The sequence below is a fragment of the Chamaea fasciata genome, unplaced genomic scaffold, assembly GCF_029207755.1.
Source record: "Chamaea fasciata isolate MVZ Bird 193981 ecotype frontalis unplaced genomic scaffold, bChaFas1.0.hap1 SCAF_3, whole genome shotgun sequence".
In the NCBI taxonomy this organism is placed as follows: Eukaryota; Metazoa; Chordata; class Aves; order Passeriformes; family Sylviidae; genus Chamaea; species Chamaea fasciata.
Genome location: NW_027094088.1, coordinates 57,211,800 through 57,269,876, shown reverse-complemented (window position 1 = coordinate 57,269,876; position 58,077 = coordinate 57,211,800). Strand labels below are relative to the sequence as shown.

The 58,077-nt window shown below is 43.4% G+C and overlaps 4 protein-coding genes and 1 non-coding gene across 6 annotated transcripts; 2 read left to right on the top strand and 3 right to left on the bottom strand.

Moving 5' to 3' along the window:
• Window positions 1-16,331: 16,331 nt before the first annotated feature.
• Window positions 16,332-28,050, bottom strand: PNLDC1 (PARN like ribonuclease domain containing exonuclease 1). Of its 2 annotated transcripts, none has more exons than XM_066180472.1 (19): window positions 27,964-28,050; window positions 27,396-27,453; window positions 27,201-27,274; window positions 26,231-26,264; window positions 25,983-26,106; window positions 25,281-25,369; window positions 24,914-25,020; window positions 23,456-23,535; window positions 22,358-22,495; window positions 21,696-21,765; window positions 21,358-21,443; window positions 21,074-21,129; window positions 19,958-20,025; window positions 19,058-19,111; window positions 18,801-18,843; window positions 18,178-18,277; window positions 17,552-17,727; window positions 17,288-17,386; window positions 16,332-16,726 (listed from the first exon to the last, which is right to left on the bottom strand). In XM_066180472.1, the coding sequence occupies exons 1-19, from the start codon at window positions 28,037-28,039 to the stop codon at window positions 16,660-16,662; spliced, it is 1,599 nt and encodes a 532-aa protein (XP_066036569.1). In that variant the 5' UTR covers window positions 28,040-28,050; the 3' UTR covers window positions 16,332-16,659. The 2 variants fall into 2 exon arrangements, with proteins under 2 accessions (XP_066036569.1, XP_066036570.1); XM_066180473.1 differs by having other exon boundaries at window positions 19,958-20,022.
• Window positions 28,051-29,083: 1,033 nt separating this feature from the next.
• On the bottom strand, window positions 29,084-32,028 carry MRPL18 (mitochondrial ribosomal protein L18). Its single transcript, XM_066180471.1, has 4 exons — window positions 31,864-32,028; window positions 31,227-31,407; window positions 29,556-29,790; window positions 29,084-29,286 (listed from the first exon to the last, which is right to left on the bottom strand). The coding sequence occupies exons 1-4, from the start codon at window positions 31,913-31,915 to the stop codon at window positions 29,215-29,217; spliced, it is 540 nt and encodes a 179-aa protein (XP_066036568.1). The 5' UTR covers window positions 31,916-32,028; the 3' UTR covers window positions 29,084-29,214.
• A 1,758-nt stretch (window positions 32,029-33,786) lies between these two features.
• TCP1 (t-complex 1) lies at window positions 33,787-42,520 on the top strand. Its single transcript, XM_066179114.1, has 12 exons — window positions 33,787-33,944; window positions 35,496-35,581; window positions 36,336-36,464; window positions 36,846-36,943; window positions 37,300-37,410; window positions 38,086-38,267; window positions 38,881-39,007; window positions 39,339-39,514; window positions 40,246-40,369; window positions 41,304-41,496; window positions 41,811-41,974; window positions 42,216-42,520. The coding sequence occupies exons 1-12, from the start codon at window positions 33,872-33,874 to the stop codon at window positions 42,430-42,432; spliced, it is 1,680 nt and encodes a 559-aa protein (XP_066035211.1). The 5' UTR covers window positions 33,787-33,871; the 3' UTR covers window positions 42,433-42,520.
• LOC136287953 (small nucleolar RNA SNORA29) lies at window positions 34,768-34,903 on the top strand. The gene has a single exon (XR_010720436.1). It is a non-coding gene; the product is annotated as a small nucleolar RNA SNORA29 (small nucleolar RNA).
• Window positions 42,521-42,707: 187 nt separating the features above from the next.
• On the bottom strand, window positions 42,708-51,322 carry ACAT2 (acetyl-CoA acetyltransferase 2). The gene is made up of 9 exons (XM_066179115.1): window positions 51,176-51,322; window positions 50,943-51,077; window positions 49,607-49,788; window positions 48,644-48,761; window positions 47,709-47,852; window positions 46,550-46,672; window positions 45,715-45,869; window positions 43,540-43,650; window positions 42,708-42,948 (listed from the first exon to the last, which is right to left on the bottom strand). Exons 1-9 carry the CDS (start codon window positions 51,222-51,224, stop codon window positions 42,781-42,783), a joined length of 1,185 nt encoding a protein of 394 aa, XP_066035212.1. The 5' UTR covers window positions 51,225-51,322; the 3' UTR covers window positions 42,708-42,780.
• Between the last annotated feature and the right edge of the window lie 6,755 nt (window positions 51,323-58,077).

Here is a 58,077-nt window from a genome sequence, read left to right as displayed (position 1 = left end):
ATGTCACAGCTGGTGAGGAAGCAGCCAGAGTAAATTTGGGAGTTTCCCAAATCAGAGGGAGTATCAGCAAGTGAGGAGCTCTAAGTGTTGCTGTGAGTTGGGGAAAACTAATATAAAATAACAAGGTTTCCTAATGCCCATCTTTATCCCCTATATCCTTGGGTTTCAGAGGCTCCCCAGCTGTCTGCAGACCTCCTTCAGTCACAGCATGCATAGCAGGTGGTTGTTCTTACCTTGAAGACAGCGAAGTCTGTCCCCAGTGGAAACCTACCCTTGCTAAAATCATTCTCAGTCTTATTTCCCTCTTGGTCTGGTCACCGATGGCAAAAATGCTTGCACCAAACCCAGCAGCATCACGCATCAAAGGACAAAGTACATTGCACCTGTCTGCTGGCAGCCCCAACAGGGCCACCACTGCTATGTAGTGTAAGACAATACAGGAAACTGCTTTCTCTCTACATTTTCATTTTGTATGTGTAAAACAATACAGGAAACCACTGGGGAGACAATAGGGTAAGAATGGCAGTAATAACTGGGAGTTTATGATTAGTACAGGCAGTTTAAACCTCCTTAGCTTTAGTTGTGCAAAGCAGAAGTTACACATTAGAAAATGTGACTGAGGCATGATACAGATGAGTCAGAGCTTCCCATGATAAACTTTTGGAAGGAAAGATCTGAATGGCATTTAGCCAGTAGTGCATATAGAGTAAGACATTTTGTATTACTGATAAAGTGAATGAAAGAAGGGTCTGATACCATGGTGCTCTCTCTTTCAACCCCTGTTGTTTCTGGATGTTCCCATCAACATATATCCAAGTCCTTCTTGAAACAGTGTTGTTTGTCAGACTAAGTTATGTCTGTCAAGTGCCTGCCCCAGTAAGAAAGATTGCCCTGAAATAATCTTTACTCTTGATTGTACTGATCTGTCTTTTGTCTTTTACCTCTGTTTACTTTTAGTCTGTATCACATATTTGTCATTTGCATGCATTTCCAACCTATCACAGAAATTAGCCCTTATTCTTCATTTACCCTCTGTACTGCAGGAATAGGTGGTTAAGTAAGATGCTTGATGCATGTTACTGTGAAACCTGAATCTCTTTTGTTCAGTTCACTGAACAGTCAGGATTTTTCACCTGAAGTCTCGTGGCTCACCTGTCTCCCAGTCCTCTGCACAAGAGAAATTGCTATACTGCTGAGGATTCCTTGTACTTTAAAAAGGAAATTCTTTAAAAGGATAATAACTGGTATATGGAGGCACCAAGACTTTAAAAAGAAGTTTATGTAGATGACACAGGAATTGTTAACAGCCCTTTCTGGACACTCTTTGGAATCAGCCAGGATAGTGACTGACTCTGTCAGTCTGTGACTCCTTAGAGCAACATCTTTACAAGTTGTTGACATGATGAAAATGGAACTACTGTGTCTGACTGTAGTTAGATAATAAGCAGTAAACAAGAGCTTTATAGTGACATGCCTGAATGAGGTGTGAATTAGTATGTGTCGCTGAGGTTTAAAGAAGGAATTTCCATCAGAACTGTAAAAGTGGTCTAAAGGTCCATGAATTAATTCAATATTTTAAAAATCTAAATTTCCGTGTTGTGATGGGTGTGTGTAGGTTCTGCAGGGACACTGTACCCCAGTTTTCTCATGTCTCGTTTCTCCTTTTTGAACAGAACCTCCCACAGCGCACCATGGAATATGACTTTGTATTTTAATCCTCTTTTCTCTTGGTGTCCAGCTGGGAGCATGACTGATAGAGAAGAACCAGAGCACAGTGCATCAAAATATCATTGCAGAAGGGAAATATTTCCTCTTGCTTTAGGATTTTCCCCAAATGCTGAATTTTTAAATGAAGACTCTCAAGTAGCTAAACATTTTCCTTTGAGTAAAGTTCTTCTATTATTTCTGAATTGCTTCTAATACTCCTCTCTATCCAAAGACAAAACATAAACTCAGATAATTTTCATTTTTCAAGGAGATGCATCTTGAACACATGTGCAAAACAAGCTCATGCAGTGGGTTTACTGCATGAAGTCAGAAGGTCAGTGAGTGAAAACACTGAACTTTCTCTTCTATCAAGTATACATATATATGTCTGTAGTGGACCTAGAGTCCTAAAATATTTAAAAGGCCATTATATTTTCTGAAAAATGTTAAAGTGTAGCAAGAGTACAGGACAATGACTCTGAGGGTAGAAATCATGAGGCCTGGGTTTACTCTGTTTCAGACTGTCTCAACATCATCAAAATTCCTCCTCTGCAAAATGGGAGTAGCATGGGAGCACTCAGAGGCCAACTTCAAATCTGTGAGACACTTACCTAATACAGTAATATAAATACTAAAAATACAAGGAATTTAGCTACTGCTTCAACCTCACAAAAACAGTAAGAAATTAGTTTGATTCTATTACAGGAAAAACAGGGTCTTGGCTTTTTATTTATATATTTCCACCTTTTTCAACTTTTTCCTTTATACCTTTGACAGAAATGGGACGAGATGCTGAGCTGTGGTAGTCATCACATGTAAATCCATGTCATTAAACCAGGTAATAATTCAGGCCCTGCACATAAACAAAAGCTACTCTTGAGAACTTCAAGTTTAGGATTTCTGTCTCCTGCAGTGATGCAGTGGTACATCTTGCCAAAGTTCCAGCATAAACATCCATACTGGCTGTGTGTCATCAGTTTGCTTTCAGAAAGAGTATTGACTTGTCCTTTTCTATTCATGGTTTGATTTGGTGACAAAGTATTTGCCCTGCAGAGTTGAGATAACACTAAATAAGCTGTGTAATGGACAACAACCAAGTGAGTTGCAGCTGGAGATAAAGAACCTGAAATTCTGTGCTTTTTAGACATTCCACTTCTTCTTCCTGGATCAAAACATAAGTTTCCATAAGACACCACTGCTTTCTCCCCCTCCTTAACAGGGACTTCCAACAACTAAAATATGTTCAGAGCCAATTGAAGTTTCAGTCTTTATTTAATAGAAAATATTTCCCTTGAATTTAGATGTTCCAGGGACCACTGCTGCCTCTGTTTCCTGATGAACACATTTCCCAGGAATACATTTTTTATTCCTGGTCATACTTTGCCCTAAACTTTTGATGACAAGGACACATGATTTTCCTCGCCCTAGGAGCAACACACCAGCATCTCTGTGTGGCTCTTGGCCATGCAGTAAGTGTTGCTGATCACAGTGGAGGCAGGTGCAGAGAGGGCTCCAGGGCATGTCCCAGGTGAGCAGTTGTGTCTGCTTGTGCACCCACGGTGGGATGGAATGGGCCTGAGATGGCTGTGCAGAGCAGAAATGTTCAGGTTCTCACCAGCCCCCAGGCCAACACAGTCCCACAGGATGTAGCCCTGGCTACAAAGCACATTCCCTGCACTGTCACTGCTCACAAGTGACCTATGTGCCAAAGACTGAAGGTTGGTGGCTCTGTATCATCTATCCTCTTTCTCTTTCTCATTACCTTTTTTATTTTTTTCTCTCTGATCTTGACTTAATTTTGTAATACCTTGTTGTGGTTTGCATGCACCCACATTCCCACTGACAAATACACATTTTTAGTGAGGTGGAGGAGCAGAGTTTACAAGCATGACTCAGGGCACACTTAAAAACACTTAATAAGTTTTCTGCAACTGTGTTGTAATGTGGATTGTTCTGCTGTAGTACAAAAAGATCAGACTCTAATCTGAGACATATTCTCAGCAAAGCTATTTTCTAGTCCTCCTCCAACTCTGGATTGATGGAAGGAGATAGAGAGGTGTCAGTCACAGAGCTCTACAGCTCCTCCTCATCAGGCTGAGTGTACCAATCACAGATAATTTTATAGCATATAATATGCATAATGTAATACACACATATCTTGCCAAAATTAAACTTAGTACTCTTCCAGTGAAGCAAGGCTTGGTTTCTGGTGTTGGGGTATTTTTTTGAGGGACAGATATGGGGGAAGGATGAATCAGCAAGAGACTAGAATACAATTAGTTGTGTAGAAGCCATATGAGTCAGAAGAAAAAAAATAGATTAAGAGATTGTAAAATAACCTGATGATCTGTATCTCTTTTTTTCACTGGAAAGTTTTGGAGACATTGTGATGGCTGAAGACCAAAATCAGAGCTGTCTTTTGACACTGCACAGAGATGGAGTGCCAGCATTGTGAGCTAGAAGGTAACTCCAGTGACAGAGTCCTGCAGCAGAGCCTCACGCAGCACCACATCAGGATGTCACAGCAGTGGGGCTCGTCCCTCACATGGCAGATGAGTCACTGGAGCCTGTGTCTCTTGCACCATGGCTGTTCCTTTGATGACTCTGTTGGGACAGAGGAGGCAAAATGAGTAGATGCTGGCCAGAATCTGTAAGCATGGGACATTTTTTGTTCCTATTACCTTTGATAGTCTCAGTGGGCGTCGACTAATTCTGTTTTGGCAGAGCTAAACTACAGCACACAATATGTGAGCCCAAAACAAGGGAACGAGCCCCAGGTGCTTCCTGATCCAAGTTAACTAGTTTTACAGGGATTTCTTGCATCCTCTCAGCTACTTAAGCAAGCTTCTGTCTGCATCTCAGGATGGGATCAGGGTGCAGGCTCTGAATACAAAGGCTTTGTATGGTATATAAACCACAAACTCTTCTGAAGGGCAAGCTCAAGTCAGGATGGCATGAGAACATGTCTTAAATGCCACCTAAATTCTAGCTTGTGTTCAGGCACTTTTTTCAATCAAGGCTTAAATTCTTCAGTCTTCACATTTTCATCAGCTGGGAAGAAACAGCTGAGGGGTGATAATGCCTGTTCCATAATTGCAAATGTAAACCTTTCTTGGGATGATCATTTAACTGTAGGTGTGTGATTCCTGAAGGAACATTGTGCCAGGCAAAACAAGGCCAGGCCTTTCAAGCATTCATCTCCTTGTGTCAGTGGTGAAACAGACTTCCCTGGTGGGAAACATGTGATTGATTAAGCCTAATTATCCCTTCTGGCTTCCAAGAACAGGCTTTATGTTAATGCAAGAGGAGATACAGCCTCTGCCGTAATTCACAGCCAAGAGCACTTCCCCACTGCAGTAACTGGCGCGATCTGTGACTGGCAATACTCATATTCTCACCTGTTCCTCACACGTCTGAAATACACATTATATCACAGGCACATCACTCCCTTGTATCACTCTTGGACGTGGCTGTTGTAGCACCACGAGGCAAATTACATGTTTGTGCACTTCAAAGCCTTTCTTTCCATAGAAAGTATTGCATAAGAGTCAAAATTCTTCTGGAGTAGGCACAGGTGCCCCTTCTCTTCTAGGGTCATTTCTTTTTTATATACAAAAGCCATGCTCAGAGGAGGATTTGGAAACAATTCTGGGGAAAGGAGGGGAAGCATTTCCTTTTTGGGCATCTGCCCTGGTCTTTTCTGCTCTTGGATAGCTGCACAATCTGATGGCTGTAGGAGCCAGAGATGTCCTCCTGGGGCTAGGCAAAGGCCTGGGCTGCTGAATCGACTGTTTGACAGCTGATTCGAAAACAAACAGACCTTAAAATAGTATTTCTGCCATTGCATTGGCTGGAGACTTTCAGCCCTGTGTTAAATTGGACCAAGCAGAAGGAACAAAATGAGCAGTACTGAAATGACTCTTCTGTCTCCTTTGTCCACCATATTACTCCAATGTCCACAGCTTTGGGTGTTTCTATTTCCCTCTTCCTTCTTTATGGCTTTTTTTTCTGCTCTGTCCTTTCTCTCTTAACTTCTGCAGCTCTCCCTTGACATGTTCACTTTCTTTTGAATACCTGAAGTGCCAGACAAGACCTGAGAGATTAGGAAAATGGAAAGAAGAATGACGCAAAGGAAAAAAACTCTAAGGCAAAGAGACATGGGACTTTTTCCTTAACTTCAGTGCAGACAGAGCTGTCAAAGCATGAGTAAAACCAACAGGGGGAGTGTGGAGAGTGCAGGCGTCTTCAGGATCTCCCTGCCACGTCCTCTCTGCATTTCTACTCAACAACCCACTAGTCTGATCATAACCTGCTTCAGACCTTTCTCCTGTCACACCAGCAGCAATTAAAGTTCTTCTCTGCCTACGTGCTCATTTCAAACCCACCCTCTGGCTCCAGGGGGCTGCTTTCACCCCCTCTTACAATGTGCTCCTTCTACCTCAGGGAGAAAATTTATTTTTGTCCGATTGTTTATGTAAAGTCTTTATTTGGTAGAGGTCTTCCAGGACACAGACATACACACAAAACATGGAATCTCAGAAGTTTCTTCTCTTTCCTAATTTAGGCAGAAAAGAAAACCTTCTCTGCCACCTTAACCCTTTAGATACACTGAGCATTGAAGAAATGTTACCTTTTTGGAGGCATTATGCTGTCCCTCCAGTTACAACATAAGCCCTAGAGCTTGTAAGAGTGCATGTGGTGACCTGCCTCACCTTTATCTTTCAGCTTCCTCCCTCATGGCTCATCTACAGACTTGGACCACCACTAACACACCTGGCAAAGAAGTCGTGAGCTGGATTAGCTAGGCATCCCCTCATCATAAGCACGGTGGCTGCTACTGAATGTCTCCAATTCTTCATATACACAATTACCCATTATCTGCAAAAAGTAGCATGCTGGCATTTTTCCAGATTAAAAAAAATTATGTCTAACACACATCTTAAACATTTGAATTACCACAGCAGCTCCCACCAAAACCTCCAGCAAAGCTCATCCCTTGGTTTCACTGGGAACGGGACCCTGCCTGACACTTGTTTGAATATTGACTTATGTCACACTTTGGGACACGAAAGAATGAGCAGGCAGCAAGAAGGTCAGAAGAAAGTTCTATCTTTAATTTTCTGACTCCATCTTATATACAAAATCATCAGAAGGCACAAGATTGGCTACATAGGTTGCCACCTCTTTGACCTCGTTGGTGAAGACCACTATCAGTCACTTTTCTCAGAAGAGAAATATGTAAACAAAAAGATAAATTCTAAAAATATACATTGTTTTCTTGAAGCTGTGTAAGAACAAAATGCAAACTCTGAAAAGCACGCAAAGTTAGAGCAACAGACTTACACTTCTTGTTTGGAAAAACTGAGGAAAACTGCCCGTGAAGCACACTCTCTTCCTCCAGCTGGGAAATGATATGATTACTTTTGTTGGGCATTATCTAGAAGCGTCAGAGTGACTTGGCCTGGATGACAAGATGCTAGATCACCTCTAGCATGACAGTGAAACTGGGCTGGAAACTGATCTGGTACCAGAGGACTATGGCTTCTGGACAGCCTGGAATAAGAACAGGCAGAAAATCTTGAATACTTTCAGGAAAGAATATAATCAGCTTAAGGATGTTATTTTTTTTTTTTAATTGCGATGACAAAAAATTCAGCTTTGCAAAGTAAGAGCTCCCTTCTAGTCCTGCATTCCTTCTTGAGCACATTAATGATCTTACTTCCGTGTAGTACAAAAAAAAAGTCAGCATATCCTGCTTTGCATCTCTTCTGCCCTTGGCAGTTTTGGATTCAAGCACTTTTTGTGCAGGAGTGGTACTAATAAAGTCTGCTTATTTGGCTTGAATCTAGTTCATGAATATGTCTGTGACTTTGCATTCCTGTACAACCAGTGGAGCCTTCAGCATTCCATTTGCTTCACTTTTCAGGTCTTGCAAGCAAGAGCTGTGTGAGAAAGAAGGTGGCTGTCTCCTGTGAGTCCCTGTAGACCAGAGCAGCCTCATACAACTGTAATAGCAAGAATACACCCTTGTGCCCACAGTTCCTCCTTCACAGAAAACAAATAACACGTGAGGCTGCCACAAGGCTCACATTCAGCCCCAGCAAGAAAGACATGGGGATGGGAGGTGAACGCACCACAAGCATAAAGCAAGAGTCTTAGCAAATGCCTCTGAGCCATTTTGCTTGAGAGAGAAGAGAAATAATTTGAATTATAGTACTTGGTTGGCTTAGTTTTAAATCAATGCCACCTAGAAGTAATTTTTTCTGTGTCTTTTTAAATAAATAGAGTACACAAATAGGTATTTACCCTAAATGGTTTCTGCCATTTCTTTCAAAACTCAGCAATCAAATGCACCAAAATAAAGATTTCATCCCAAACGTATTTTTTTTTAATAGTCTCATTTTAAAGAGTGATGGTAGGGTTTTATTCTTACTTATATACACTAAAAAAGTCCTTGCACACTCGCTGTTAGGTCTCTAAAAGCAGACCGATAAGGTGGTGCTTTGCCTTTGTTGACAGGAGAAAACCCGGGACACACTGGGGAAGGTCACAGCAACAGAGTCAAGTACTCAGCCCTTCCTCACAACAGAGGCAGGCGTTGAGGCTGAGCCTCCTTGCCTTGAGACACAGCCTCAGGGAGAACAAGGCTGGGACACAACCAAGCTCTCCCCTTTTCTGATGGATATAGAGAACCAATTGAAATCAGCCCAGCAGAGCTGGAGAGATCAGTGCTGCACCCCCAGCTGGGTGCAAATTACCCAGGAGGGTAAATTAATTTGGAGGCAAATTAAAACAAAGCTCATGACTCGTGGAAAATGTAGGACCTGTTCTCACCCAACTTGGAACATTATCAGCTGTTATTACCATAAATGAGGTAAAATATGCTTGGTACTTTGTACTTTTCTAAGTCTATGTAAATATGAGCAAACTACACTAGGAACCAAAAGGCGAAAGACTGAATGATACCATGAGTTATCTTCACATACTTGTGTATCTTTATCTATTAACACAGTGCATTAATTACCATTTTGACACACAGAGATACAGATTACTGAGCAATGACTTTGTGTTCTCTAAAAAATTTACAAATTCTTCAGTTACATAAACAAGACTTTATCCAGATGTTGATTTTTTCTTTGATGGCAGTTACGACTTTATCAGATTGGTTTCCATGTTGAGTACATAGTAGATGATGAATCACATTGTAATTCAGGTGATTTGCCAACATGGTTATATTTCCTGGGTCTTTATCAAAAGAGGAGAAGCATCTTTCATTACTTTGGTTTCAGTGGGATGGAGGGTTTTAGGAAATGAAGGACTCTCAAACTGTTTGCTAAGAGCTCTGGGAGCAACAATGCAATAATTATTTCAGTCATTAATTACCTAATTTTTAACCTATTCATAATTCTGTCCAGTTTGATCTTGTTCATCACTGTCTAAAAGAGGCCTCCAAATTAGGCTTGACCTCGCCATGATGGTCAGTGCCATGCCATTCCTCATCCTTTCTGTGCTGCCAGACTCACAATCAATGTGAAACAAAGGCTTCCTGCATTGCTGCCACTCAGGCTCGTGTACACTGCGGCTTCATTCAGCATCACCACCAGCAGTACAAAAATTCTGTCTCCTTCTGTGTCAGGGAAAAGATGAGAACTGGAGAAACCATTCAGAGAGCCTTGCAGAAAGCCTTAATGGAGGGGACATGGGGAGCAAGGTGAGAGCAGAAACAGAGCCAGGATGGGTTGGAAACCCAGAAGTTTAGTTATACCCTCTGGAAGGGATGCACTCTGCAGGTGGATGAGTTTTTCAGATTTTTGAAGATTATAAAGACAGTAAATTGCTACATTATATTACCCAAGAAGAGTCACAGTCTTCACCACAAGTGGATTTCAGGGAGAGGTGAAACCACTGGCAGGTGCTGGTGTCAGATTTGCAGTGTGACAAAACCAAATATTTTGCCATTGATAAGGGAAAGAAGTTTTTGAGGGGAAAAAAAGTAAACTTTACCTTTTATTATTTTCAAAAACAGTCCCAGTTTTTGTGATGAAAACTCCATTTGTCAGTGAATTTGGGATTTCTTGGAAAAACACCAAAAACCACTAAATCTTCTAAACTTTAATAACATATAGCATTTCACATCTCAAAAATTGGAGCACAAGTGGCTACAGAACAGGCAGCTGATGCTTGGGTATTGCAGGAATAAGGAGTGAAGGAAGGAATGCTCAATCCACCCCACTAGGTAGGCACCCTGTCCCTGGCTAGAAAATGAAAATCACACTGGATCCTTGCCAGAGTGATTCAAGGGAAATTTCCACCCAGTCTCTGCCCCAGCTGAACAAGTCAGCTGAGCAGACTAAAAGGGGCAGAGAAGCCAGCCCCAGCACAGAGGGGTCTGGGCTGGTTCCTGCCCCTGTGGCAAGCTGGGTACAGAGTAGGGCAACCACAGTTGTATTCAGCTTCCCAGGACACCTGCCTGACAATAAGACCTATGAACACAGAGTCAGCACCATCCCCACAGTAGAAAAATGCTGGTGTCAGGGGAAATCCATACTTACAGGAAAAAGCTGAGTTCATTTCTAAACTTCAGAGCTGCAGGAGGAGAGTAGCAGGAAAGAAACACTGACCCTTACTGAAGGTTACCAGGTCCACACATCAGCTGCTCCAGCCCCCTTGCCCAACTCTGATGGAATTTGTGGTGAATGTGACAGATTAGAGGGTGAATGTGCAAAACCCTGAGAGAAGTGGTAACCTTCAGCAAGGCGAAACTCCTGTGCGGCTGAAGTGCCAAAATCTTCCGTCTAGAGGCTGTTTTCCCCCTGCAGATGATCATCAGCAAACCCTTTCACGTCACCTCCAGCTCCCCATCACCTATTCCTGCCCATTCTTTCCAAATCCAACTTTTTCTCCGAGTCCTTCTTGCCTGCTGAGGAGCCAAGTCCATCTCTCTCTCCTGTACTTGCTGCTCCAGGGATGTGATGGGGGCCAAAAACTGGAAGAACAGGGGGACCAGGGTTCACAGATTCACAGAATATTCTGAGTGGGAAGGGAGCCACAAGGATCATTGAGTCCCACCCTCAAGCAAATATCCCTTACAGGGACTGAAGCCACAGCCTGGGTGTTATCAGTACCATGCTCTGACCACCTGAGCCAATCTCGGGGTCAGGATCCTCTTGCCCTACCAGCAATGAGGCTGCTAATCCTGGCTTGTGTGCCAGGAGCTCATGCCACTGCTCTAGCAAAAATACTCACTGAAACAGCTGACAGGCCAGCACATCTTCCTCCGGGAGCAAGGGGATGGGGTGGTGCTTTGTGAAGCGACAGCTCTGCCTCCTGCTCGATTGGAGCCCACCAGGAACCAGCAGCCACTGACAAGCACTGTTTGTTTGTTCAGGTGCTGTGGCAGTGACACCACTGGAAGCACGCAGGTAAAGGAGGGTAAGTTCAGTGGGGAGCAGATGGAGAATCAGAGGTGCCAGCCAGACTGTACAAGTACTTGGGAGTCTAAAGATGGTGACAGGTGCCTGTGGAATTGGGAAGAGGTCTGGTTACAGTTCTGTTCCCTCATCACCGTGCACTAATCTTGTGTTGAGTTATGGTACATTTAGGACATTCATCAATGCAAGCCCTGGAGCAAAAGCATCTCTCCTCACAGGGGTGCCTCTGGCTCCAGGGAGCTCCCAGACACCTCTCACTGAGCAGCCAGATCCAGTCCAACCCCTGGAGACTGCCCAGCTTCTGGAGGCTGTAGGACCCCAAGGGAGGCCCAGGAGCCCAGCATGTCTCCTGTGGCACTGCTTCCCATGACCCAGTGGCCCTGTGGAACAATTACATCAAGCTGCTTCTGTCCTGAATCCCAGGGGAGGGGGCAAATTTTGAGCATTGCAGGCAGCTGTGGGAGCCTGTGGGTTTGTAAATCCTCACATTTATGTAGGAATGGCAAAGTCAGTTGTATGTTTCATGCATAGAACAGATGAGTTCCAGAGTGAGTAAATGACTGCCTGTTTTGGTTAGGCTGGCTGCACTTGTAAGCAAGCATCTTGTTAAATGGTAAGAAATTAAGACAGCTGTACCTTTGTTAAGCAAAAGCTGGAGGCAAAGCAGGAACTTCTAGGAGAACCTTTTCAAGCAAGGTCAGAACGTGAGACAGATCTGTCCAAACACTAGTGCCAAGTTTTATGGGGCAAGTAAAATAGTTTGTATTACTTCAAAATTCAAAATAAGGATTGCAGAATACTCTTCCACTGCTTATAAACCCAGTTAAACTCCAGGAGTGTTTGTGGGTGGAAGCAGGTCCAAACTTAGAAATACTTTAGAATTTCCTTAATTTGTGTCTGCCTGGGTGATGTTTAATAAGCTATCTTTAAGTTTTAAATAGCACTCTTTTTTAATTTCCTTTTTAACTGGATGTGTTTCTGCCAGGGCACCATGTGTTTCCCGTGCATAGTAGCTATTACCTTTCACATATTTCCATCCCACAGGTATTTTAAAAGCTAGCCTAACTTACAACACTGGCATGAAGCTCTTGGCCAACACACTTCCTGTTGCCATTTTCTTTTAAAGCTTGGCTGTGGAAGGTCAATGGATTAACACAGCCACTTCCAGAAAGGGGAGATTGAGTGCCAATCACTCCTGTGTCTGGAGGGGGTCCTTAGCTGCCCTGCACAGGGAGGAAGTGGTGCAGGAGTCCCATCTTCATCTTACCTTTGGTGGAACATCTGCCTGTTTATGTGCTCATTTGGCTGGGGAGAAAGTCCAAGAGGATTCAACTACTCACCTGCTTGTTAGGAAGCTGATTGTATTTGAATCCACTTTCTCTGAGGATATTAGTCTCATTCCCCTGCCCAAGCTGCAGGGCAGGGGTCTGAATGTCAGGTGGGAGTGTTTCTGCACACTGTGTCTGTGCTTAAAAGGGAGCAACCGCAGCCCAGGTACCACTCAGAGATGGGACTGTGCCAAGATCCTTCCCAGAAGGGAGGCCCAAAGGCATTCCCATAATTCTTAAGCACTGGTTTTGTTAAAACTTGTTAAAACCACAAGCTTGAACAAGGTAGCTTCTGCAGCAAGAGAAAGCATGAGGCAAGACATTGGGCATAAACTCTCCCTCATCCTCCATGCATCCCGACTACTACAACTCTTCTCCACTTCTCACGGCCTCCTGCCTTGCAACAAGCTCACAGCTCCTCAGGGGTGTCTGGAAAAGAAATCTTTCCATGGCTTCTGCGTGCATGTGTTCTCCTTCCAGTCCCTGCACCACAGCAATCCTTGGCCATCTTCTGTGCCATAAGCTCCACCTGTCTCTGGGGGCACAGGTCCTGCTTCCCTCCCCACTGCTCAGCCACAGCTTTTGTAACACAGCACTGACACACACTCATGTGGGTCGCATCCCTGGGGATGTGTGGTGACAGCTCTGCAGGACAGCCAGAGGGGGTGTCAGCCATGCCACACCTCCAGCAAACCAAGGGATCGGAGATCTGGGCTCTCCCCAGCATCACTGGTCTGTGGCCTTTACAGAGAGGCCCTTCAGATGGCACTGGGCTGATGCAGCATACCCCTTCCAAGGGCCCCTTGTACCTCGACTGGGTACAATCAGCCCCTCCTCCTTAAGCATAACGGTCGTTGAAAGAAATACACCCATGGCATTTCATACACTGCCCCTTCACTCAGACTTCCTGGGGGGGTTCTCCAGTGCTGGAGTCTATAGCAGCCAGTGGAAAGGGGCTGTTGGGAAAAGCCATGGGAAAAAGGGAGATAAAAAACAGAAAATAAAAGTCAGATTTGCTGCTGCATATAAAAGAACACCACAAAAATGTGTTAACAGAGCATTGCACAGTAGGCTTTTCCCATGTCTAAGGCATATGGAAACTTTGTCAGTCGCTTCATCAGCACACAACGTTCTGACCCAGCTGTGGTGCTGCAACACAGCCAAAGCTGTTCTGGCTTGTGAGGGAACCTCCCACCAAGGGGCTGAGCACTGCTGGCACTTGGCACAGGCTGTTGCACTTCATTCATCCAGCAAGACATCTGCAACCTCGCCGTTCCAAGGTCCTCTGCTATGATGTCTTTTGAATGGAAGCATATTGTAAAGAAGAACTGTTGATTCACACAGTTTGAAAGCATAGAACTATACAAAATTTTCTTCTATATGAAAAAAGTATCTTTTAAGAAAGGTAAATTCTGCTCTCCTGTCCTCTAGGGCCAGCAGGAATCTGGCCTATTACCACTGAAGCCATGAGCAGCAGCAAGAAGAATATTTAGACAGTTCTGCCTTTTCTATGCTTTCTCATTGGAGTTGTGATGTTATATCAAAACCCACTTATTTAATCTTGGACACGTTAAAAAAAGTCAATGTATCAAAAATCAAATTGTTCTTGTAAATAAATATATTCTGATCTGCAGTGTTCCATTTGCAGGGTTGTATTTTTAGCATACACCTTCACAACTTGAATTTTTTTCATTGCAGGTTGGAAATATCCTTTCAAGCCTTGCAGCTAAAGCACAAATTTCTAGCAGTACTAAGAGGCAGGTGTGCTGTAACTGCTGCTAGGCGCTCTGCTGTGGTTTTATCACTGTCTGAGGGAAACAGGTTTGATTTTCTGAACTGCCAGCCCTCAGAACAACTCGGAAGCTCTGACATGTATCTCTTCAGGGCCAGAGTTACAAGTCAGGTTTTACCACCATGAATTGGCCTCACAAGAATCTAAATTATCTTCTACTCCTTGCAGGAGACAGGCAGGAACAGGCATAGCGTGAAATACTTTGGATACTTCCAAGTTAAATTAGTAAGAATTCCCTAGTCTGGAGCAAAAAGCAATAGCTGAGGTTGGACTATCCATATTGATGTATTCAGGAAGATTGGGTCTTCATCAACAGCTGCTCAGAAAAACTTACAGCTCTGTTCCCAGGGCCAAATGTCTCTACTCTGATTTGTCTGACTAGCCCCCAGCTAACAAATTGCATTGGAATTGACTGCAAGCACATCTCAATGAGCTCTTTAAGAGGCTCTGAGCCTCAAGTGACCCTTGATTATCAGAGAAGGCAACTTGTTTCTGTGAAGTCTTTCCTTGGAAGATCAGAACATACTGAACTCACTCTGATCTCTTCATGTTTTCACTCTGCATGCAAACTTAACTGATTGATACTAGGAATATCTGGTAGTTCTACAGCAATTGCCTCTTACTTCTCCCAGTTCTAAAGCAGGAAAATCAAGTCTCTTGATTCACTACACCACGTTGCTACAATGAGGTGTGTCTGTCTCTTGGAGATGGAAAACGCATGGTCAGACCCATAGGCTATTTCTCCAAAAAGGGTGAGAGGATCTCTACTTTTGTTCACGGGGAAGTGTGCTTCTCTAGAGGGTGAACCAAGAGAGCGAACGGCACTGTAGAGAACTGAGCCATTATTCGTCTGTGTGCCACGCTGAGAAGAAAATGGGAGGAACAAAATTTAAAGACAGAACAATTTTCTTTGTTCCTTCAAAGTGCATGTTCCCTTGAAAACTGCTGGGCTTCTCATAGGTAACAGCACCTGTATCTTTGTGATCCCCAGACTGTAAAGATTAGATGCAAATGAGGCTTTGTCTCCCCACATTTAAATAGCTAGCTGAATTTAGACCGCCGAGAACAAAGGTATTATGTTTCCCAGATCATAAGTCAAGAAGAGTTGTTTTTATGTGAAAACAACAAGCTACTGTAACACCCAGAGAAAATCTTCCTAAACCTACACAACACAAAGAGCCTGTGCTCTCCTTGGCACAAGGGGGGTGTCTAATGATGCTGGAAGACAAACTAGTATCACAGAGTGAGCAGGGAGACACACTGGTACTTGACGGAGCATTGTGACTGAGAACCCCATCACTGAGGGGTTATAGAAAAGGTCATCAAGACGTCAGTTACTTGTCTTGTAGGAAACAAGAGGTGTAAACCACAAGCTGTGCAGAACTCAAGAACCACATTGAAGATGTGCTGCCCTTCTCCCCTCAAGAGCAGCAGAGAGGACATGATCCTCAGGCACACCGCAGTGCTGCTGCCTTAAGGTCCCCTGCAGCAACTCCCACCTTACAGTCAATTAAAGGCAGATTCTGCCTTTTAGGTGAACATGGGCCCCATCCAATTAAATCTGACTAATGACACCTAGCAACCATTATATGGAAACCCTGGATCAACAGGTTATTTTTAAGAAGAGGAGGAGATTAATAAGAAAAATCTCTGAAGACCAAATTCCCTGGATTGACAAGTACTCCAGCGATATCAAGAGAAACCGATCCACAAAGCATGTCTCATTCTACTTTGGATAAAGGACTGCTCACATGCTGTGCACTAGAAGCAAACAGAAATGTGTGCTGACTCCCCTGACCTCTATATACTCCACAAACTGGAACCTGATAAATTCCACTTATCTGTGTCAAACCTCAGCTACACTGCCACTGAAAATACCAGTGCATGAGACTGCACTGACAGCACTGCAAATTATTTACTATTCCCCAGAATCTGTGATGAGCCCCAAGAGTGGTTTCTCCATCAACTCTGCCCATTTTCATTTGGTAAACCGTGACATTTCCCCTGCTTTACAACTGAAGCTAAAAAAAGCATCTTTCATTTCATAACTTCCCAAACTTTATCAGAAATGCATTTTATGCACCAAGCACCGGCACTGGGAACAAACCGAGGGTCTGAATAGCTGCAAAGAACCTACACAGGACCAAAGTAAATTAGGCATTGAAACAATCATCTCCCCCTTCAGGAGAAGATAATGCTTTCAGCAGATTACAAAATACCACAAATTGAAAACCCTTTAAAAACACATTTCCAAGGAAACAATTCAAACAGTAATCATAGTTTTGGGGGGGGGGGGGTGTTGTGTTCCTTTTTTTCTCATATTTTTATTGAATGAAACAAAACAGACAAACACAAGAAATAAGATCACCATTCTTCTCATCTCTACAGTAGTCCTTTAGAGTCAACAGCTACGAGCTCCTCCAAGCACAAAGGCCAAGAGAGACCACAGTGCCACAATACCAGAGATTCTAAGAGACAAGAATAACAAAATGCTGTTAGTTATATTTTCAGCTTAATTTTGTAATTATTAAGCCCTCAGATTCTTTTCCAAACCATGTCAAGGCAGAAATTCACTCTTTGTGAGTGAATTCACTGTCAACACCTCACAAGAGAGGTGCACCTTGAATCAGGATTTCTCCCCCACTACCAAGCTTTCAACTCAGTTGTAGAAAAAAACCCACATCCATCCCACACCTGAGATTCTGCCTCCTTCTCATCAAGCTTATTAGAGCTGGTGCTACACTCATTAAGATTGCCACCTCACTGCTGTGACAGCACATACGTAGTTTTGTGCTATCCACGGGGTAGCATTCCTGGGTTAACCACGAGTGAGATTAAAGTCCAGTCGCCCAGGGCTGAAATCAGCTCATGAGCAGCCACTCAGCGAGCAGACCTGCTTCTGAGTCCCCTGTTCTCCGAGGGGCTGGCAGGAGGACACTGCCAACACGTGGCAGGCTGCTGCTGTGCCAGGGCCTGGGACCTGAAAGGAATGCTTGCCCCTGCCCCATTCTCATGCTCCCGCAACTCACTGCAGCAGGCAGTTCACACTCGGCGAGTGCCTCCAGTGGCGATAGACGGAGACCTGCAGGTGAGGGTGGTGCCTGTACTCCCGCAGGACGAGCCTGACGCTGCAATGAAAGCACGGGTTGAGCTCAGGCCGCAGGCTGCTTACAGCACCCCACAGCTCAGGGCAGGAATTTCTGTCCAAGAGTTGTCACAGTAGAGAGAGAGTGGGACAAAGGCCTGGATGAGAGGATGAAAGGACTGAAAATTATGATTTTCTGATCACTTACTGCTTGTATTTATTGGAGAGCAGAATGAACTGGTTCTTTGAAAGCCGTCTGACATCAAAGCGACAACGAGCTTTAAACTCGTGGTAAATCTGTCTCTCAGTCAGCCCTGGCCAGCCTCGGACATGAACAACCAAGGCAGGAGGATGACAGCAAGGAGCATCTTCCCCAGAAAAATTCTGGAAAATGTACAATATTGAGACATATCTGAATTTGGAAATACTATAGAAGCACTATTAATATAATCAGAAAATATGCAGAACATGACAAATAAATGACAGGTTGTATAATACTGCTGTTGGTGTAAAATTAAAATTTTTTGCCCCAAGATTCATCTAAATATCGCCATAAAAGCAAACTGTCACAACCACCATGGAGAAACTACCTGAGAAACAGCAATGTAAACTGGCTAATGCCATCTTACAGAATAACAGCATGCATACATTTTGCAAAGCAGAAATTCAACTCATTGGCCACTTTAAAAGGTCCACTGCATCACTTGTATGACAACGATTTCTGCCAAGGTGGGCCCCAGCACCAGTGGATTCCTCTCCTCTGAGGAAGCTATCAAGTAGGCTACTGACCTATGCACCCCACAAACAGGTCACAGACCTGCAATTCATACGCACAATGCTTGCAGCACCCCCTCGGATGAAATTCACTTTGTTCACATGCTCAGCTAACACGGTGAGATACTGCGAGAAAGAAGGATCAGCCTCCATGGCATCACTAAATCAGAAAACAAAAGAGAACAAGGTTTTGTTTCTCCAGTGCTGCACTGCTATATGGTGTCAAGCTCTTCAACTAGTGATAGAACAGATATTTCAGATCTTAGTATCTTCCTACAGAAGTCAAAAAGCTGCAAGAAAAGAGAACTTAACTGAAGGCACTGATTCACAGAGACTTCAAAAATGGAAACTAATGGAAAATTATTTGACCCTTACCCAAGTGAACTGAACTTGAGAGAGCTTGTTCAAGAATAAAGAAGTCACAATGTCATTTCCCAACCTCTGAGCCATCACATGGCCCCGATTTCATTTTTAAAATGTCAGCTTTGACATAAAACTACTACTTTCAGATTTATAAAATAAAAATCTAATTAGAACATGACATTTCCAATAACACTTCCTTTTGTCCGAAAGGAAGGCCAGCCTGCGAAACAAAAAGTCAGCCAGAGCAAATGGAAGGCTGTTTTCCACAGGAAAACATCCCATGCAATGCAATTTTCAGCCAACATTTAAACATTACTCACTCTGTGGATCTGCACAGTAGCAAATGAGCTGACATCAGAAGAACTAGAGAAAGGAATAATGAGGTGGCATTAGAAGAAAGCTAGAGAAACACAGCTAAATATATAGAAAGCAAAAATGCATTGAAGCGCAGCTAAGTTACTAAGAGCAACAAACTGTATATAAACAAATGTTTCTTAGCATCAAATAGATCTAGAGAGAAGAAAAAGATTGCCAAATCCCAACACAATATCTGAAGGAGTTTTAAGAAGCATTTTACCTGAACCACAGAGAAATGCATCATAGCCTGCCTCATGAGGAAATTTCTTCTCAGCTGTAAGTGTCCAACAAAACGAAGAAGAAGTAAACACATCCAGCATGCTGTGAGAACTACCACACTGCAGAGTCCAAATTCATAAGATCCACTATTCTGGAGGTTCTTTCCCCCCTCCCCTCAGCTCTATTTCCTTCCTCACCCTGAAAACTTTACACTCAGTGAAAAATCTGTGCTTCTAGCATGCATTTTAAAACAACACCAAAAAAGAAGCAGCGGTTACATGAATGTCTGAAAAGCTTAGCAAGATGCATATTAAAAAATTTTAACTTTTATGAAAGTCTAAACCAAACTGTGTTGTCTATGTTACTGATGATGTGGGGACCATTTCAAAACACAGGAGGCCCTGTGCTGCAGGATGCGATGCTGCCAGGAGAAGCCAGAAAACATCTGCTTCAGAGCCTGTATCACACCATGTCCTGGACACAACCTCCAGCACAGGAATCACTAACCCTGCACACCAGCCACCGAGCTCCTGCTACTTTGCCATTAGCTCCTTCTACTTTCCCTTCTAAGACAGCCGTTTCCCACCTCCCCTTGCCCCTTCCAAGGGCTCCTGACTCTTCACAGCCCAGGTCAGGTTCAGTTCAGTCCAACATAGTGTAAATGCTGTCTGTACTGGCAGCATAAGGCAAACCTGCCCTGCATTACCCTCAGCAGCTAGCAGGGACATGCAGAACACACATCTTGGGAGCCCAGGCTTTGGGTCTGGACAAAAATGTGTATCAGCAGCTCTGAGCAAATTCAGTAGACCCACTGGCATTCCCTCATGCTTTACATGTGCTCACCCACCGAGTACAACAAACCTCTTTTGACCTGACTGTGAAGATTTGCTTAACAACATACCATATCTTGAGCAGCCACTTGCAAGAGCTATTACAGGGCACCGTGGACCTTCGGGATTCAGGCTGCTGCTAAAGACAAGTGGATGTGTGGGATTTTTTGTCTTTCCTCAGCATGTTAGAGAAAAGTTACTGTTCTCTAGTGATCTGTAGTTTCATTTCAGAAAAAGCTACTGGAGACTTTAAAATGAACTTTGGTAGGCCTATAAGATAAGGCCAAAATTCTTACTTGAGTAATGTCTATCAGTTTTCTTCCTGAAAACTAACTCCTAAATATTTCCTTAGTCTCTTCCCTCATTCAAAACTTGTAAGCAGAAAATGTGTTCTAATTGCATACCAAAAAAAAAAAAAAAAAAAAAAAAAGTAAGCAGAACTAAAACTGCAGGGAGGGAAGGAAGTTGACTAGATTGTTCTATTTGAATGGGGAGCCCTGGAGGATAAACAGATACCCCTGGAATGACTGAAATAAAAGAAAGAAAAATCAAGCAGAATATGCAGTCTGAAATTGCTAATAAACAAACCCTCAAAATCCCAGTACTGTTTTAAAAAATGTATTAATTTTGCATCTCCTTCTTGGGACTAGGGGGTAATGGAAAACAGGCAAAATTTTCCTTTCCTTCACAAAATTGACATGGAAAGAAGTTAATTCACAAAAGAAGTGTGAAATAAGTCTCCTACCACATCATGACTAAGCTCATGAGATACATCTACTCATGTGCTCCATTTGAACATTGTCTTTAGTTACTGCTTTGAGCTCAGTGCAGCCCTCTCTTGGGACAGGCATTTGAAATTAGGATGTATTTTCACCAAGAACTGAATCTTACTCATTTCCGAATGACATAAACTAAATAATTCTCAAGCTGCGTGTACAGCTGTATACAAACCAAATTTGTGACCAATAGTGGAGATTCAATGTAAGAAGTGACTCCGAACAAATAATTTACTACACAATTCCTTTATAAGAAAAATGTGCAAATCCTTTGCTCTTAAATTTAGAAAGACGAGGATCCAATTGAAAAACATTTGAAAGGAGGGAAAGTATGAACATGGGAAATGGCTGACTGTGAAATATCCTTCCAAAGAAGACGGGTTGCTGAAAGCTCTACTGGCTGGCACCTACCTGCACAAAACTGTATACGCCTCCAAGAGACTAGATATTCGAGGAAACAGACATCTCTATAAAAGAAAAATGTATTAGAAAACCAACCACAGCAGACCTTACAGTGAGTTCAATTACTTGCACTGCCAATTTGTTAAATGAGATCTAAAATTAGAACTTCCCAATGCAACACTGAGAACTGGTTGCAGTTCTGTTATTATCACAGGCCACTGAGGAAAGATATCCTCTCTCTTGGGCGAAGCACAAGTTTGAACTTCAAACAAAAAAAAAGCTGTGCATCTCACCTTCTGCACATATTTTGTTACAGTCTTGGTATCTATGATGACAGGAAACAGGTCGTGAATGTTCCTCTTAAACTCCTCATAGCTTTCTGAAAGCAAAGCACGTGTGGAGAAAGGCATCAGCAAACTGGAAAAATCCAATGGAATCACAGAGTAATTAGGAAAGAGAAGTGACAGTAGGCAACAATGCCCTCTCCAGCATTTAGAACTCAGAAGAGGCAACCAGCCCTGCTGCTTGCTAAGCCCTGCAGGTGTCTCTGGTGGCAAATGGCCATTGCACCTCCTGTTCCACCCCCAGTGCAAGGGCAGCAGCCCGGGACAGCAGCCACGCACGGCAGTACCTGGGAGGGGCCTGTAGAACTTGTCATGAAGATGCATAAGGTCCATAAGCATGTTGTGTCCCACCAGAGGCTACGGGAGGAATACAGACATAACAGCCCATTGGAGCACATTTCTGAAGAGAGCTCAGAGATAAACAATATAGGCACACGCAAGGGCTGTGACCCTTTCCTCTAACAGACAACATCCACACACATACAGGAGTCATTCAGGCGGCAAAGCTCACAGGAGGACTTCTGCTTGCAGGACATCACACTTGTGGACTCTCTGAGAGGGTATTGTCTCAGCAGCATTCTATTTTCAGTGGACCTAAGTGGATTCTCAGTTCAGCTGAACAGGGTTCCAGCCATCAGGTTTATATGCTCACTAGCAAGGGCAGGGACAGTCTTTGCTGCACATCACCCATAGTCCTCTAAAGCTGAAATCCATTTGATAAGCTGCATACAGAACATAAGAATTTCCACACAAAGTCAGACCAATGGTTCACATGGTCCAATAAACTGGTCTGTTGCATGCTGAAAAGCACAGCTTGCCCAAAAGGCAAGAACCAGCTCAGCCTTCTTAGATGGTGACTCAAACTGTAACACCAAGATTTTTAATATTGCATTTAACACAGCAAAATTAAAAAGAGATGAAAAGTGAGAGTAGGGTTAAGGCATTTTACCTTCTTGGCTTTAACAAGTATCTGGAAGAGGTTGGTGAAGCCCCGGGCAGAGAGGAGAATGAGCTTTTTCTGACAGTGGTCATAAGAAGAGTTCTCCAGAAGCTGCCGGTCCTCTGGACTCACTTTTTTCACTATTACCTGAAAAGAACAGGCCCTGAATATCAGCCTCCCATGTTAGTTGTACGTACATTGCTTACTGGGGTGCACTAATGCTGAAGTCAAGTTCAGCTTCAAGACACTGAAGCACAGAAAAACTGCATGCCTTGGGACTGTCTCACTTCTTTATGGAGATCAGGGCTCCAGTATCTAAACAGGCCTGCTCAAAGTGAGTCTTAATTGTGCTCCTCTACTTAAGAGGATTATCCCTACCAAAGGGGTTTTTTCGAGCACAAATTAACCAAATTCAATTTAACTTGATACGGATATGGTAAGTTCATGGTAGCAAAAATGCAGAAACAAACAGCAATCATACAAGCTGAGTGCCCAAAGGCAATGCCTCATCTGAGAAAGCTGGGTAAATCTGACATTCTGGGGATACTGGCTATCAGAACAAAGGAGGACTGATGCAAAAAAAAGATTTCTGTAAGCTGATTCTAAGCAATTGACTGATATCATACCCATAGTTTGAGAAGTCCACAACCATAGTTTTAATACAGAAAATATTGCACTGAATGTAAAATACCAGTAGCAAACAGTGAAACAGCAAATCACAGAGTAAAAGTCTTCAAAGCAACTTCATGGCAGAAGTCAGCAAAAAAAATCACAGAAGATGCAAAAACTGTACATTCTTGTGAAGGTATTGAAGAAGGGACAATAAAGTCTGAAGACACAGAAAGGGTGCCTCCAGAAGTGTTCCAAGAAAAAACATTTCCATTTACAAGGATTTTGAGGCTACAGGACTAACAGAAACCAAAGTTGCTCCGTTTTCTGTATCCCTTTTGTAAGGATCCCACAATCAGTATTTCCTTTGTCATTGTCTTCTCCTCCTTGATTGTATCATTAAAAGTATAAGCAGCATTTCAGAGTCCCTACAAGAATGACACTCCTATCTGTGCAGATAGAAATTCTCTTTTCAAAAGGTTCGTATTTCCATCTCACCTTCTTGTCTTCAAGAGGTTCTGTCCAAACATTTTCAAGAGCCTGCCTCAGAACCAGCTGAACGTCAAGCATCTGATAGCCTATGAGACACACACACACACCTCAAAAATATATATATATATATATAAATAAATAAATAAATAGCAAAGCTTCAGACCTGCAGACAAGTCTACTAAGGAAAACACATCATTCTAGACAGATGGACTGACCACATATTTCTCCCCCAATGTTTAGAAAATATTCCTCAACAAATGATCCTGGAACATTACTGTAGACAAGGACAGAAAGAAAACAAAACAAACAAATAGACACACACAAAAAACAAACAAACAAAAACAAAACAAAAACAACCACAAACCCACAGAAATAAACAAAGCATTAAAAAACCCCAAAAATCACAGTGAAAATTTCAGGCAAATGACCTTTCGTAAGGACATAGAGGAAAGGAAAAGACTGACTGAAGAGGGAGGAAGGCTGCTACTCTGAAAAAGACACTCTCTGGTTTTGGACAGTTTCAGTTTCAGAGCAGCAGACCCAGAAGCCAAGCACACAAAGGGTACCAATGAATTTTCCCCCACAGCTGATAAGGAACTAACCCAGTCCTCTTCTGAACAGCATTAAGAGACACCTGAATCAGTCTTCTTGCTTACTTAAATAAATTTCTTTCTTATCACAGGTGCTCACCAGTGCCAGGCTCTATTAAAGTATCAGTATCATATCTAGCTGAAAAGCAGATAAAAAGTGCAGCACAGTCTCCATCCCTCCTATTGCACACTCTGCAAAAAAAGTCAACAGACAAAGCCTTGAATACTCTGTTTTTCCTAACCTTTTCTATATTTTATTCCCTGACCTAGATGATTAAGTTTTGGGTTCTGTGAGTAAACCTACAAATTATTCCCTGCAAAAATCCCTTGTTCTTCAAATCAGCACAGAAGTTCCTCAGCTCTGCTATAGTGCTCCCAAAACCCAACATGGGGTAAGTGGCCTGTTTCTTCCCACTGGCATATATATGTCTCCATGGGGCTCCCTGTTGCTCCACATGAGAGGGACTAAACTCTGAAAGGAAGGGAAGAAAATAAACAAAAAAACAGATCCAGGATTTAAAACATGTAAAACATTATCCTGATTCAGAGTAACTACAAATTCTCCAGCAGCTGCTCAGAAGAGGCACAAAATGGAAGTCAATTAGCACAAAGTACACTCCAAGCATCCAGACATCCACTTCTGCTCCAGAAAGACCCACCACCCCAACAGAGCAGAAAAGCAGAGCCCAGAGATGAATTCCTGACAGGATCTAAAGTATAAACTGGGGTAAAGAGTTGTAAAGGCAGGATGGGCACTGATGCTTTCTCAGAAAAGCAATTTAACAGAAAAAAAATTAGTTATAGCCCCAGAGGTTCACAAGAAATTATGAAGCCACTCATAGCCCACAGATGTCTAAGAGGCACTGTTTCATACCATTCAGATCCTCCAGAATCATAGTATCCTCTTCTTTTGCTGCAGCTATCCACGAGGTCACTTCATGAATAGCTTTCTTCAGGACATCCCTGTCTGCATTACTAGTGCTGGATGAGTGGAAAGGGCAGTGTGAGGAATGCTCTTTACAGATGAAGCCTTGTGCCTTGCTGTAGCAATGCAAAAGCTTCATTTCCCAACATGCACCCAATTCTCCACATAATATCCTGTGATCTCAATCTTCCTTCAGACACCACAGCAGGCTGGAACAGCTGGCAGTGAGGTGTTCAGACCAACAGGTTTCAGTATTTCTACAAAACATGATCCGAGTGAAGCTGAGCCATGAACACAGTACTGAGTAAGTGCTCACCTGCAGACTTTCCAGGTGCCTGCTAAGAGGTGCTGCCTAAGGATCTTCTCCTGTACCTCATTCATATATGGAATCCCATCTTTGAGGAACTGAGGGGGGAGAAAATGCCAGGTTGGTTACATTCCAGCACATTAGAGAATTAGCAGGTTAGTTAGGACAAACAAACGGTAGGCAATCCAACAGATATAGAGGAAACAAAAGGATATTTGTCAACTATAATCAACTTTTTTTGCTCTTCCTTTTACCTTCCCTTTCAAAAGATGCTTCCAAGAGTCAAGAAGTCAGATGCTTCCTCCCCAGAATTGCAAAACAGTATTCTCATAGGATGACAGTGTCTGAATTTTATGGGAAATGTGGCAATATATAGGATGCTGGTAGACTGATAGTTCTGCACCTTCATGGATGGTAAACACACACACCAGGGTCTGTTTAGTAAATCCCTGCCTCACCAGAGATAGGTTTGGGGGGTTTTTTTGAGGCAGAAGAACCTGCCTGAGGCTGCTGAGGATGTGATTATTGCCTTTACATTAGTTCAGAAAAAACAGCACTCTCTACCCCTATTGATAACAAACTGCATGATGCATCCATACTTTAGGAAGCTGCTATTTACCCCAGAAATGTAACATTTAGGGATACTAATCTGATTTCTTCTGCAGTTGCACAGATTTTCTCTGTTCCGCATTTCCGGCAGAGATTGCATACCTTGTTGTAGTCAAAGCCATAATGAGACAGGAACTGAATACTAGATGCAGAGAGGGTGAATTCGACATCCCTTACTCCCAGTGTTGACGGAAAGAGAAAAAAGTTGTATGAATGTACCACATACCTAAAATGAAAAGAAAAATATCTCTAGAAGATCATTACAAGAAATAACTCTGCCTAAAGGGAATTATGCATAAAATCTCTACTGCACTATCCTCACTGTAACAGAAAACTGCTTTTTTACTTACTTGTTTGGATTTTCTTTTGAGAATATTGCCAGCCCTGCAAGAAAGAAACCTCTGTTGAGATGGCAGCGTTTAGCCGGATGTCTATAGATAGTGTGCAGATTAGATGAGGGATGTGAGGAACCCCTCAAGAAATACATGTTTTCCATTCACAAATGTCACCGTGCCAATCCTAACAGCAACTGCCAGGCCACTCCCTGGATTCGTGAGAGCTGAATGGGACAAGCTTTCGCTGCTATGTGGGAAAAGGAGTCAAATTTGAATTAAATAACAAATGGAGTGAGCAATGGGCAAGAGGTGAGATGGTGATGAGTCTCTGACTGTGCACACACAGGTGAGTTTATGGGTCCAACTACACCACAATAATGTTTGCAACAAGCTGGGCACCACAGAGGACTGAAACATGGGTTTTACTTCTCAGGTTCTTTTTTCTTCTATTAATCCCTAAAAGGCACATTAAGATCTTACATATCCCAAGACTTTGAATATTTCAAACTGTTTTCAAGCTGGCTCCCTGACTCCTTACTGGTTCTTAACTGTCAACAGCCCTCCTCCACAGGCCCTTTCTCATGTTGATTTGTTATTTTAGGAATAACAGAAATAGCAGCCTTCATTTTCCTCATAGTTCCCTTACTCACAATGCACTGCATCAAATGACACAGCTTTGAACAGGAGCTGCTGTCATAGGCTTCTTGCTTGCATCCTCTGATTTAAAAGCCTTGTATTTTTAACTGTGACCTTTACATATGGTCAACTTTAGACCAGTAAAAACTATACAGCCCACCTGACTTCACATTATTTATTAAAAAGCTGATAGTGTCAAACATCAGAGGGGAAAAAAAAACCCAACAAGCAAACGTCTCTGGAATGCGTGAATTAAGGCCAGAGCCACCTGCAGGACCCAGCTGTCAGCAAAAGGCCAGTTACCTGTACGACCTCGGAAAACCACTTTCCATGTCAGAGCAGCACTTACCAAGCTGAACAAGAGTGAAGTGCTGAACACTCTGCCTGGCCTTCTCATACCTCTCCGCAGGGGAGTCGAACAGGCTAGGAACAAAACCAGAATTGGGGAAAGGAGAGCAGACATATGAGGGGTTGCTATGAACAGGTTGTTCTCACAGGGCTAGAGGACCAAATCTCCCTCATATTTCAAGTCCAACAGCTTTACCTGGGCTCGTTGTTTTGTAGGGAAGTTGAATGCAAACCAGTAAACTCCATATCAAGGGCTGTTGAGGTGGAAAGAACACAAGAGAATCTGAAATTTGAAGCATGCGCTTCACCAGCACCAGGACGCGGACCTCTCAAACACTTCTCTTCACCACCTTTGTCAAACGACAGGAAGCAGGCTGAAGAGAAAAAGCTGTGGGGCTTACACCTCCAGCTGCCTCATTCCTGTAGCAAGATGAGGCAGGGACACCTCCCCCACGCCCCTCACGAGGGGCCTGCCTCACCCTCTGCTGTGTTCGTGCCCCCATCCCGAACCCCTAACACCCCCGGGCTCCAGCCCGCCGAGCCGAGGCCAGCACCGCAGTCGGGGTTCCCTTTCCAGCCTCTGCTGCCTGTTCGAATTCCCGCCCCTCAGCGCTCGCTGTTCTGGGCGCAGCAGCGCCATAATCGTCTGCGGTACCCCTCAGTGCCCGGGTCCCTACGTCGGGCAGAGGCCAGCCGCCCCCCTGCGCAACCGGGCGGGGGCCGAGGGCAGCACTGGGGCCGGACGAGACGCCCCGAACGCTCACCCACAAAGGCGGCGCGGAGGATGCGGCGCCTGAGGCGCGGCAGGCGCCAGGCAAAGCCCTCGGCGCCCACCTCCATCGCGACCCGGCCCGGCCCGGCCCGGCGCGCCTGCGTGCCCGGCGCTGCCCCGCGGGGCGGGCCCATCCGCAGTAAGGGATGGGAAAGGCGGCACCACCGGAGCTTAGCGCGTGACAGAGGACAGGGAGGTTTGGGCTGGAAACGGGAGAGGCTGCGAAGCCGCCCGGCACAGCCCGCGCTCACAGGAGCGCAGGGGCGGCTGCTGCTGCGCGTCTGCCGGAAATACAGACCGCACAGAGGCAATCACTATCTGAGAGTTGTTATTATTATGAACCAACAACTAGGTAAAAATCCAGTAGAACAAGTGGTTGTTTTCTTATGTCATCTGAACACTGAGGATTTAATACAGATGCCAGAACCGGGCCGGGCTCACCCCCGCACGCTGCCGAACGCCGGCACACACCCTTGGCCTTCCCTTCTGCCCCAGAGCCCGCAAACACGAGGCAGCAGATACAGCACCTGGACACAGGTACAGGAGCTGCACTGACCAGGCTGGTCTCCTTGAACTTGCCTGTCACAGGGGCTCCAACACACCTACTGAGGGGATTTCAGAGCCTGGTCGTACTCGGGAGCTCTGCTGAGGCATCAGGCAGAGACGCTGACAGCACCAGCCTGTGCCAAGCAGCAGGCTGACACGCAAGGGGAGGATGCGGCTTCTTATTCCCTACAGGACGCATTTGTGCAGCTTCCCTCCTAGACCTATCCATGTGGTTAAACAGTTAGAATCTCCGGATTGCAAGAAAGGTGCAAAGATGAGTTGGGGGAGTTTAATCTTTTCACCAAGATTTGTGTGTTACTTTATCACAGTTCTAAACATTCATGTAAATGACTACACTTTGCTAGGTTAGATTGGCAGTGTACAGGGATCAAGTATCAAAGCATCTCCAGAGTTCAGGTTGGAACAAACAAAATCAACTATTAAAAATAAAATGCATTTTTAAAACGTTGAATTATTAATAATTTCTGTCAAGCTGAACTATGGTAAGTTTATTCTAGCCTTAAAGGTGTTGATCATTTTAGAATAAAGAATATGACACACTTCCATCCATTTGAAAATACTTTATTACAAGATGACACATTCCAACTTTTTCCAACTCTGGACCTTCCCTCTGTCAGTACAAAAACCTAAAGAAGTGATCCTTGTTCTTTGGAAAATCTTCCCAACGGTCTCTATTTTACCGGTAGATTCTTCGTGGCTCACGCAGAATGACACCACCCTCCTCCACAGCTTTCTCAAATTCCTGAATCTTGTTTAAAAGATAGACACAAATAAATACAAAAAAAAAAAAAAAAAAGGCTAGCAGCACTTAAATATTAGTGGGGACATGTTATATGGAGGGGCAGAGGTTAATAGCCTCACAGAAGCATAATACCAGGAACTGCAGCTTGTCAAAGCTGCCCTGAGTGTTGAAAGGAGGGGTTGTCAAGCCACATAAGAAAATTAATGGTGAAGAGAAGTAAAATTAATGCCTAAAGAGGAGAAAAGGGCCAAAGGAATAAGGAGATGAGTACTTGCCGAGTCACAATGGTGTTCCCAGGGGATAATGGCTTTGAAGTTCACAAAGTTGATTCCTGCTTCCAAACAGCGCTGTGCCATTACTCGGCCAAGGTTTTTGCATGCAGCTACTCCCTTGGGACTGTACAGGTGTCTCTTTATGGCCCACTCTCGGGTAGAGGCAGATACCACAACATCCCCATTGGAGCGCTCAACAAAGGCTTCTACATAATGCTGTGTCCGCTCAAGCCGTAATCTGGGTGCAGGAAAGAAGTAACGGGATCATTATGTCTTTGTCTTTTCCAGAGAACACAGTCAAATGCTTAAATTACTCCCTTTATGAAATAAAATTGAATGTTACAGTATTATTTTGCTTATGAAGACACAAAATAGGACTTATGTTAGGAGAAAAGAGTTAAAAGTGGAAGAATGGTGAGGAGGATTTGCTTAAGTGACCTTGCAGCTGGGAATGCCAGGGCCTGGAGAATAACATTGTGGGAAACCCCATGTATTATGCCTACTGCTGTTTATCCTGTGTCTGTTTTGAGAAGTAGAATATCTGTGTAGAGATAACATAGGTTTTTGAACAGCCTTGGAGGCTCTCTCGTGGACGTGCTTGAGCTCCCTGTTTTGACCAACAGAAGATCAAAGCTCAGATATCATAACAAGCACAGGGGAGACCACAGCATGATGGTAAACCTAAATGCCTTTAATAAATGGATGCCAACAGCAGGCACACCTGCACAGACTAGGCCTGTGTGTCTCTGCCTGGGTGTTGCTTTGAGATCCTCCAGTTAGCAAGGTAATGAAATAACTGTACTCTGCATTTCAGCCATAGTTTTGTGGTTGTTCCAGCTGCCTGCCTGTGTCGACTCACACAACTCCTATTGCTAGCTCAGAGGAGTGAAATTCCAAGAGCAACTTTTCATCAGTTACTCAGGACCACAGTCCTGTGTTGACTCAGACCACCACCCCCTCCAAACCAAGCACTGTACACCTGCACAGTGTGGAACAGATATATATGAAGGGAACTGCTCCAACAGAAATGAAACTTCAGGGTCCCTGTACAGTCCCTTAAAGACTTGTGTTGACACAGCAGGTAACAACTTATTGAGATCTGTAAGTGTTTAGAAAGTACCTCATAAGCCTCCACAAAACAGAAGAATTGAATTAGGAGGATATTTATTAGGAGCAACTATTTCTTACTGCACTGAGACAGTATCAGCTTTCCTGGTAAGAACAAACTGGATGGGGTTCTCCTCACAAGAACAAAATAAAGACTTTGAAATGCCATCTTAAAATAAACTTATTTTCCAGAGGACAACTGAATTAAAATAAAACAAAATCCACAAACATAAAACAACCCCAAACAGACTACAATAGTGCCTGAAATAAAACCATGAAGCATGGTAAGCTCAGGAGTGAGAGAATCCCGAGTTAAAAAGCTGCTGCTTAAGCAACATTACTGTTGCCTTAACAACAGATGGAAAAATCTCGATCACATATGCTTTCACATGGTACTAGTCCACTGTTCCCCAAACACAGAAGATGCCTGCTGATTAAGAAATACTAAAGTGATAACTGATTCAGCAACCCAAAATACACATTTTGTATGAGGGTTTATGGGGTTTGTTTTGTGGTTTGTTTTTTTCTTTTGAAGTTTTCATTTCTAGCAGTAACTTCCTGACTCACCTGTGCCAGAACTCACGCTTTGGCCACGTTGTCTTCCAGCCACGCTCCTTCCTAGCCAGGGCCATCTGCTCCAAGTTCCGAGGATTTCTGTTAGTGAAGTTTGGGGCAACAACCTCATTTTCACTTGTGTCCACTTCAGTCTCAGTTTTGAGTCTGGCTGTAGTTGATGCTAAACGAAGACCTTGCAAGGGAGAGCAGATTAAAAAACCACCAATGATTAAAAAAACACGCAGGGCTGACAGCAGAATGAATACAGAACAGAATGACAGAGCTTACAGAAGCCTGCAGGGCAGAATTATCTCGCTTTCTTTTTTTTAAGCACTTAACAGATGAATGACAAGACCTCAGCATGTTTCCCCGATTTATGAGGTGAACTGCAAGTATACCAACGCCGTTTCTAAACTCGTATATAAAATACAAACGCGTGACAAGGAGATCCCTACGACCAGTGCTTTACAAAACCCTGAAAGCGAAGGACACAGGGAACCAGAGACAGCGCTACCAAATAACAAAGTATAAACCCTTCATCCTTGGCACAGCAGCCCCGCCAAGACACGCGGCCGCCGGACGGTCCCGGGAGCACGGGGGCCGCGGAGCCGCCGCCGCCAAAGGCCGGGACGGCCGGCCCTGGGCTTACCCGCGGCACGGAGCCCGCCGGCCGCCAGCAGCAGGCGGCTGCTCAGCGCCATGGGGAGCCGGGCCCGCCACAGCCGCAGGCGGCCGCCGCTGCCCTCCCTCCGCTCAGGGACACCGGTGCACCGCCATGCACGAGGGGCGGCGCTTCCCGCGGAAGCGGCGGCGGGAATTCCGCCCGGCCGGCGGGGTCAGGTGGAAGCGCCGAGCCCCGCTCGCTGAGCCGTCCCAGCGCCGCCTCCCCGGGGAAGGGCGTTTGTATGGTACTCGCTTCTCACACAACAAAAAACGCTGCCCCGACGCGGGGGATCATCTTTTAACTTTTCCCCGTGGAAAAGGGGGTTTGGGAAATGCCGGCCTCCAGCCACTGGGTCGGCTTTTCCTGGAACGGGTGTAAGGAAAAGGGACCAAGGCGCGGAAAGAGGAGGGGGTAAGAGCAGCAATAGGTGTTTCGAGAACTGCCATCATCCTGTTTTAGGCTTTTTTTCCAAGGGCTCCTGCAGCACACAAGTACAGCGGAGCTTCTTTGCCTTCTCAAAGCATCCTCCTGCAAGCATGACCGTGCAGGAACCCTACTTTGGGGCCGAATTTAACTGCTGTAGTTCTGAAAACGCATTTAATGAGCCATCTAAGAGCAAATTGTGTTGAAAGGAGGCTGAAGGCCTGGTGAGACTAAATAATTAAACAAATATGAATATCGATCTAATGCCGATATGACGGACAAGGACTCTCTAACAGTTTAAAGTTAGAAAGTGTATGTTTAATTACGACGCGTGCGGGATAGCTCCCAAATACACACGCGCGCTCACAGATGATCACAGGGTCTTTTTAACCTTTTAGGGTTGCGTGACAACTGAATCCTGTTTTCCCAGGGTTATTTGATTTATAATTTCATTGTACTCTTGAAGCCTATTGATTAGTCAGAATACACAAACAGAAGTTGACAGGCCTCATGATTTATCAGTTCCTTAAATCCGGCTTCTGCTTATCAAAAGGGAAGTGTGTCTTACCTCAGCAATATCTAGTATAACTAAAGTCCTTAATTCTTCAAAATTAACGTCTCAAGACCCTGGCACCAGCTGGCAGATGAACTCTGCGCACTGCCACACGAGCCAGGCATAACTCGGGCTGTGGAGGTCACCTCTGGCCCCACAAGGGACCTGCTTGTCAAAATACATTAAGCCTATTCACACCATGCCCATACTCAGCCTTGCAGGTTCCCCGTCTCCCCATCACTCCCTGAGACTTTTCCCTCAGACTGTAGCAAGTTTTTCCATATCCTACAAGCATCAGCACTTAACCTAGCCATTGAAAAGTGGTAGGAAAATGGGGACAGTTACAGCTCAGAGACCTTTAAACAATACAATGGTGCCTTTATCAAGTGCGCACAATCGCAGTTGTGACTTAAGGTAATTCTCATTAAGAGTGTTTTGCCCAAAATATCAGCTTGAATCTCAGTTTCTCCAGGAAGCAGGTCCTGAGCTTCTTCATCTTTTGCCATCTCAGACTTGAGATCGCTCTCGGAATTTGCAGCTCTCCCCCGGGACTCGGGGTAGAATCCTGAGCAATGGCCCGCGTGTTTGAGAAGCGCAGTAACGGCCACGGATGCCGAAGTCCCCGCTTTGGGAAGCAGGTTATTTCCCAGTGCTGGGCCGCGGGCACCATTCCCGCGCCCAATCCTTACCCCACCACGGCCGGAGCCCCCCGCGCCTGCGCGCCCAAGCCCGCGACACATTCTAGAAACTCGTGGAAGCGCCCCCGGCCCCGCCCCGTCGCGCGGCCCCTTTGTTCAGCCGCGCCCGCCAATCGCGGCTCGAGGCCGTGCGGCTCCACGCCCCGGGATTGGCCAGCCTCGGGAAGCGGCCCCGCCCCCCGCGGGGCCTGCCCCGCCTCACCGCCCCCTCGCGCAGGGGAGCGCGTTCCCAGCGTGCCTCGCGCCGCTCCGGCCATCCCGCCGATCCGCGCCCTCCCGTCCCTTCCCTGTGCGTGTGGCGCCGCGCCCGGGCGGGAAGATGTCGGCGATGGAAGGGCCCCTGGCCGTGTTTGGCGAGCGGACCAGCGGTGACACGGTCCGCACGCAAAACGGTAACGGCGGCGCGCCCCGGCGAGGGCCGGGGGAGCGGGAGGGGGAAGGGAGGGGCAGGAAGGAGCGAACATGGCGCGGCCATGGTCACCCCTGCCATGTGCTCACCCGCCCCGGTCTGCCCGGGAGCTGCCGCTCCTCTCGACAGATTTCCTCCGTCCCCGGCCCCTGCTGCCGTGCAGGGAAGGAATAAAGGAAGGATGGAGGGAGGAAGGCGGGCGGACAAGGAGCACACGCCATCCCGCGCCGCTTACAGGAGTCTGAGTGGCGACGCGATCCCGCCCTCCTTCCCCTGGTAGCAGCGAGCACCGGGCCGAGGCGGCGGCTGCTGCCCGGGGGCGGCTCTGCCCCGTCCCGACCGCGTGGGGCCTGAGCCCTCAAGGCCCGCGGGGAATTAATTCTGTAGGGGAAGGGCCAGTTGGGGAAGGTCCCCGCTGCCCAGCACAGGGAGTAACCTGCTTCGGAAAGTGGGGACCGCCCTCGAGATGGGTGTCTGTAACAGTGGCTCTCAAACACGTTACCAGTTGCTCAGGATTGTACCGCAAGTCAGCCAAGGGGAAGGCTGCAAATTCCGAGACCGAGCTCAGATTCTGAGTAGCCAGAAGCCAAAGACTTGCTTTCTGATCAGACTGAGATTCATTTCTGTAGCTCTGATGGTGATTTAGGCAGACCACTTAAAATTTACGAGCCTTGCCTTAATTCACGAGTGAGATTCCACGTGATAATGGCACCTTTGGTGCAACGTTAGTTTTTCCAGAAAGGTGCCATAAATCCTCCTAAGCAAAAGAAATCGTTGTGTTCTTTGAAGATTTCTGAGTTATAAGTGTTCCCATTTAACTACCACTTTTTCATCTTCAAGATTAAGTGGCTATGCTTGTGGGATAGAGAAAAACTTGCCGTGGTCTGAAGGAAAAGGTTGATTGTATCTTTTTCCTATATGAAGATGGCAGAACAAGTTTTAAATGAGCCAGTGTTTTAAAGGCTTTGTGTTGTTTTAGAAGTGACTCAGATCACTTTTCAGTGACTCAGTTGCAGAAGTAAATGTTTTGTTTCAGTCACAGACCTGATATGGACCAAAAGATGTTTTACTAATTGATTGTGGTGATGCCGTTGTTCTCTGTCTGCCCAGAACTGAGGGCTAAATGAGGGTGAAGTCTTGTGGCAGGGCTTGCTGCAATCAGAAGCAGCAGTGCTTCCAACCCCTCCTAATTTAACACTACTGCTCTTCTGATCTCAGTCCTGTCCTTCATCTTACCCAGACAGCAGAGAAGGCATTCTTTTTCTGGTCAGTCAGTTTTGCCAGGTTAGCTAGCTAAAACGGCAGGGGGGGAAGAATGAGGTTTGACACAGATTGTATTTTTTTAGGAGCAGCAAGCCTAGCAAAGTAAGATAAAGCTTCAGGTTAGATAGGTTGAAATGTAATAATACTAGATTAGATCACTTTTTGTCAAGTTTCTGATTTGTTAGTTCTTGGCACCATTTCTTATAAACCTGCAAATCATCCTGAAGCGGGGAAGATAAAACTTTTTTTCTTATTTCTTTCATTTATTCAGTTACTGCTGCATCTGCTATTGCCAATATTGTTAAGAGTTCTCTTGGGCCAGTTGGTCTGGATAAGATGTTGGTGGATGATATTGGGGTAAGTAATGTTACTTCAAGGAAGTGTCAGGAGGACTTGTATTCCTGTGTAAAAGTGCTTCCACTTAGTGTGGTTCATAGACCTAATGTGCATGTGCCTGTTTTTTCAGTGGTTCTGAGAGGGGTAGGAGAACTGTGTTAAAACTTAGTACTGTGTAATGTGTGTTACATCATTTTAGTTTAATCTATTGTGGTGGTAATTTATGTGGTACAGTTATTTCATTTCTGTAGGTTAGTTCTTGTAACCATTTAAAATATGGATCTAATTGCAAGAAGTGAGTTTTACCATATAAATCAGGTTTAACAGGTGCTGGCTTGTATATCCTGGTCTCCACATTAGGGGAAATAACCAAAAAAAATCAAGTCATTCATAACAAATTTTTAAGCAATGTTTTGTTTTTTAAAATATTTCAAGCAATTGAAGAACGTTTGTAATTTTCTACACTGATGTAATAAAATACTCTGTTCGAGGGAGGTCATTGCATGGCTGCTTAGCCAGTATTTGCAGAATGTTTGATGAGTTTCTGTAACATACAGGCTTTTATGGTCAAAAGAAAGTGGTATTACTGGTAAGATTTCTGGTATTAGAATGGGACTCCTGATTAAAAAGAAGCAGGAAAGTTTTGGTATGAATAGTTATTTTATGGACAATTGCAAAGAATAATTAAATTTTTTTTGTATGTACATTATGAAATGCAACAATGAAAGTGTAATAGAAATATGCCTCAAAGGCACATTTGATTTCTGAAAATTAGGACGTGACCATTACTAATGATGGTGCGACCATTCTGAAACTGCTAGAGGTGGAACATCCTGCTGCAAAAGTCCTTTGTGAGCTGGCAGACCTGCAAGACAAAGAAGTTGGTGATGGGACCACCTCAGTGGTATGTAGCAATTTCTATAGGCAGATAATATCAAAATTCAGTGTTTAGATTTGGTATTTTCCATAGAAAAATGGAAATTTTCTGGTTTCCATATGCAAAGTGGTGCTCCAGAAGGGAATTTGTTTACTTCTGTTTCATTATTTCCTGTCTTGAGGGTTGGTGATAAAGGCTGAATTGAGGTTTCTAATTTTTAACAACTGCAAGGGGTGAAGTACCAGCACAGGTACTGAGTGTTGAAAACCTGCCTGAGACTGTAGATACCTGGGTGGGGGTTGGAATTAGGTAGCTCTCACATCAGAAACTGTTTTTAGTTCTGCATTGCACAGGGTAGTTATTTTGCTTATGTGGAATGCACGTATTTAGTGTTTGTATTTTTAACAGGTAATTATTGCTGCAGAACTTCTCAAAAATGCAGATGAGCTGGTGAAACAGAAAATTCACCCTACCTCCATTATCGGTGGATACCGACTTGCCTGCAAGTAAGAAACTGATCCAGTTGAATTTCTGCATTTTGTGACTGCATTAATACAGACGTTTTGGTGCCAGTTGGAATATGGTGGTCCATTGCAGGGGTGGTGGAGGTTTTTATTGGTTTGGGTTGGGTTTGCTTGTGGTGTTTGTTTTGTTTGTTTTTGTTTGTTCATTTTTTGTGTTTTTTAAAAATTCTATTTCTGTAAACACGTAATGGAATGACAGTCACGTTACTGTCCCTGGTGAGCAATTTATTTTATCCCTTTGTTCTTGGAGGTAACATTTAGAAGAGCTGAAAACATGTAAGCTTTCATCTTTTTGTGGAGATGGTTCTTTACCAGTTGTATTTGTCTTTATTTTACAGGGAAGCTGTTCGCTACATCAATGAAAATCTTGTTATTAACACAGATGAGTTGGGCAGGGAGTGCCTAATTAATGCTGCTAAAACATCAATGTCCTCGAAAATTATAGGAGTGTATCCTTTAACCTGATCAAGTGAGTGAAGTGAGAGTGGTTGATTAGAGAGCTTCAGTAGCTAGTAGGCTAGAGTATCTTTGGCAGCAGGTTTTATGAACATGACACAGTATTGAAGCTGTTGTGTTTATCAGATATTGTGACCTGGCATGGGAAAGCATCTTCAAACTCTTCCCAGTTTATTTAAATCTGGGTTGGCACATCATGATAGCTTTTAAAGGGTATTGTTTCCTAAGAGTTGCTTGGCTTGTTAGGGAGACTAGACAGTTGTGTGAATGGAAGAATGTTACAGAAGTACCTGGGGAGTATATCTAGAGGAAAGAAAGTTGAATTTTACTCCATGGGCACAGAAGAACCTGCATTTTTAGCTTTTGTGCAGACTGAACATAGGATATGTATTTTTCTTTAGCAACAAAAGTTACATAAAATGCAGGTTTCATATTAATCTGTCATAATTTTCTTATCAGTGTTTCAGCTTCTAGAATGACTCACTCCTTTGAGATAATGGTAAGGAGAGCGAGCACTTTTGTGCCTTTCTGAAGGTCTTTTGGAAACTTGGTTTGGGCACTGTCAGTTGCTTCTGTTCATGGTTTGGTTTATTTTGTTCTTTTTTTTTTTTTTCCCTTAAGCATATTACTAGCTTCTTTCTTCAGTTTTAACCTTAACAGCCTTTCAGTGACGGTGATTTCTTTGCTAACATGGTGGTGGATGCTGCACTGGCAGTGAAGTACACAGACCAGAAGGGTCAGGCTCGGTACCCCATCAACTCGGTCAATGTTCTGAAGGCCCACGGCCGCAGCCAGAAGGAGAGCATCCTTGTCAACGGTTACGCCCTGAACTGCGTGGTGGGCTCACAGGGTAAGGACAGGCTGTGCCTCTGAAATCTTCTGTGTCAGCTCAGTCCTCTTTGGCTTCCTGCACTGCTCTTCTTACTGGCTGTGTTCATGGCAAGTCAGCTGGGTTTTCAGTTTCAGAACAATTAAACAAGAACACAAAATACTGCACTTTGCCAGTGTTTCTTAGACTAGAGCCTGCCAGCTAGCAGTGATCCACAAAGTGTTGGGTGAGTTGCTGTAGTTTCTCTAGCTCAGTGTCAGCAAAGTAGCATTGTGGTCTGGTGGAACTTAAATGCTTCCTTTTTGGGGAGCCAGTGCCAGGTTTGTGGGGAAATTTTCCATTTAGCACAGCTATGCCGTGATTGGGCAACTTAGAGGATGTGAGACTGATAGGTCAGATTGTAATGGTCATTCACATTTTGGGGACAGGGTATGTAAAAAGGTAACACAGGAAAGTCTTGATTGGCATTTTTCTGCAGTAGGGCAGAACTGGAGATGGAGAAGCAAACAGCAGAAATCTGAAATGTGAAAGTAGTGTTAATTTTAATCTTAATGCTGACTTGATGTTCTGTCAGATTTTGATGTTCTGTCAGATTGATTTGACAAAATCCTTCTTGCTTATTTTTCCTCATCAGGTATGACCAAGAGAATAGTTAATGCAAAGATTGCATGCCTTGACTTCAGCCTGCAGAAAGCAAAAATGAAGCTTGGTGTTCAGGTTGTTATCTCAGACCCTGAGAAGCTGGACCAGATAAGGCAGAGGTGTGTGGACGCTTGAATAACTGAGGCAGTGGGGTTTCACAAGCTTGATTTGGTCTCTTCAGTTGAGGTGGCTCAATGTAATTTTGGCTGAGTGCAAGAGGTAAAAAATGTTTTGAATATTAACATTTCCCAACAATACCAAATAGTAATGGAAGAAGCCTTCACTTCTGGAGGCAAAACTAGTATTAAGTCAGTTTTCATGAAATGCAAGTATGTTTGTGCAGTGGTCCATTCTTCTAAAGCTCTGCATTAAGGTCTCAGGAAATTAGTTGACAGGATGTGATGGTATGTTTTTAATACCTTTTTATAACTTTGACATGAATCTTTGCAGAGAGTCAGATATTACCAAAGAAAGAATTCAGAAGATTCTGGCCACTGGTGCCAATGTTATTCTCACCACTGGAGGTATTGATGATATGTGTCTGAAATACTTTGTTGATGCTGGAGCTATGGCAGTACGAAGAGTTGTAAAAAAGGACCTTAAGCGGATTGCTAAGGCATCAGGAGGTATGTCTGTATAAGAATACCTGGTTTATAAATTTATTCTTCAGAGTAGAAGCTGTTGTTAGGGTATTTGTTAACTGATTTTTAAAATACAACTTCTTTACATTCAAGGTCAGGATGAGTTAAGCTGAGCCACTTCTTTTTTAGTTTTAATATTGCTTTTAAGTGACCTTTGTCAAAGTAACAGTATTGTAAGACTAGATTGTTGAAGATTTACAGTGGGAGGAGAAGAAGCTGCCTTGTACTGCCAAGATTGGCCTCTTGCAGAAACAGGAGCCATAATCTGTGTTTATTTAGAGGTCTTTATTATGCATGCATTCATAAGCCTCTGTTTAGATAGTTAAGTACATTGTTTAGATAGTTCAAGATGAATAAAGAACTCCTAAATCACTCAATACATACTTTAAAAAAATCTGGTCCTGTACATACTTTTATCTGTCTGTTCTTAAATTTGGAAGAAACCATTGTCATTGTGGTAAAGCGTGGGAACTTGTTCTGGCTGTGAAAAAAGAAGTGCTATAAAAGTTGAACAAAAGGAACAATCAGTTTATCAGTTACAAACTGAAATACTGAATTGCTGCCTGAGAACTGGAAGTGTTTAGGAAAAATCTATTTAACAAAATCTATTTAACACAGCTTTTATTTCTGTTTTATTCTGTACACCTATTCTGGGAAGTGGGCAAAGGATGATGTGCAGGAATTGAATGTTAACTTCACTTTTTTGTTTGTTAAAGCAACTATATGTTCAACCCTTGCAAACCTTGAAGGTGAGGAGAGTTTTGAGGCATTAATGTTGGGACAGGCAGAAGAGGTGATTCAAGAGAGAATCTGTGATGATGAGCTGATTTTAATCAAGAAGTAAGTATCCTTTTAAAAATACTCAGTTTTGTATATGTTCTCTGCTGAGTTCAAGATAAAATTGTATTTATTTACTTCATGCTGTCTAAGTGGTTGGAGTAGTTACACACATGGGAAAGTAATTATACACAAATCCAGTGCAAATTAGAGGTGAAAGTATCAGTATTTAATCTCGTTTGCTGCAGCTGGATACATTTTGTTAACTGCAGTATATGAGACAATCAGATTGCTGGACAGTTTTTACCTAAGTTTTTGTGTATAAGCAAATGTTTCTTAACTGGCTTCCCTTCAGAGATGGTAAAGGGAAATAGGTACCATCTGAGTAATTTCATCTGAACAAAGAGATGTGAGCTAAATCTTTCCATTTGTAGTGAAAGACAATGTTCACTTTTGCTGCTGTCACTGCTGTCTGGTACCTGAAGACTTAAAATACCGATTCTTTTACTGAGAACACGCATTGGAAAATAAATTTTCCACTGCTTGAATATCCCTTCTGTGTTTATGTTCCTGTGCTGTCACCCGAGCGTGGATGAAATGCTCCACTCTGCCCCTGGCACTTGTGTGTCAGCTGCATGTGACAGCCTTTTCTAGAACATTGGCAGTCATTAGCTTACTTGAGGGCTATGCAAAAGGGGTCTTTTTTACTATCCAAGTACACTTTCCCCTCTTTGATGAGAAAACATCTTGTCATCGCACTTTGACAGATAGCTTTCTTTAAAAGACTAAAATTCAAACTGGGTGCTTGCATGTTTGAAATTAAATGGTGACTAAGTTACAATGTATGTATCCTGCATGTAACAATGTTAAGATTTTCTTCTAGATGTTGAAATAATGAGGCTCATCTGAACTGGGCTTTAGGATAAAAAAAACTTACCAAGAATTTTAATAAAGATTCCATCCAACACAGCTGACTTCTGATCCCTTTTTTTCTTAGTACAAAGGCTCGTACTGCAGCATCAATTATCTTACGAGGCGCCAATGACTTCATGTGTGATGAAATGGAACGATCTATACATGATGCTCTCTGTGTTGTCAAAAGGGTTTTGGAATCCAAGTCTGTTGTCCCAGGTGGTGGTGCTGTAGAGGCAGCGCTTTCAATATATCTTGAAAATTATGCAACCAGCATGGTAAGTCTTGCACAAAGCAGCAATGGTGTGTATGTGTTAGACTTGTACAATGAATCTCCAAGCGCTTATTTTCATCTACTAGAAGTAATTTCTGTGGTTCATGAAAACCTAATCATCTTATGGAATCTAAGATGGTTCTTTTAAATGAAGGAAATTAGTTAATTCTTTGTCTGATAATTAGACTCTATGGGTCTTTGACCCAAACACAGGTTTTGCATGTGAAAACCCCTACCTATTAGTGCTTTTCTTGATCATGGCTGTATTTTTTCCTCTTGTTGTAGCTATTGGTTTGAAAACTTTTCTCCTCTTTCTAGGGATCACGTGAACAACTTGCAATAGCAGAATTTGCAAGATCCCTATTAGTAATTCCAAATACATTGGCAGTGAATGCCGCTCAGGATGCCACAGATCTTGTTGCAAAGTTGAGAGCATTCCACAATGAGGCTCAAGTTAACCCAGATCGCAAAAATCTGAAATGGCAAGTATCTGTTTGTTAGAAAGCTAGTAAAAGTGATGTGGGTTGGTGACCTAGATGGAAAATTATTTTCCCAGATTACTGAACCATGATTTGCATAGTAAAAAAAAACAAACGTATGTTATCAGTGAACCCCTGCCCTTCAGTAATGTGTATGTGTTGCTGTAACAAAGTAGTAGTTACACAGCATACTCCCAGCTGTATTTCTACTGTTTCTCCATCTGACAGCATTCCTTGTTTGCAGGATTGGTCTTGACTTGATCAATGGAAAACCTCGTGATAACAAGCAAGCCGGTGTCTTTGAACCAACCATGGTCAAAACTAAGAGCCTCAAGTTTGCAACAGAAGCTGCAATTACTATTCTTCGGATTGATGACCTTATTAAACTGCACCCTGAAACTAAAGAAGAGAGAGGAGGGTGCTATGAGGATGCAGTTCAGTCTGGAGCACTTGAAGAATAACTCAGGCTTTATTTATGTTTGTTTCACTTACACTTCCCACTCTTATAACTAAAATGTTAATAAAACAAGTGGTTGAATGTTGCTGCTATTTTCTTGTGAACAAACTTAATTTTTGAAAGCAAGCTTGGTCCTTGCAGTTAGAATTTAGGCTGTAGTGTTTTAACAACTGGCATGTCTGCAGTAATTACTGACCTCTTTGTCAAGTCAGCGATTGACTGTCAAAAAGTAATGGTGTAAGCTTAGTTACTTCTAGGCAAAACAAACAAAATGTGAACTCCATTACTAGAAGTTTATTAGTAAAATGTTTCAAAGCTAGTTCACACTAGCTGTTCATTCATTCCCTCACGTTTATCTTTCAACACACATGGCTATTCCCATTCCTCCTCCTATACAGAGAGCAGCAACACCACGTTTTCCACCAGTTCGTTCCAGTGCATATAGAAGAGTTACAAGGATGCGACAACCAGAGGCGCCCAGAGGGTGGCCAAGAGCAATGGCTCCACCTTGTACATTGATCTTAAAAAAAAAAAAAAAAAAAAAAAAAAAAAAAGGAAAAGTCAATATACACTCACAAACATTGAACTGGCTTAGCTGACTTTTCAACATAACTGACTTCACTGAGATCCAGTCCTTGATATATTTATGAGCTTGAAACCCCAAACATCACTTCTTACAAGAAAATGCCTATTAGTGCAACAGCTGGTAATAATCAGTATTTCTTCTGCAAGGGTGCTATCTTCAGAATGAAGATAAGAGGTGAATTTAGGGAGGGGAGAATAATACCCATGCTTTTTGCCATCAATGAAAGAATACTGTGGCAATCATACTTGCAGCAGCAATTTCAAATTCTGAATCAAGTATGCTTGAGTAGTTGCCTAGATTTGCATAAAAATCCACTGCAACAACGTTGGAACTTGTTCAGCTGGGAAATTGCCAGCAAAGCCAGCGGACAGAGCGTGTGAGGAAATGCCTGCTGGGGCTCCCACTCTACTTGCTTACACCAAGGGGATTGCAAGAGAGCTGTGCTCACCCTTACAGTCCAGATACACAGAACGGGACAGGTTTGAATTACAGGAGGTAAAGTAATGCCAGCCTACAAATCATTACCTTTTCTGGATTTACTTTGAGTTCTTTTGCTATTGCAACAGATAGTGATGCAAAGGCTTCATTAATTTCAAACAGGTCAACTTGTTCCAGAGTCCAGCCAGCTTTGTCAATCTGAGAAAACAATAAAAATAGGACCTTATTATCTTTTAGGTCTTCCTTAGCACCAGAGGAAGCTTTTCATAAGATGTAAATTGAATGATTTGATACAACTTCAAAAAAGTTGAAGGAAAACAATTACAGCCAGCATTGTTGACAGAATTCTTGAAGACTACAGACTTTGGTGTCAGACAAGTCAGGACAATGAGCTGCAATAATGCTGGCTGCTCATAAAAATCTTGAGTGATTTTATACATGTAGGAGTGGTTGGTGCAATTGTAAGAATCAAAGTGTACCTGCTGCCCTTACTAGAACAAGCACTGGATTCGAAAGCAGGCTTTAACAGATTAAAAGCAATTTCTTTAGGATTTAGTCTGACTCCATTAGGGAGTCTACTTAACAGAGGCTTTTACACAGGAAATCGTGAGGTGTCAACCACTAGTGATCAGTGCCATATCTAATATGTCCAGTCTCTCCTGCCTTTACATTGAAAGCTGCCACTTAACGCTTTTCACAGGTGACTATTTTGGAAGATGGTTTGGCTCATGTTTTCACTTGAGAAACTTGTGATGTAATTGCCTACTCTGGTACAGGCTTAGGCATGTTTCACATATGTACATTTTTACTTCCACTCGCTTTGTTTCTAGCAGCAATACTTTATCAGCAGAATCATCAGCAATGATGTTTCACAACTTAGGCTAGCCAGACTGGTGCACCTCCAAGGCTATAGTCGAGGAGAGCCTTTTTCTACTAGATGAAATAGACAGTATGGAGTATCCCATTCCTCTGGGAAAAGCTTAAGATACACTGTGTTATAGTCATTCTCTTACTATAAAGTACTCTAAAATTCTGAAGCAATAAACATAATACATGGAAGATGTGAACATTTGATAACACACATTACAAAGTTTACCATGGAATCACAGAATATTCTGAGTTAGAAGGGACCTATGAGGATCATGGAGTCCAACTCTTAGGTAAATGGCCTATAAAAGGATCGAAGCCATGACCTTGGTGTTATTAGGATCATGCTCTATGAAGTAGTGTGCCTTTTTTCATAGTATGTATGCAGTTACAAGTACAGCTTGTCTGTCCCACAGTTTAATCTAAAACTGTATTGTATATGCAAGTACTGCACTCTTGATGTGAAAGAGCAGTTTGAGATAAGGTACGAAAAAGCTTTAGCATTACAGTTCTGATTTTCTTGTCAAAAGCCACAGAGCTTGGCTAAGTTCAAGTCAGACCTCCACATCGCCAGGACATTTCAGAGGTGAACAAAATAAGGCCTTTACACAGTATTAAAAAATAAGGAACATTAAAGCAAATTCGTTCTTAGCTCTTTTCATGCTCAATTTCATAGCTAAGCTTTAACAAATAATCAGCTGGGGCTGCCATGGGTTATGTCTTGCTAGCAAGCAGTGTGGTACCAACAGGGCTGCTCACTGGTACATTGAGAACCTTGTCCTGTGGACTGAACACTGAGCACATCAATGGGTGCAGTAATGCTCTGAGCACATTAGATGTGGTTTTGGAATGCACCTTCCTGTTTAGTTACACCTGAAAGGAATCCAGCTTGTAAGCTCCAAGCTTTTTGCAGGCCAAACTGAAACACAAAGGGCACCATCCCATTTGCTAATGCAGATGGCACTCAGTGGCCCTTCCCTCAGTGTTGCACTACTGCAAATACAATCAGGCAATGATCTGAAAAATAACCTGGCCAGACACAGCATCAGAACTATATCACTGAATTAGGTTAGTTACACACATCCCTGAAATTTGATCCTAAGCCTCCTACATTATCTAGGTACCCTTCCACAAACTTGACTAGTTTATGCTCTGAAGTCCATTTATACACATATGCATTTGAGTTTTCTTTTTCCAACAAGTAGGTACTAGCCTAGTAACACTAGGATTCCTAATTTTATATACTATACTATTTTGAGCCTTTTTTTCACAGTTTACTTTTTTCCCACTAAGTTTTCTCTAGAACAGGGCAAAACCAAGACATGGCAAAAAACCAAGAAGCAATTAAAAGCAAGAGTTTTAACATAATAGATGGATAGGTAAGTGATTACTTACAGCTTTCCTTATTGCTGAAATGGGCCCAACTCCCATAATAGATGGATCTATACCTGTCTGAGCCCAAGATACAATCCGAGCCAAAGGCATAAGACCTCTCCTAGCAGCTTCAGATTTCTTCATTAGAAGAACAGCTGCTGCTCCATCATTTAAACCTGTGGAATAACAAACAACTTGTATGTATTTGCTGGACTTTATGGCCTTTATTGTACCACTTGCTCCTGCTTGCATAAAATCACAATCTAGACAAAACAAAAATCACAAATCATCTGTTGGTTTAGGTCAGTACTGTTCATGTCAGCCAAGTCTGTTCTCTGCCACTTGAAACTGTATTGCTGTAAATTGGACACATTTGTGAGTCTATTTGGAAAGCAGCAGGTGGAAGGATCAAAGTACAATCTGAAAAAGAAGTACATCAGATTTGTTAGGCTTTGGAAGGGGCATCATAAGGACATAGGAAGACGTTTAAAAGCTGCTTCTGGCAGTCCCACGGGAGTAACATTTTCCAACATAAATGGTGGTTTTCCATTGTCCAGACCTGCAGTGTCAGAAACCCTTAGACAGTTTTAAAAGGAAATACGCTTTCTAGCCAATCAATTATTGCTGTTATTGTCCAAACTCTTGTATTGTTTCGTAGAAAACAAGGATACAAAAGACAACCCTGTAATGACATCCTCCACCACATCTAAAATGGAGTTCTACCTGTGTTGTCAAACACACTGCCATTTCCTGCAAAGCAGTAAACACACAGCAGCCCTATCCCATGCAGAGACCCTGCCTTGAGCCACAAGCAGCTACTGTTCTTTTCCATTTCATTTAAGCCAGATGGACCAACCTGAAGCATTAGCTGCTGTTACTGTCCCAGTTCCATCTGTCAGGAAACAGGGCTTTAACTTTGCCATTGTTTCCAAGTTGCTGCCATGTCGAGGGTGTTCATCTATTTTAACTTCTATAGGACCTGCAAAACAGAGCATTATGCTCACAGGACAGTCTAATCACACAAACACATCTTGAACAGAAAGACAGCAAAAACAACATGCTGAGTGGGAATATACACCATATCCCTTTCAACCAACAAGGCATTCTTATGCTGGAGACAGCTGCCAACTCAAGGCAGTTTAACAAATGGCTGTAACCCTCCAGCTCCTTCTAGCAGTGCAGACAGTTCAGGTTTTCTAAGACAAACACCAGCAGCTAAAACACTGTCTAGTTGTGCAAAAGTCAGTATTGTTCCTGCTGTTCCTAAACCAATAGCTTCTCTTTCAGCAGGAGGGTATATTTAAAATTATACTTCTAGTAATCTTGTTACAAAGAGTAGTCAAGTGTCATTAAATGTTATCATCCAGACTGGTATCATGAAATGGTTTGTAGCCAGCCTAATGCCAGGACTTTTTCTGCAGGGTCTGTTCAATTGAATTGTTGAAGAACTGATTCTTGATTTTTTTTGGAAAATTCAGATTTGCATCTACCTCACAAGGAGCTGGGGAATTCCCCTGCTCTAGAAACAGACCTTTGGCTCAAGCATTGTAATAGGTCTGTTTATATCCCTGAGAGATCTACAGAGTTTGTAACCTTACTACATAATTAACTAGTAACCCTAATTATTGTCACTCTGTATTTTACTAGGTGGGCAGAGTTTGCCAGATCAGTATGACTGTTTCAAGTTTGCTGCAGCAGGACTCTTAAGAAAATTAAAAATACTGATTCTGGTACCATATCCAAGCCTATGGTAAGTCAGTGCTTTGTCCAGCTTGTTATTCAATCTCCAATAAAACACACTAGTAGTATTTGCAGAAAGCTGCACTTAGATATTTCACATTTGCATTGCTTCTCTCTTATTTAAAACATAACCACTGAAAGCTGAAAAAAAAAGCAACAGGCTACACGCTTACAAAAAGGTTTGGTAAGTAGGAAACCATCCACTGATTACAGGAGACATAGCAGAAAATAGATTTTTTCCTTAAAATCAGCTCTCATTATCCATTCACACCTACCTTTTTTAGAAGGTACAAGAACAGGAACAATTTCTTTTGTAAAATAGCCAGCTTTCTGTGCTGCTTCTGCCCTGTTTTGTGACTGTACAGCAAGTTGGTCTTGTTCTGCTCTGCTGACTTGCCACTTCTTGGCCACATTTTCAGCTGAAACAGGATCAAAATGCACATTGCCATCAGGAAATGACAAAATTTTAAGTTGCAAAATTGTAAGCACAAATGTAGTCATTAATTTTTGCTGTAGCAAGCAGCTGAGTTTGTTGAACCGTTTTCATTCCGATTTCCTCATTTTGTTTACTCGTGATTTTCTACTGTATTTTCACTTGAGGGTGAAAATTTCGGTTCTGAGGATGGAATCTCCTCCCAGATGATATTATCAAACCAAATACAAATGGAAACAAGCTTTTGTAGTTCATTACTTCTCTGAATTACTGTGCTCAGATCTCTCTACAACCACTTCCAGGAAAGGGAAGAGTTCTGAAGTCATTCTGTTGCATAAGCAGGGTCTGGAAAAGCAGTTGGCTGACCATCCCATCCAGGGTGCAACAACCTGAAGCTGCAGAACCACACATATCCACAGGACACTTTACGTAACTCCCCCTCCCCCCCCCCCCCCCTGTAAATCTGTGCTGCTGAATGCTCCAGTTACATACAAGGATTATTTCTTATACTTTTTCTGAAATTAAATTTCTCAGATGTAGAAGAATGCAGAGAGTTTAGCTCAGACAGGAAAAAAACCCAGAACAGTAGCTTTGCAAAGAAAACGGAAAATGCCTTCAATGCCTTTCAATATTACATCTTTCTTTTCTTTCTTTCTTTTTCATGACTACAACATAAGAACAGCTTGACACAGTTATTTTTAACTTCAGATTTCTGAAATTTCCTGTCAGTGAATTCTTTCAGTTGACCATTTCCTTTTATTGACTGTCATCACTTACCTGTTATGCCCATATGATACTGATAAAAAGCATCTGTAAGGCCATCAAAGATTATAGAGTCCTGCAAGGAAGCCTCTCCCATTTTCACCCCAGCTCGCATATGAATGACATGAGGAGCCTGCAAAAGCGTATTTTGAAAGGAGTGAGATGTCTACATCTCCAGGACACAATTCAGACAGACCATTGAAGAGACAGGCTCCTGCCTGGTGGCTGGAGGTACCCACCCCAAATCCTGGTAGTCTCTCCAGCTGCCCGCTCTGCCTGTCCCTCCAAACCCTGCCAGCTGGCGTGCCATTTTGCCTGTGCATTCCCTCGATAGCAGTTCACCACCTTGCAAGTGTTGTTTCCTCTCCACAGACCAAATCTATCATTCCTGGGGTCACATGACTGTGGCTCTCCCATCCCACTAGCCTGCTCCAGGCAGTTCCCAATCGCACTCTGCTGTTGAGGAATGTCAACACCACTCTCAGCACAGGCAGCTGAGCCCTGGCAGAAGAGGCCCTCTGTTTCTTGGGCATCAGATCACCAGCTCAGACCCAATTCTGAATACAGTCTTGGGATGAACACCTCGAAATAAAACTGATTTGCTTTCTTTCCAAGCTCTAATTGCTTGGCAAACAATGACATTTTCAGTTATTCCTTCTCTGGGCTTCTTGTAATACAAAAATCCTGCCTATTGCGATCTGTCACAGGCAAATCATTCACCACAACAGGGCTAGATGGAAATGAAAACGGGATTGCAAATGCAGTGTGTGTTTACAGGACACCTTTTCAGTAGCTGCAGTATGAAGTCTTTTCCTTTTTTTAAAAGAAGCGTGCTACTGAATGTGTAAATTCATTCGCAAGCACAGTGACCCTTTCGATCTGCCTCCAGGTGCCAGCCTGGCACATACACAAGGTTTCAACATCGGGCTCGTTGCTCCCAGTACGTCAGCACAATGTGAGTCTAATCCTCTGCTTTACCTTGCTCATGCTTTCCATGCCCCCTGCAACCACGATGCTGGATTCTCCCATTAGTATGGACTGAGCAGCCAGACACACGGCCTTCAAGCCTGACCCGCAGATCATCTGGCAGCTCCAGGCGGGCACAGAGTACGGGATTCCTGCAGCCACACTGGCCTGCCGGACGGGGTTCTGGCCAGCACCTGTGGGAACAGGCAGTATTTTGCTTTTGTCTGTTCTTAGAAACACAAATTTCCTCCTTGTCACTGTTCATAACACCTCGATTCCACAAAAATTTAGAGCTCGCTCCTACTTTTAGCTGGTGGGTAGAGAAGTGCCCAGCAGTAATGTATAAACAGAAACCTCTCTCATTTATATTGATCAAGAAATACCTGCTACTGATAGTTTTATATCTATAACTCTGCTTTTGATGCCAGGTCAGACAAAATGCTACTTCAGATGAGCCCTAGGCTGTGGTATGTGTAAGATGTGAATCATTTAAATTGCTACTTGCTGAAGAGTTTCTTTTTGACATCTTCTGTACATCACCAGCAGTTAACTTTCCCTGAAAGTTCATATGGAAACCAAAAGCACAACTATGCACAGATGGACCTGAAAGCTTCCAGTCTTTGTTGTGATCCTGATGGAGACAACAGGAGCACTATATTAAAAGAAAAGAGTCTTCATCTGCGTCTCCCGAGGCCAAAGCTCTTTGTATGCAAAGAAAAGGAAAAGGGGAGCATATCATTCAGCAAGGTAAAAATATAGAGGAATCTGAATCATTTTTAAGACAAAAATATATATTTCCTTCCTCCACGTAAAAAATACAAACTGGCCTATGATTCTACTGATTATTCATTACCCTGGAAAAAGCAGGAGCAAGTTCAAAACAAATAATTCCCTGCCAGTTGCATTTTCGTTAAATCAAAATATTTGTGTCCAAACAAGTGGCATCAGAGGTCCTGCAGGTTGGTCCTGCAGATAAACACAAATGCAGGCCTGGCTCTTAAAATTTCAGGGTTATCATTACTTAGGATGTTAAATTTGGAAGCTGAGATGATCAAGGTGAGAAGGATGCTGTAACAAAGAAAAGAAACTGACATTCACACATACACTGTTGGCTATTTCAGGAATTAAAAAAACCCCCGAACTATCCCCCACAACATCCTTTCCAAAAAACCATCCTTTCGGTCACCCAGAGTGTATGGAGAAGCAGCTACGATGTCTCTCAAGTCCTTTGTTAAGGAACCGCGTTCCCAACGGCAGGGGATAACGCCCTGGAAGGTGAAACCTGAGCCGTTTCAATGGGACATCCCCGAAGAGATGCGGCCGCGGAGAGGGAGCGCCCGGCCCGTACCTGCGGTGAGGACCTGCCCCAGGATCACCTCCGACACCTCCTCGGGGGCCAGCCCGGCCCGGCGCAGCACCTCCCGGATGGCGGTGGCGCCCAGCTCGTGCGCGGGGAGCGACGACAGCCCGCCGTTGAAGGACCCTGGGAGGGGGGACACAGAGGGAGCGCTCAGTACGCGGACACCCGCACGGCCGCGGCGGGAGGATCCGCCCCCCGGCGCGCCCGCCGCTGCCTCTCACCCACGGCGGTCCTGGCGGCGGACACGAAGACGACGGGGTCCCCGCTCATGGCGGCAGCAGCGGCGGTGGGAGCGGAGCGGAACGGAACGGAGCGGAGCGGAGCGGCGGAAACCCGGGCGGAGCGGCGGCAGCGGCCGGAGAGAAAGCGGAGTCGGCGCCGGTCCCGCCCCTCGTCCGCCGCCGGGCGGGGCGGGAGGACGGAGCCCGAGCAGGGGATTCGTCGCCGGGCACCTGAGGACAGCGCGGGGGCCGGGCGGGCGGTGGCGTGGCCGGGCCGCCCTCTCGGGCGATCGATAGGGCGAGGGTGGCCTTTGCTGGCTCCTTGCCAGCCCCTTCCCAGCTGGGGCGGAGAGAGGAGATCCGCCGGCCAGGCCGGGGCTGCCGGGGTGGGTCCCGTCTCCGTGCCCCCCGCTCGCACACGCGGTGCCTGCGCAGCGCCGGCTGCCAGCTCCGTCTGGATTATTTATTTACAAAATAAAGCGTGCGGGTCAAGTGCTCTCTTGGCGTATTGTGGCTTTAAGGACAGTTTGTCTATTTCATGACAGCATTTCTTAAGATCTGCGTGAGCAGGAAGAAAGAATAATAATTTGAATAAACTATACAAAACCATATCGTTGGTTTGATCTGCTCAGCAAATGATGCGCAGAGATTAACCAACACCCAACTCGGCCTTCTAATTTTTTTCTTTTTTTTTTTTTTTTTAATTTCAGTAGAAGCCTGACGTATATATTAGTATAGGCAGTGCTCCGCCGCTGGCCCAAAAGCTGTTCCCATCTGACCTGACGAAAGAGGCAAGCAGGAGGCTGTTCCCAGGCTACTTCCATGGGAAGCGATGCCGCAAAGGGAAAGGCGAGGTAGCCTGGAAGGCCAGGGAGCTGAAAGGAGATGGGGCGGCTGCAGCAGTGGCCGCAACCCACAGCAGGGCGGGCAGGCAGGAATGTTTCTCTGCGGGGAAATGTAGGTGGGAAGCCTAGAGATGCCAGGTGGGAAGCAACAATATTATGGTCTGGAGGAAGAAGGGACAGAATAAAGGGAGGAACCAAGAAAGTAAGTCAAAGCAACTAACCACAGTCAAAAAGAAAAAAAAAATTACACAGGCTGAAATAACTGGTCTATTGCACAGCTTTGATCTTCAGTCCTTACTCCTTCCTTCCTCATTCACGGATACATGGCCTAAGGGACATGCCAGCAAAAGCACTGCATTGAATTTGCATCTGAAGATGGTTAGAAAATGTGCTGTTGCTCCTACCTTAGCTACAAGGTCTGGAGACTTTTTTTTTTCTATCCAGGTAGTAAAATTCTGCAGGTTTTCACAGAGAGAACAGAAGGACAAATTAAGTCCTAAAAAGCACACAGCATGTAATGACAAACACTGACAAACATAAATGTGGTTATATATGCAGTGAATGCACCAGCGCACCTATGGTCACATCCTGCAAATTGGCTAATCTGAACTCAGCCGTATTAAATCTGCATCCACAAAATGCATCTGAACCTTCTGTGTGAGCACAATGAGCAACAGGAGCACTACAATACCTGAGCTGGAGTGTTCTGACTCCTGTCAGCCTCTATTCTTGCATTAAAAAGCTACAGCATTACTAGATAGGGAAAAAAAACCTACTTCAGCTATGGAGAGGAAGATTTGCCTAGATTTCACCAATATCTCTGTTAAATCATGCTGCAGGATTCAAACACTCAAAATACATCCCTCCTTTTAGATATTTTGGTCTTTGTGAAGCATAAGGCCAAAGCAGAAAACCACGTGTCCTAACATTTCTTCAGTTTCTTCGGGGTTTCCAGCTTTCGGCAAGAGAAGAATCCCCTCAGATATCTTCAGGGAAGGAAATCTCTGGAAAATCCCACAGGCAGCCAAATGCTTAGGTGGACTGATGTACCAGTCTCCTAAGGAGATGCATTAAAGCATGCATTAATTGGCAATGTGCATTTCACTGCTTTTCTTTAATGATGCTGTGGACTCAGAGCAGCTGATAACACTGACAAAAAGATTAAATTTAGAGGGGAAAAATATGGTTTGTGTCTTTTCAAAAGGCTATCAGTAATCAAGTAGTGAACTAACATACAAGGAAAACTCAGGAATGTAGGATTTTAAGCAATGCAGTGATTGTTATGGAAAAATATTGTACAGTTCCTGAGCAACCCTGTATGACTGATGTAGTCCCTGCACGTTTTCAAAATTCAGTAGAGAGTGAGTAACACAGACATATGAGGACAGCACAAAGTAACCTCATTTATCAACTGTATCATATACCAATATGTCATTCTTAATGTAACATTTGACTGATTACAACTTAAGGCCATTGATGGAAATACAAAGTCAATAATGTGAGATGAGCTCAGATTAAATGTCAGTGGGTGTTCAAAGTCCACAACTGACACTACACCTGAAGTAAGCCTTATTAACAGGATTCTCTTGAGTTTAAAACTTTACAAATATCACCACAAATATTGAATTGAACATAAAGCGAGGCTTCAAACCCTTCCCTCCCCACAGTTCACTAACAGACAGAAAAAGTTCAAATATGAAGCAGCCTTAGGGACTTCAGGTCAGCTCACCCCAGTAAGCTGACCTACTGCACCTTTGCTCTAAGCCCTAACCAGCAGAACAGTTTTGCAGCTCAACATTAGTGACAAACCAGGCTGTGGGGTTGGAGCATCCAAAAACAACAGAGATGAATTTTATCTTGGTATGTCTATCAGGTTTGCAGTATTCTATTTCACTCTGCTTGGATGGTGTCCAGGATTGAGATCCAAATGGACAATGGGGCATGTAATGTGGCAAAATAATGTAGCAATCACACAAAGGCAAATAATTATGAAACAGGCATGGTTGAGTTATCTAAATGCAGAAAAAAACCCTACTGAATGGGAGTTGCTGGGCTGTTAAATTCAACATAGTTAATGAGCAGCATAATACGCAATAGCAAACTATTTCCCTGTGCTGGTACATTTTGCCACTTCTTGGAAATCTAAACTCTGGGAAATTAAGTAATCAATTCAGAACAGAAATCTTACTTGCTATCAGTTGCACCAAGTTTATTTATTACTTTGCTATGAACAAATGGATCAAATGGATATGTGCCTTCCATGAAATGCTCAAGGCGCAAAGATTTTTGCATTTTCATTTGCTAATGGTGGCTCAGTTTTATTAGAAATAGACAAAAAGTTAGAGGATTTCAGTGTTCATTGATTTACTCTCCCGCTAAATAACCTTTTTTCTAAATCTGACCTTTTAAAAGATCAATATTGTTACCAAAATGTGAAGCCCTTGCTTTTTTCCCCTTAAATCTGACACTTGGTCAATGAATATTTGCAAAAACAGGTTTGTTGGGAATGTGATTTTAATAAAAACTAAGCTGTACCTCATAAAGGAAAAAAAAACCCACCCCAACAAAATCCAATTACTTTAAATTCATAAATCTTATTGTGAGATTATTCTATATTTTTTAAAAAATAGATTTCACAACTTTCCTGTAACAGCAAATTCTGTAGTCTATAAAGTCTTGTACACAAATATTGGTATTAATATCTGCTGAGGGCACTCAGGCTTCCTGGATGCCCTTATTACCTTAAGGACTTTTTAATGTGTAGAAAATTCATTCTTTTTCCAGGTTTTCTTAGCAGTGGACTGACATTCAGTTGTCTAAGAGTAGGTTCAGCACATAAGGTATGTTTTAAAAACAGACAGACACACTGTTTTTCCAGTGAGGTAAAGAGATACATTTTCTAAAATTTCTCAATCTACCACCTGACTGGCAGGGTCCATGGAAATCAAGACAATAAAATGTACTTGGGTGTGTTAAGAGCAATCTGTGTTTTCCTTGATCCATCTCTGTAAAGGAATGTTCATTATCTAATTGGCGTTTAATTAAAAAATGTTGTCTTCCCCTCACACAGAAAAATACTTGTACTATTAAAATTACCTTGGCCTTTCTATGGTCTAAAAAAAAAAGTATAGGAAACACCTGGGCTTATATCCTTAGCAACTATGCACACATCTGTACTCCAAATGCAAGCTTGCAGTATTTATCAAGCATCCCCAAAAATGAATTTAGCTTGAGTCCCCATTTGGTTGCAATTGTGTCTGGATGGACTATCAGTCAGGGGAGGTCTTCAGGACAGGCTCTTGGAGTTCACTCATTATATATATATGTAAAATTGATTAAAATTACTGCTAATTAAAAAGTAATTATTGCAAGAGCTTTCTGAAGAAGTTTAGTTACTTCTTGCTATAAAGATGTAAGAAAAATAGGTGATAATTCCACTAAGACCCATAAAAACACGTTAGCAGGGGATATGAAGACAGCATTAAGCCTACAGCCTAGTATTCAGGAAGCCTCTCTGAAAGAGAGAGTTTTCTGATGTCAAATTTGAGCTTTCTGCAGCCCGGATCTTTGCCTGAAGGACCTCTCTGTATCACTTTCCTCTCAGAGCAATCCATAGATTTTATCTTTCTCCCACACCTGTAGGCTGCAGCAGCCTTTTCCAGTGTGCCTGAGAGCTCGTTCTCTGCTACAGATGAACCACGGGTTTGCCTTGCTCCAGCTCCTGTCCTTGCAAGTCAAGGACAGCCTTTGCAAGAGCTGGTTGGCCTTTCTTTAGTTCCTGATATTTCAAGGTCCTTTAAAATGCCAAGAGTATGTACGGTACTCCAAACAATTTTTTTTTTCTTTTGAAAAAGGCTTTATGTTATTTTCCCTCTAATTCCTCACTTTCCAGACCTGCAGACTAATTTTTTACGAGTTTTTTAGAGTTTTTTTACACTAGGAAGTGTTTTCCCTCAGAGCCTGCCTTCCCCAGGGACAAATAGCATCCCTCAGAGCTGGGAAACATTGTGGTATTTGTGTTGGTCCAGAGGGCTTCCATGTGAAACCAAGGGGTGGAACAGAAACCCAGAACTGAGCTGGTAAAACCAAGGAGGAGCCATCCAGTTAATGGATAATTAAGTTAATGAGTAACACGCCATCATTCAAGGAACCTAAAACCTGGTGAGCTGTCCTGCCCACACATTCGCAATCTGGTTCCTATTCCATTTTATCATTATAGGCAAATCAATATATGAATGTGGCTTTTGTGTTGGTGCTTGGACAGATCACGGTGTGCCCTCTCATCCAAAGACCAGTGCTGCTGCTGGGGGTTATACCACCTATTATTTGAAAAGCTAATTTACTCCAGTTACCGCACTGTAAACACAACCCAAGGCAGGTGTCAACACGTTTGTTCCAGCAGCACTAAAACGTCCCAGATTAGTTCTCACTGCGTAAAGTGCTGTGCAAACAGAACAAAAGAGTATTTCAGTTACATGTCCTCTTCCTAAAGGTATCAGAGGACTGGCTACCAAACTGTTGCCCTTATTTCCCCAAACAAAAATTATAGGTGTAGTCTGATAATATACTTACTAACTTGAAAGTACAGAAGGAAGGCAACCCAGAATATTAAGCTCTGCAGGCTAATTCCACGTGTCCCTGGCTGCTTGCCTCTTGCTCAGCTAGCATATTTCCAACAAATATAATCTACACTTGTAAAGATAAATTTCAAATAACTAGGTGCTGACAAGGGGTAAAAAAAAAATGCAGGAATACTTTCTATGTGCACATGAACACAAACAATTGTGGAAGGTTTACCATCCCACACCTTGGAGTCTATCTGAGCTAGAACCTTATCTGTACTACTAAGAAGACACAAAGGAAGTTTTGGTTTCTGAACATAACAAAAAGTAGCCAAACTCTAGATAAAGTACTGGGAGATTTTGAGTTCAAATCACCACTGATACACAGAAAATGTTAGGTATGCTATATACAGAATAGAAGCAGCCCTGAGTGTATGTCTGCATCTATTCTGTGTAGAAAAAGTTTCAGTTGCTTCTCCTGCTTGGTTTAAATGCATTTTTAGTATTGTAATGCTTACATTTGCACATAAGGAAATCAAATCAATTTGCTACATTAATGTTCTTATTAATGCCTATTCTAATATTTCAATGCATCTCTCATGCTGCCATACCCTGGGATGGCTTCATTTGTTAATTGGAATCTTGAATGCTTAAAACAAATATCTGCAAGAAAAGCAAGAGCAGGTAATTGTACAGTAATTGCAGCATCTCTTTTCGCTTTTAGATGAGGTAAGATTTCAAAGGCATTTATTCAGGTCCTTTCTCCTTGTGGTCACCTTACCATCCTGCCTACGTCAAATCACTTGTAGCACGGTTTTTAAACGTTTTAAGTTTTCACTGAAAGTTCTGTTTATTCGTACATGCACATACATGTGGATGTGGGACCACGTGCATTGGGTTCTGTTCTGTAGTGATTATACTCTTTCTGCCACCGGTAAGAGTCAGGACAGGGTTCTGCAGCACCCTCAGCACTGACACAGTGAGCGACAATCAATTTCATCTCTGCAATGCCGGTGACAAGACTAACTTAGCCTGCAGCAGCTTTACGACTTTACCGACAACAGTATTTACCCAATTGCACAGCTTGCGAAATCACGGATAGTAAGAAGGATGAACTTTATTTTAAAGCAGCAGTTTAGTGCTAGACCGCAGTGAAGGGCAAACTTTACTGGATTTTATTCCCAAACGCGGAAACTGATGTCTTAACTTCTTTGGAAGCAGCTGGAATTTAAGTCCTTTATCTTTCATTAGTCACTGAGGACACTTGCTCTCACCGACGCCGCCGAGCGGCGGCCGGCGGGCAAACAGCCCCGGCAGTCCCGCCGAGAAGCCCGGCACCCATCTTGCACTTCATTTACTGCTGCGCGCACTTTTCCTTCCCAGAGCTCCCATCTTCCCCGCCAGCCTTCCGGGAAGGCGCCAAGCGCTTTTCCCAGGAGGCGCCGGGTCCCGCTCCCCTCAGCCGCTTTGGCGGGAGACGGGCGCCGCTCGCCCC

Coding starts and splice junctions, on each gene's coding strand:
- PNLDC1 (XM_066180472.1), bottom strand. CDS start 28,039: ATGGAGGTGGGCGCCGAGGGCTTTGCCTGGCGCCTGCCGCGCCTCAGG. Junction 27,454..27,963: donor CCTCCGCGCCGCCTTTGTGG/GTGAGCGTTCGG, acceptor CCACCTCAACAG/CCCTTGATATGGAGTTTACT. Junction 19,112..19,957: donor AAGTGGCTGCTCAAGATATG/GTATGTTGTTAA, acceptor GGACACTTACAG/CTGAGAAGAAATTTCCTCAT.
- TCP1 (XM_066179114.1), top strand. CDS start 33,872: ATGTCGGCGATGGAAGGGCCCCTGGCCGTGTTTGGCGAGCGGACCAGC. Junction 33,945..35,495: donor CACGGTCCGCACGCAAAACG/GTAACGGCGGCG, acceptor TCATTTATTCAG/TTACTGCTGCATCTGCTATT. Junction 41,975..42,215: donor GATCGCAAAAATCTGAAATG/GCAAGTATCTGT, acceptor CCTTGTTTGCAG/GATTGGTCTTGACTTGATCA.
- ACAT2 (XM_066179115.1), bottom strand. CDS start 51,224: ATGAGCGGGGACCCCGTCGTCTTCGTGTCCGCCGCCAGGACCGCCGTG. Junction 47,853..48,643: donor GTATCATATGGGCATAACAG/GTAAGTGATGAC, acceptor ATCCTGTTTCAG/CTGAAAATGTGGCCAAGAAG. Junction 45,870..46,549: donor AACAGCAGCTAATGCTTCAG/GTTGGTCCATCT, acceptor GTTATTCCACAG/GTTTAAATGATGGAGCAGCA.
- MRPL18 (XM_066180471.1), bottom strand. CDS start 31,915: ATGGCGCTGAGCAGCCGCCTGCTGCTGGCGGCCGGCGGGCTCCGTGCC. Junction 31,408..31,863: donor CGGCGGGCTCCGTGCCGCGG/GTAAGCCCAGGG, acceptor CTCCCTTGCAAG/GTCTTCGTTTAGCATCAACT. Junction 29,287..29,555: donor GGGAACACCATTGTGACTCG/GCAAGTACTCAT, acceptor CTTTTAAACAAG/ATTCAGGAATTTGAGAAAGC.